Source organism: Pediculus humanus, genomic scaffold (assembly GCF_000006295.1).
Source record: "Pediculus humanus corporis 1103172107540 genomic scaffold, whole genome shotgun sequence".
Lineage (NCBI taxonomy): Eukaryota > Metazoa > Arthropoda > Insecta > Psocodea > Pediculidae > Pediculus > Pediculus humanus.
In genome coordinates, this window is record NW_002987155.1 from 262,467 (window position 1) to 334,555 (window position 72,089).

The 72,089-nt window shown below is 30.3% G+C and overlaps 6 protein-coding genes across 6 annotated transcripts in view; 3 read left to right on the forward strand and 3 right to left on the reverse strand.

Moving 5' to 3' along the window:
* Nucleotides 1-22,333: 22,333 nt before the first annotated feature.
* On the forward strand, nt 22,334-30,599 carry Phum_PHUM189850 (Rho GTPase regulating protein, putative; the record flags this gene model as incomplete). The annotated part of the gene is made up of 8 exons (XM_002425232.1): nt 22,334-22,624; nt 22,719-22,936; nt 27,239-27,365; nt 27,721-27,983; nt 28,071-28,293; nt 28,614-29,190; nt 29,322-29,560; nt 29,700-30,599. 8 exons carry the CDS (start codon nt 22,334-22,336, stop codon nt 30,597-30,599), a joined length of 2,838 nt encoding a protein of 945 aa, XP_002425277.1.
* Nucleotides 30,600-31,931: 1,332 nt separating this feature from the next.
* Phum_PHUM189860 (Variant-surface-glycoprotein phospholipase C, putative) lies at nt 31,932-33,422 on the reverse strand (the record flags this gene model as incomplete). Its single annotated transcript, XM_002425233.1, has 2 exons — nt 31,932-32,764; nt 33,215-33,422. 2 exons carry the CDS (start codon nt 33,420-33,422, stop codon nt 31,932-31,934), a joined length of 1,041 nt encoding a protein of 346 aa, XP_002425278.1.
* A 12,627-nt stretch (nt 33,423-46,049) lies between these two features.
* On the forward strand, nt 46,050-47,847 carry Phum_PHUM189870 (Chloride intracellular channel exl-1, putative; the record flags this gene model as incomplete). The annotated part of the gene is made up of 4 exons (XM_002425234.1): nt 46,050-46,067; nt 46,165-46,470; nt 47,349-47,663; nt 47,764-47,847. The coding sequence occupies 4 exons, from the start codon at nt 46,050-46,052 to the stop codon at nt 47,845-47,847; spliced, it is 723 nt and encodes a 240-aa protein (XP_002425279.1).
* Nucleotides 47,848-57,541: 9,694 nt separating this feature from the next.
* Nucleotides 57,542-59,719, forward strand: Phum_PHUM189880 (6-phosphofructo-2-kinase/fructose-2,6-bisphosphatase, putative; the record flags this gene model as incomplete). The annotated part of the gene is made up of 8 exons (XM_002425235.1): nt 57,542-57,546; nt 57,805-57,920; nt 58,006-58,163; nt 58,256-58,390; nt 58,468-58,725; nt 58,843-59,061; nt 59,132-59,494; nt 59,576-59,719. The coding sequence occupies 8 exons, from the start codon at nt 57,542-57,544 to the stop codon at nt 59,717-59,719; spliced, it is 1,398 nt and encodes a 465-aa protein (XP_002425280.1).
* Nucleotides 59,720-61,272: 1,553 nt separating this feature from the next.
* On the reverse strand, nt 61,273-63,812 carry Phum_PHUM189890 (cAMP-dependent protein kinase catalytic subunit, putative; the record flags this gene model as incomplete). Its single annotated transcript, XM_002425236.1, has 11 exons — nt 61,273-61,438; nt 61,517-61,706; nt 61,799-61,928; nt 62,071-62,248; nt 62,358-62,521; nt 62,628-62,775; nt 62,918-62,949; nt 63,038-63,041; nt 63,078-63,224; nt 63,311-63,767; nt 63,800-63,812. 11 exons carry the CDS (start codon nt 63,810-63,812, stop codon nt 61,273-61,275), a joined length of 1,629 nt encoding a protein of 542 aa, XP_002425281.1.
* Nucleotides 63,813-70,882: 7,070 nt separating this feature from the next.
* The window catches only part of Phum_PHUM189900 (uncharacterized protein), a gene marked incomplete at both ends in the record, with an annotated part of 3,763 nt that continues 2,556 nt past the window's right edge, over nt 70,883-72,089 (reverse strand). The window contains 2 exons of the mRNA XM_002425237.1: nt 70,883-70,916; nt 71,547-71,613. Of these exons, the coding sequence (XP_002425282.1) occupies nt 70,883-70,916; nt 71,547-71,613 (101 nt within the window). The remainder of the gene's footprint in view (nt 70,917-71,546; nt 71,614-72,089) is intronic.

Genomic DNA, 72,089 nt, shown 5'->3' on the forward strand with positions numbered 1-72,089 from the left:
TTATCTCAACAACAAACACACACATGCGAAAATAATAATAATAATAATAATAATAATAATAATAATATCATTATTAATATTCATGGAAACGAAAAACTAGAGAGAGAGAAAAAAAAAATTTTTTTTTCCTTCTCTGTCTCTCTCGAAACTTTAAACGTACACGAAAAAAATGCGATTTGCGATTATTAAGCTGTTTGCCTTGAAACGAACAAGAAGCAAACAAACAAACAAAAACATAATAATAATAATAATGATTAAATATAAGAAAATACGGGTTCGCTATGAATCAGATACTGGACAAACAAACATTTTTCTAGTACTTGGAAGCTTAAATTGAAAGCTCAACGTACAACTCATACAGGTGTTTGGTTCTTTTGTTATTATTATCATCATTATTATTATTATTATTATTTTTAACTTCCGTGTGGAAATCGTTATTATTATTATTATTTGATGTTAAGCGTTAAAAATTGCTTCTTTTCGAATGTGCCTTTTGGCAATCACGATAAGTATGCGTGCGTTCGTATACGTGCGTTTATGCGCGTTTGAATCCGTGCGCGGCGCCGATAAATCGGAGGAGGGGAGGGGGAGGGGAAAAATCCAATCATTTCGAGACGATTGATTGATCGATCGATCGATTCCTTCACTTTTACAAAAAAAAAAAAATGGTTTCCGGAACTCGAATTTATTTTTTTATTTTTTTTCCCCCCACAAATTTACTTCCGGTGGAAAATTTTTTTCCCTTCTTCTCCCACTCTTTTATTCTTCGTTTCCTTCTTTTTTTTTTTCTTCGAAAAAAGGTTTAAAATCGAATAATAATAATAATATTAATAGTAAATGAATTTCATACAAAATCCAAATCGGAATTTTTTTCAAATGACTTCATTATTATAATTATTATCATCATTATTAATTAGTTAATTATCCAGGGATCGACTGGAATTTACAAAACAAGTAATTGAGATGTTTCCGTTAAATCGATTTTATCGAATCATTCATCGAAAAAAAAAAACAAAAACGAACGGAAATAACAATAAATGTTAATAAGAACGACGAGGACGTTAGAAGAAAAAAAAAACATGGCGGCGTATTCTCAAATAAAAAATTATTGTCGTCTGCTGTTTGTGTTTGTAAACACAATCGAACGAATACGAATTTTTTTTTTTTTTTAAATATAAAATTTATGGAAGGAAGGAATATCTAGTATGACCACCCAAGTTTTGTGTGAGATTAAAAAAAAAAAAAAAAAAAAATGGACGAAGGATCGATGGATCGGTAAAACGTAATTAGCGTCTCTTTATTTATAAGAAGAAAAAAAGAATCGATCGTGTAATATCATCATCATTATTATTATTATTATTTTTCAAAGGGCATTAACGATCGATGATGATGATGATGATGATGATGATGATCTCTCATTAAATCGTCTTCTTCTTCGTATTTAAATTTAACTTAAAAAAAAAATCAATAAATTGTTTTTCAATCGGTTTTCAGGTATTTTTAATGACTAAAAAATTTTCTAGTAATCGATTACATAATTTTGTTTGTTTGTTTGTTTGTTTGTTTCGTCGACTTTGCGATTTCTTTTCCCCTTACCCGCTCTCCTCTCTCCCTTCTCCCTTCTCTCTCTATCCTCATCAATTATTTTGTAATTTTTTCTCGGTAAAATTTTTATCGAAAGTTCCCTCCTCGTTTCCTTTCCTCTTCCCCCTACCAAAAAGAAAAGAAATCAGGTACCCAAGGGTATTTAAATCATTTGACGTCATCATCGATTAAAAAAATTTGATATTAAATCGAGTATCGATACTTTGATTAAATCAATCGAAATTGTCACATCGCGAACGTTTTTTTTTTTTTTTTAATTCCCTCCCTTCCCCTCTTTTTTTCGGATTTTTTTTTGTGGTTGTTGTTGTTGTTGTTGTGATGATTTGATTCGTGAGTATACCAAACTCGGTTGTTCTTGTAAAAATAATAGAGAAGAAAAAGAAGAATAAAAAAAATTTTTTTTTTTTTGTTTCAAGACGTTACTAGGCCAGGTTGACAGATCAAGGTTGCCTATGTGTGTGCCTGTTTGTTGTTGAGAGTTTGGCGGTGGTGGCGGCGGCGGTGGCGTCTACGATGTCCTTATACGAAATTTTTTTTTTTTATTCCATTATTCACCTGTTAAAATCGTGAAGAAATTTTTTTTTTCATTTGAATTTTTTTTTCTTTTCTGTAAGTGCGTACGTGCGTGCGTGCATGCGTGCGTGAGTTTCGCATAATTTTTTTTTTTTTTTTTTCAAATGTTTGCAGCATTTTAAAATGCGCAAAAAAGAAAATACCGCCGCCAATTAGGTATACCGCCTTTTTCAGTTTTAACCTTCTCGTTCCGTCGTTTCTTTACATCTTATTATTCGGAAAGAGAGATAAAGATAGAGAGAGAGAGAGAGAGAGAGAGAGAGAGAGAGAGAGAGAGAGAGAGAGAGAGATGATTTTGCATTTGTAACGGAATTTTAATTTTCACCCGGTATAAAGTTGAAGACCTGCCCTTTTCAAATTTTTTTCAAATTTTTTTTTTTTGGGAGTGGGTGGCATTTTTATTTCTCTCCTTTCATTGTTTCTTTATTTTCTTTTTACGCACTCTCTCTCTCTCTCTCTCTTTTCTTTTTCGAAATTATTATTATCACGCCCTAAAAACAAAAAAAAAAAAAAAAAAAAATCATCAACCGAATAATTTTTTTTTTTTTCGAAACGTCGTTTGTTTATTTGTTTTCGTTCTCGTTTGTTTTTTTTTTTTTTTTTTTTTTTTTTTTTTTTTATAAAACGCATCTAAGACGACTACAAACAACAACAAACAACAAACGTTCGTACGTGAACGAACGCGCACATGTGAGATGAGTAATTATTATTACGCATAGCGTTAAATATCAAACGTACAAAAACGATGATGCCTTTACTACTTATACTATCATTATTATCATTATCATCATTATTATTATCATTATTAATATTCTCATGGGTGAATTGCGTTTGTCGTATTGAATGTTAACAAGGCAACGCCTTCAAATATTTTTTTTTTTTTTTTTTTTAAACTCGCGTTTCTCCATTTTGGAATAACTTTTTCGGTAACGCGTATCATCGTCGTTTTCCCCCCTTTTCCCCCACGATTCAGGCACATGTGAGTATGTTGTGCGTTGCGTGACCTTTCCCGTAGGTATGACGATATGACGAAATCTACGTCATTCCGTCACTTTGGGTTCTTTCTTTCGATCGCCGCAAGTGTTCGTGCAGAACAAACAACAACAACATTCTCGGATCCATCATTTTACAATTCGAATAAATCATTTGAAACTTTTTTTTTTTTTTTGCAATCCAATATGGCGCTGGAACGCGAGTTTTTGGTTCATGGTTGTAATTAATAAATAAAGTAATTATTATCATTATTATTATGATTATTATTATCGAGATAATTTAAAACTAGGATGATTTTTGTCGGTTCGATTGTCGATTGAAAAATACCTCGTGGCAATATTATTGTAAAAGGTTCCAGGTAGTAGTGGTGATGGTGGTGGTGATGGTAGGTACGCGAGAAGGAGGTGTTATTAAAATGTTTTGTCGTCTGCTTTTGAACCTTTTATGTGACCTTTTGTTGAGAGGATTTTCATGCTTTCCATTTTGGTTTCTTTTTTTTTTGTACTTTCATCTATTGTTACAGTTTTTAGGGGCCAATAAATTGTTTATTACATTCATTCATTCATTCATTCATTCATTCATTCACGTATAAGTTCAATTAGGCAGACAAATGAATTCGTTACTTGTTTTACATTTCCAGTACTTATTCATTTTTGGCTGGAAATAAGTGAAAACTCGTTTTATCTGTCATTTATTTTTTTTTTACTGGCAAATTTTTTTGTTGGTTGTTTGTTGTTTGTTTTCTCCTGGAATTCATTATCGATAACCTGTCAATTTTATTTTTTGTTTGTTTTATTATTCCAGTTAAAACGTTTTTTATGTTTCGTTTGTGTTTTAAAATTTTTTGTTTTCTTCTCCAGTGTGAGGAAAAAAAAAAAGTTTTTTTTTTTTTTATGGAACGTTTGGTAGGTAAATCCTGTGACGTAATAAAGTTTTTTTTTTTTTTTAGAGTTTTGGTGAAATTAATACGTTAACGAATTTTGGAGAAAAGTTTTTTTTAATTTTCCAGTTTTTCTCCAGAGTTTTAATAAATTGAAAAAAAAAAAAAATTTTTTTAATTGAAATCTGATATGAAGTTTTTGACACGTTTTTCACTAAAAATTTGTTTATAAAGGTTTTCGTTACACTTTTTAAAAATCTCTCTCCCTCTCTCTCTCTCTCCTCTTTCTCTTTCTCTCTCTCTGGAGTTCATCATAAAAGATTTTATTATTATTGGCAAAACACGTAGCGAAATCAATTTTAATTATTTTCAAGGTATTTTCCGGATAATTGTAAATAATTCGCATACCTGAAAACGTCGTGTAAAATTAATAAGAAGAAAATTTTTTTTTATGTTTCGCTTATGTGATTTTATATCGTGGCGCGAATTTTTTTTTATTTATTTATAATTTTAATACTTTCACTTCTTGCTAAAAAGACATAAAATATTATTCTTATTTATGTTTGTTGTTAAACCCCTCCCTTCCCCTCTAACCTTTCTCTCCCGTAAAAAAAAAAATTCTATTGCCACGTGATTGTTTAAAAAAAAAAAAAGGAAAAAAATTAATTGCGACGACCACAAACGCATCATCATTTAATTGAATTATGCGAAAATTTTTTTCTTACACTTTTTCAATCGCTACTGCCACGATCATTTTATTAATCGCACATGTTTTTATTAAATAAACCATTTGAAACTTTTTATCAAAAGGTCACGTAAGGTTAAAATCATTTGAGAAAAAAAAAAAAAAATTCGGGTGGGTGTTTTTCTCGAACCTTTTCCGGAAGTACTTCTATTTCCGGTTCTTGTTTATTCTCTATGATTTACCTTTTAATTTTTAACTAATGACCCATTTTACACATTTTTTTAATTAATTAAATAATTTTTTTTTTGTTTTTGTTTTCAGGTAAGTTTTTTTTTGATGTTTTTGGAATCACGTGACTCACATTGCGGAAAGAAGGAAGGTCCCGATTGATCGTCGTGGTTTTTTTTTTATATATACACGTCATTATTCGTTTCGATGGACGTAAAGGTTAAAACAATAATTATTATCATTATTATTATTATTATTATTATTATTTTACGGTTCGAATGACTAATTTATTAAAACATTAGTCCGATTTGTAAAGTTTTCCAAACTGTCAGTTGGTTAAACTGATTTTTAAAAAAGTTTTTTACTTACGATTGTGATGTGTCGAGGGATGGACACGATTGTGTGAGTAAGAGAGAGGGGGGGAGAGGGAAAGAAGGATTGAAATCGTGGGTGAGAGATTGTAAGGTTGGCAGAAATCATTCCTGGAACTAGTCGACTAATGACACTTTAATAAAATCCTGCCACTTCGTGCAAACGTAATTTTTTTTTTTTTATGGTCAAACTTCTCGCAGATTACTTTTATAAAAATAAGGAAAAAAAACTTGTAGTGAGAGAGGGAGAGAGATGGACATATATCTAGTAGCTGGAAAAAGATAAAATGTGATGGAAAAGCTGGAGAAAATAAGATGGATAAAGTTTTCCGCACGACCGTTTTTATTTATCTATTTCCACCTTTATTTTCTCACCCTTAACTTTTACTTCTGCTTTCCCATAACAATAATAATAATAATAATAATAATATTAATGGTGATGATGATGATGATAATAATAATTTCATATTTTACGACGTTTCTTCTTTTTTTTTTTCTTTTCTTTTTTGACTTTTTCTTTATTTTTTTTTCTCGTTGCTTTTTTTTTTTTATTACGTTTACATAAATTACAAGATTTAAAAAAAAAATGGCAGAAAGTTCAAAAGGTCACATTTTTAAAATGAAAAAAAAAAAAAAAATTAAAAATTATAAGAAAAATGCAAACGGAAAAGAAATTAACTTACGAACTCTTTTAAAAATCATCATTATCATTATTATTATTATTATTATCATTAGGATTTTTATATTTTTACACCCTTCGCCCCTCCCGTCACCTTTCTTTCTCTCTCTTTCGTTTTGCAAAAGTTTAAAATTATCAAAACAACAACAACAACAAGTTTTTTTGATTCGAATGAAGTTGAGAGCATTCGCGCATTAGCGTCCATTTTTTTTCTTCTTCTTATTCGTTTAACTTTCGACAACTTGAATCTCTCTAATCATTTAATGAACTTTGTAATTTCTTAGATAAGAGCAGACACGCACTCACGCACACGCACACACACATGAGTTATTTCAAAATTTATAAAAAAAGTAGTCACGAGTAAAAGTCCACACAAAAAAAAAAAAACTAAACTAAACTAATAAATATTTATAATGGTTGTTGTTGTTGTTGTTGTTTATCGTGAGAAGCAGAAGAAAAAGATTTTAATTTAATTTTTTTTAATTTTCAAACGTCAGTCAGTCAGTCATTTCTGGAGAACTTCTTCTTCTGGAATTTTTTCCACTCCCCCATCCTGTTTGACCTTTCGCACCCGCCTCCTCCACCGCCCCCTCGAATTACACGAAATTTAAAACAAAAAAAAAATGATTTGAAATCGATTCTGGAACGAGAAACGATCAATAAATAATTGTTTTCTTTTTACGAAGGGAAGGGGGTTAAAGGGTCAAAAGGTTATGTTTAAAAATTTAAGGTAAAAATGAAAGAGGTGGGAGGAGGGGGGAGGGGACAGTTTCCGATGCCGATGCCATCATCATCATCCACACTTTTCTTCTTTCAGTTTTTCTTTTTATAATAATAATAATAATAATGAGGAAAATTGTTTCCTCAGGCTGGAGTTTTTTTTTTTTTTGGAGAATGACAAGGAGTCCAACATAAACAAATCAGGTTGTCCCACTTATTTTATTTTATTATCCGACCACATTTTTCTTTATCGTTTTTGTTTTTCCAGGCGTTAAGAAATCCGAATTTTTTTTTTTTATTTGAGTGACATACCGAATTCCACGACGACCAAATTTTTTTCAAATATTTAAATTAATGATGATAATAATGATGATGATAGTAATGATAACGATAATAATAATAATAACTTATGCAACGAATTTTATTTTATTACCGTACAAATGAATGTTTCTTAAAATTTTTTTTTCGTTTTTTTTTGCAAATTAAATTTTTATTTATTGCCATTTTTATTCCCCCGTCACTCTTCCCCCCGTCTCTCTCTCTCTCTCTTCGGGATAAAATGATGATGATATTAATGATAATTTTCGTTATTTAAAAAAAAAAAAAACGCCGCGTCATTCACGGTATGTGCAAACATGTTTTTCTTTTTCCGGTTCCATCATCATTTTTTTTTTTTTTTTCAAGAGTACCAATAAATAAAATTAATTAATTGACACCTAAAATACCAAATTTGTACGAAGGCGTTGCTTGAAATGTAAAGGAGGGGAGGGAGGGAGGGATTGAAGTGGCAGCAGTGGCGACGTCGGAATTATTCGATGTGAATGAACTCGTTTCTCTTCGCACGGCAATTTCGGTATCTTTTAAAAAAAAAAAAAAAAAAATGCAAACAAACGGAGGATTTTTTGGAGGATAAGAAAAAAAAAAAATTACGACATTACACTACTGCCACGACAAAATTAACTTTTCTCATTTGTCGTTCGTATGATTTTAATAAACGTAAAACGATATCGGTAAAAAAAAAAAAAAATGAAAGAAAGTAAAATTTTTCTGCTGCTGGATTAAAGAGATGAACTTGAAGAGAAAGTTTTTAAACGTGTCATTAGTTTTGGCGGGAAAATTGTTTTTTTTATCGAATTTTTTAAAGATAAATTCGAGATAAACGGTCATTCGTAGTTTTAAAAAAAAACTTAATTTCAACTTCGAATGTATAAAATTATTATTTTTTTTTTTAAATTCCCCAAATCCGCTTACGTACCACGACAAATTAAAAAAAATATTTTCAAAAAAAAAAAAAAAAAGATTATTATCATTTCCGATTTGGATTTTTTTTAATTGATGCCCATCATTTATCAAATCTCGTTTTTGATATGCGAAAAGAGAGAGAGAGTGAGGGGAAGAGAGAAAAAAAAACGTGGAACGATAATTTCGAGTTAATTTACACACACGACAAACACGGATAAAATGTTGTTTGTTTTATGACAAAACCGTTAAATTTAGTCAAACTAATAACGAGAGAGAAAAAAGAAAAACGTGGCACGATCGGGGAGAGAAAGAGAGAGACGGAGAAAAAAAATAACCACCGCGATATATATGGTAATTTACGTGGAATTAGAATTTTTTTTTTTTTTTACACTTTTCCATTTCACTCTCGACTCTTTTAATAGTTTTCACGTGGCAGAATGTAAAATAAAAAATTTACGCGGTTTTCAATTTTTTTTTTTTTTAAAGTAACGGAAACGCGAGTTTTACTCACGATCGTTGTTATTTAATCAAACAGGTGTGATAAGGTTATCACACGTCGTGTTATTAACCGTTACGTAATAATCGTTTACGAGCCGTTTTAGCAAGTAGGTAGGTAGGTAGGTAGGTAGGTAGGTAGGTAATCGAGTGTGGTTATTATAATGTTATTAAACGCACGCGTTTTTTACGCACGCGTTCTTTCTCTTATTCTTACATCGTTAATTGCCCTCAATTTTTGTATGCCATAACAAATCATTATAGTTTATGCGAATATACATACGAGTTTGTTTATTAATAATAATAATAATGATAAAGTGATTGATTACGTTTTTTGAAAATAAGAAAAAAAGGAATATTACGTAATTAATAATTTTTTTCTCCAGCCGATGATGATGATGATGATGATGATGATGATGATGATGATGATGATGATGATGATGATGATGATTATAAAAGCCTGAAACTGATTATATTTCTCGTTTAATAAGATTTCCGTTTTAACTTTGGAGATTCGCGTGTAAAAAAAAATTAATTTCCGGTGTGTGTTGTTGACTTGAGGGGAGAGAGAAAGAGAGAGAGAGAGAAAACGAGTAAACCCCCCTCCCCCTCCCGGTAAGGATAAAAAATTTTGATTTTTTTTTTTTTTTTTTAAATCGATTCTCGTGAATGAGAAATGACAAAAAAAAAAAGTACGACTGGAGAAGGAAAATGATGAGAGAGGCGGGGGAGGGGAATGGGGAGGGGGCGTGCGTGCGTGTGTGGTGGGGGGGCTTAAGAGACACGATAGAAAATAAATAAAAAGGTTGTGATAAAAAAATTTTTTTGATTTTCGATTCCATTTTTATCCAGGAAAAAATAAAAATAAAAATTAATAAACTTTACATTTTATTTTATTATTATTATTATTATTATTATTATTACTATTATTATTATTATCATCATCATCGTCGTTTGTTTAATTTAAAATAAAATGTGTCGAGAGTGTCAACCACAAAAACGTGGAGAAAATGACGCAATAATAATAATAATAAAATTGTTGTTTTTGTTGTTGTTGTTTTTTTCGTTGCGGCGGGGAATAATTTATTATTATTATTATTATTATTATTATTTGTTTTCGTGTCGGGAAAATATTATTATTATCATCATCATTAGAGTTTAAAAACTTTCCGGGTATTTTTTTTTGAGTATTAATAAGTGGTAGAAGGGAAAACGACAGGAAAAATTAAAATCGTTTAGTCGTTCAGGTACGAGAGAGAAAAAGAACATAAAAACATGGCGGACGGAAATCGTTTGCGCGCGTGCGCGTGCGTGAGTTTTGTCAAATAAATCGAACCCACCCATTTACAATTTTGTAATATTGATTTTATTAATTAATAATTCGATTGATTATTGATTATTACTCAAACAAAATCAACAACGAAAGAAAAAAAAAAATTTGCGGTTTGTAAAATTAAAGACCTTTTTTTTTTTCTCGTTAATTCAAACAAACAAACGATAATTGATATCTCTCTCTCTCTCTCTTTTTTTTGTCTCTCCCATTTAGCTCATTGAGAAAAAGAAGATGAGAAGATTCTCCTTCCGCATTCTTTATTCAGACCACTATTATTATTGTTATAGCACTTTAAAAAAATTAAAAATGCCTTTTGATTTAATAACTATTTAAAAAAAAAAAAATTAAGTGCTTTCCTATTAAAATGCGGAAGTCGATAATAATAATAATAATGATAATAATAATAAATAAATATTTGTTGTAAATAATTTTCAATTATTTACACGTCTTTAAATATAATTTTTTTTTTAACGCGAAATATAACAACTAATAATAATTATAGTCTATAAACTTTTGAGCTATACAAACGAAATAATCGTACAACCGGAAATGGGTTGCATAGAGAATGTAAATTCGTTCGTATAAGTTTGAGAAATGAAACGATGACGACGACGACGGTTGTTGTACGTGTACGTTACTGCCACGACAAATTTCTATAAACTGGAACGAAAGAGAATTTATTATTATTATTATTATTTCGAATAACTGTGCAGCACGCGCGCACGCACACACACACATACATGCATATAATTATGGGCTATAAAAAATTGACACAATGTATTAAAAAAAAAAAAAAAAAAGGAATCAAGATGGCGGTTTTATTTTTGCGTGGGTCTTTTTTTATTTCATTTCATTTCATTTTACGAATGCGTCATGAGAATGAGATTCTCTATTGTGAGTAGGCGGCGGTGGAAATTTCAAATCGGATGCAAAAATCCAAAAAAAAAAAATGACATTCTTTCATATTTTTTTTTTTAAGTAAGAATTTGTCAATTGTTATGATAAGATTATGATGCGTTAATGTGTGCGTACGTGCGCGTGCACGATTTTATTTAAAGTTTTGCTGTCGTTAAAAAATTTTCCTTTTTTTTCTCTCGAACGCGCGATAAACCCTCGTTGTAAATGACCGACGTAACAATTGTTACGTTACCTTTTGCGTTTGTTCGTTTGTTTGTTTCTTAGTTTCCGGTAAAAATTTCAACGGAAAAAAAAAACAAAAAACAAAATGGCGACGCGTTTTTTGATCTCACTTGTTTGCGATACGATTTTAAAAAAATTAATATTAATCTCTTATTTGATTTATTTATATTATTATTATTATTTTTTTTATTATCACGATAACCGTTTGTTGTTGTTCTTGTTGTTGTTTGTTGTGTTGAGTTGGGAAAAAACATAATTTCTCAATTTTTTTAAAGTTGAAAACAAAATAGATGACAATATTGTTTTAGTTTATTTAAAGTCATAATTATTTTACATAACTTTTTTTTGAAAAAAATCTCGAAATTTTTGTTTGTCGATTGATGTTGTTAATACTTTTTTTTTTTTTTAAACAAACAAACAAAAAAAGTCTTTAACGTAAAGTGATTCTAACGCAATCGTGGTTTTTTCTAAAAATCTACGATTCACGCCTCCTCTCTCCTCTTCCCTCCTCCTTCCCTCCTCCTTTCCTCCTTCCTCCTCCCCACAAAAAAAGTCGGGAAAATTGAAAAAAAAAAAAAAGAAAGAAAGAGAAAAAAGGCGGGAAAATTTTTTCTTTTTTTGAAAAATTGATTTATCGATTTTTTATCGCCAAATTTTCTGTTGTTACCATAAATGGTAAAAAAAAAAAAAATTTGAAAGGAAAAAACAAAAAAAAAATGTTTCTCTCTTTTCCTCTGCCCCTCTCTCTTTCTCTCTCTTTTTCAACTTCCAAAATTGAAAAATTTTATTATTATTATTATTGCTTTCTTTCTTTCGTGAGTTTTGTGCTTAGTATTTTCATCCTGTTTCCTACGTGGAGGTTAGAATCGATTGTTGTTGTTGTTGTTTGTCGCATATAAAGGTAACAATTAAAATAAAAAATAAAAAAAAATTTATGAAAACCGACAAGAGGAAGACGACCGAAAAAGAAAACTAACGGTAAAAAATTTATTCTTTCATTGTTTATATTTAATTTAATTTAACTTTTTGTTTGTTTGTTTGTTCGTTAGTTTGTTCGTACGTCGACACATTCGACGTGGAAATAATAATTTTGCATTCGTCTTCCTAATAATATTTTTCTCTCTTTTTTTTTTTTTACTCCGTATTCGCATTTTTACGACTCCCGTCGGTCGTTTGTCTCCTACATTCCAGCATCCTTTTCTTTTGTTTTTCCTCTTCCCTTCCTCACCCCTCTCCACGCACCCCTAACAAACGTTTGTTAAAATTTTCCAGGTGTTATGATGAATAATTAAAAATTTGAATTGTTTGTAACATTTTTTGGGTTTTTCCTTTTTCTTTTTTTTTCTTTTAATGAAAATAATAATTTGTTGAAGATGAATGACCTTGGATTAAGTAGTCAGTCAGTCATTCATTGACTTGTTTTCTTTTTTTTTTTTTTTAATTCTTCTCATTCGAGACGATGATGAATAAATGGAAACATTTTTTATGTTTTTTTTTTTTTTATGTTTTTATTCTACTTTGTTGTTGTTGTTTTGCTTTTTTGAATGACGCTTTTGTTTTATTTTATTTTATAAATTTACATTTTATTTATTTATTATTATTATTAATATTAATTATAACAGGTTTTTAATTCACGCATGATACGTACGCGCGTTTTAGAAATTAAAATTAATGAAAACTATTATTATTATTATTATTTTTAAACATCAAAAAGATTACCGACAATGGCGACGAAATTGTATTTCTCAATCGTTTTTTTTTCTTGTTATGAAATCCCCCAAAAAAAAAAAAAAAAAATTATCTGAATGAAACATCATCATCATCATCGAGGTTTAACCCAAACGTAAAAAAAAAAACAAAACAAACGGTTGTTGATTGCGTTTGTACAAAATAAACAAACGAATAATTTTTTTTTTTTTTTTGCTCTTCGCTTGTTCGTTTTTGAAAAATTCTTAATTGTTTTGAATTTTCGATGAAAAAAAAAAATATCGATTTACGTAACGATCGATCGATCGATCGAACGATTATTCGATATCTCGAATATCCTGATAGTTAATAAATAATTCGATACGAAAAAAAAAGGAAAAAAAATGATAATAAAATTTACGACGACGACGACGACTCGATCCGTTGTTGTTGTTGTTGTCGTCGTCGTCGTTAATATCGGGATTAAGGTACGCACTAAAAGAGTGAGAGAGATAGAGATAGAGTTTATAAAGACACCTGCGAACCTGAGTTTCAAGAATTTAAAAAAAAAAAAAAAAAAAAAAAGGAATCTCGAATATAACAACAACAACGGCGGACATAACCGATCATTTAACAAAAACGTTTGTTTTGTGTTACGCCATCGGCATATTTATGTAATTATTACGAATTGATTTTAAAAATTTTTAAATCTCTCATCCGGTAAAAACTGTTAATTGTTATTATTATTATTATTATTATTATTATTATTATTATTATTATTATTATTATTATTATTATTATTATTTTCCATTGCCGTTTTTTAAACGTGGAAGAAGAAGAAGAAGAAGAAGTAAAAAAGAAAATAACTGTGTCGTTTTATGTTGTAAAAAATGATTTGTTAAAGTTTCGTTGTTTTTCCCTCACTTCTTCCCTCGGTTGTTTGTTTGTCTTCTTATTCTGTGTTTTGCTAGCGATTAATAAATAAACAAACAAACAAACAAACACCGTCAGCTGTAAAGAATTCGTCATTTATTTTTTCGGGTTACGATACGTGCATTTCTTTTTTAATGGCGCACACAAAATTTTTAAAAATTGAAGGTCGCGAAAAAAAAAAAAAATCGAACGTAATCGCACACACACATGTGGAAACGTTCAAAAACGAACGTTTTACAAAGTAAAAAAAAAAAATGGCGAGGGGGAAGGGAGAGAGGGAGTGGGTTTTTTGGCACGAATTTGAAATGAGTAAAAAGATTCATCATCATCGAAAAATTTTTTTCTTATTCGTAACGATGGATGGTTAGGTAAAAAAAAAAAAAGAAAAGAAAAGAACGTGTCAGACGACTGGTGAGACACTGACGGTCGGTGAAAGACCCGAAGAAGCAGAAGAAAAAGCAGAAGAAAAACTCGTCACGAATAAATAAATAGTTGAAGAGGAAAAAGAAAAAAAAAATGGCGGATGCATTAACTTGAAAATTTCTCTTCCCACATTAACAAAAAAAAAATAAAAATTAAACATAAACAAACACAAAACATAACAAACAAGATAGCATAAAACAAAATGAACGTAATAATAATAATAATAATAATAATAATGATAATGATGATGGTGTTGATAGCGATAAACCCAATTTTTCCAATGGAACGTGCTGATTTTTTAAAATTTTTTTTACGCGCGCGTTCGGAGAGGAAAAACGCAGGCGTTCTGACGTATTTTCCACAACAGGAAAAGGGTAATAAATTTATGTATCCATTAACAATCTCTCTCTCTCTCTCTCTCTCTCTCTCTCTCTCTCTCTCTCTCTCTCTCTCTCTCTCTCTCTCTCTCTCTCTCTCTCTCTCTCTCTCTCTCTCTCTCTCTCTGACGTGTACGTCATTTTTTTTTTCCATCTCCAAATTAATGATGAATAACGCACTCACGCATGTATGCACAATCGGTAAAGAATGTTTGGTTGTTTGTTTGTTTGTTGGTTGTCTGTTTTTTGTTTCTTTCATTTTTGTTTCGAGTTCATTCTCATTAGGTTTATGTTTAACGCGAGAGTTTAAAGTTCACGAACTCTTTTCTGGTTTAACGATATACAAAATGACAAACAAACGCGTGCAACAAATATTTTCTCGTAATTTCATTTTGTCCAAAAAAAAAAAACGAAATAATAATGATGATGATGATGATGATGATGATGATGATGATGATAATAATAATGATAATTTTGTTTTTGTTTTTTGATTAATGACTCTTCGGTTAAGGTTTGCCATCTTCTTGTCAAAAAAAAAAAAAAAAATTTAAATTATTCTTGCGGTTTTAACGGAAATCAAATTCTTGTATGACATTATTATTATTATTATTATTATTATTGTTATCATCACGTGACGCGAGACTCGTGGTATGTATTGAGTTATAACCGTGATGGGGTTTAGATGATGGAGTTTAAACGTGTCAACACACAAACACTCCTCCCCTGTCAAAATGGTTCGAAATCGATTGGAACGATTTCCAGGAACCTTAGGGAAGTTCGCGTTCTTACCGTCAAGGTGAAAGGTTAAAGAAACATGTTCAAAACGTTCGGATGAATTTTACGAATACTTTGACGAAACATTGGAGAAAGGTAAAGCTAAAAAAAAAAAACAGTTATAAACAGGAAATCAAAGTTTTATTATCGTAAAAAAAAAACGTGGCAGCAAACTGGCGGAGAGGGTTTTTTCTTTTAAGGTGAACGGACATGACACCTTGACACGTTAAAAAATTTTTTTCCGCACACACGCGCACGGACACACAAACTTATATTATATACTCACCTTGAGCTTTTGCCCTGGAGAAAAAATTAACGAAGAGAGATCCTTGAATAGTTATTATTATTATTATTATTAATAATAGAAAATGCGTAGCTCTTCGTCGTATTGAAATTTTTTTCATTATCTTCTTCTCCAGTGTCTTCTTCCTCCAGTTTGTTCTTCTTCTTCTCTCTACCTCTGATTAATTTTTTTTTTTTTTTAAGGTTCGAACCTTTGTTTACCCCCCTCTCTCTCTCTTTCTCTTCGTCTGCTTTCTTCTTTCCTATTATTCCCTCTTCATCTCGCTTCCACTTCCTTTTTCTCCCTTCGTCTCTCTTCATTTGCCTTCATCTCCCTTCATCTTTCTCTCTCTCTTTTTATTCATTCGTGTGTCATCGTACCTCGTTGTCATTTCATATTCATTTATCTTACGTAACAACATTAAAAATAAATAAATCGGATTACGATTAAAGACAACGACGACGAAGACGACTCTTGATGATAACGATGATCACCCTTGAAACATTCAATATTCATTTTAATACCCGAAAAAAAAAGAAATAACGTGGAAATAGAAAAGAGAGAGAGAGAGAGATAGATAAACAAGAAAGTGTAGAATACCTTATACGTTCCGACAAGTGTGTGTTTAAAGTACAAAACAATCGAATTAAAAAAAAAAAAAGGAAAAAGAAAATGGCGGCGGCTACTAATGAACTTGTCGGACTCGTTTCGAAAAATTGCTACGAAAAAAAAAAGGAAAGTTAATGTTTTTTAAATAAAAACAAACACGTTTGTGTTGTTTCAGGTTTTTTTTTGCTCTAAAAATTTAATATTATTATTATTATCATTATTAATAATTCGAAATATGCGTAAATATGCGTATAAAAAAAAACGCACCGGAAAAATTCTTTCCCGTGTCATTGAAAACTCGTTTTTTTGCCGAATTATGTAAATAAAAATTAAAAAAAAAAAAAAAATTTGCCGTCGCTACCGCCGCGTGCCTTATTAAAAACTTGTCAGGGTTGCCAACAAAATTTTTATTACATGTACATTCGTGTGTTATGTTTCGCTTTTGATTTTACCATTCCCAAAAAAAAAAAAAATTATTAATAATGATGATAAACAATACTGGAAATTCGAATTTGTTAAAAAAATTTAAAAATTTAAAAAAAAAGAAAATCTATGTTTAACTTATTGTTATTATCATTATCATCATCATTATCATTATTGTTTTATTCGTTTGGATGGCTTTAAATTCCAATTTTTTCCTCCTTCATTTTTTATTTTTCTGGAAATCACATTTCCAGTTTTTTTCCTTAAATTGAGGAGGTCTGGAATTTTTTTAATGGACTATAAAATATGATCCGATTCCAATTATTATTATTATTATTAAATAAATTCCAGAAATTTGTTTTTTTTTTCCAGGTTAGTTCGTTAATGTCCTGAACACTTATTATCATTATTATATCGTTTGTACGAAAATCGAGTAGTGATAATAATAATAATAAAATGGAAAATGTTGAAATGATATTGTGTACGCCGCGGCGAAAAGAACGCGTGCGTTTTTTTTTGGTACGCATCGTTTCTATTTGGAATTGTTTAAATAATAACTTAACTTTTTCTTCTGCTTTTTTGTGAAACAACCGATAAAGGAGGTTTTCGTTGTAACTGGAAACCAAATGCTGGAGGGATTAATTAAATAAAACTAGTTTTAATACGTAGAAAACGCGAGATACGCGCGCGTAAAATTTATTTTTTAATGATCATTGAAAATGAAAATTTAATTTTCGTTGAATGAAATTTCAATTTTTATTAATAATTAATAATAATAATGATGATGATGATGATGATTTAATTAATAGATTTTTAATTTTTTTTTTCCCCCCGAAATCGTCGAGCGAATGTTCTGGAAAAAATGTTCGGATAAGGAAAAATTGAAATATCAAAATCGAACGCGTTAAAACGTAGAAGAAGAATTTAATTTTTTTTTTTTTAGGCCCCCCCTTTTTTTTTTAAATCGATGAGAGTGAATGTTTTAAATTATTTAATAATCGACTGGAGAAACATTCTGGAGACAAAATGAGAGAGGGAGAGAATTATCATCACCATTTTTAATATTTTTTTTTTGAGTGGTTTTAAACTCCTTCCGTTAAATTCATTCGATGGGGTTTTTTTTTCTTTTTTTACTTTCATTATTATTATTATTATTATTATTATTATTATTATTATTATTATCACTCTCCACCACCAACTACAACATCCTCATTATTATTATCTTCACGTGAATTATAATTTTTTTTTGTGTGTGATGTTTGGAACAAGTTTTTTTAACCCTATATACTCGAGAGCGATTAAATAGATATTCGAGCAAAGGGTTTTTCTTTTAAAATAACGTGGCAATAGATTTGTTCGTTCTCACGTACGTACGCGCGTAAATATTTTAAGAAGTTTTTAATTACGCGCAAAATCGAACGAAAAAATAATAATAATAATTTTTCTTTATTACCTTGATGAAAAAAAAAGTAATTTGAATTTTTCTTGTGTTTGTTTGTTTGTTCGTTTGTTTAATAATAATACGATTGAATTTAATAATCGTAACGTTGATGTTCGTGTCATTAGGTGCACGTGTGCGAGTGCGTGGATAATTTTTTTTTTTAAAGGTTGAATTATTACGTTCGGGTTAGTTACTGATCGTATTAAGGTCGTAAAGTCCACCACTCCCCGAAAAAGAAAAAAAAAAGAAAAATTAATTATTTCCTTCGGGATATACAAGAACCGATGTATGCGCGAGTGCGCGTGCGCGGTGGAAAACGCGTAACAAATTTCAAGGTCAAAAAAAAATCTCAAGGACATTAAAAACGAATGGGAATAAAAATGAGAGATGATTCGTCACGGTTACGTCGTCACTTTACCCCCTTACCAAATTCTCTGAAACTCCCTTTTTTTTGTTTCTCCGGTTTTGAAATTTCGATGCAGGTGAATAAACTGGAACATTTGAAAAAAGGACAATCAACCCTCGCATTTCAACCCTCTTTTTTAAGAAGAATAATAATGATAATAATAAACGAAATCGATTATGTAAAAAAAATAAAATTTCCTTTTTCTTTTTGTGTCAAAATGGGTCATCTATTTATGATGTTACCATAAACGTCGTCGAATAAATTCTCATGACATTATTATTATTATTATTATTATCATCATCATTATTTAATATTATCATCATTATTATTATTTGGGTCTGGATAATAAAAAATAATTTATTAATAATTTTTTTACCTGGGAATGAAAAAAAAAAATTTATTATTATTATGGGTTTTCCTTTTTTTGTGCAGAAAATAATGATGATAATAATAATGGCGATGGTGATGGTAATAAATGGAACAAAAGGTTTTTTAAAAAGGTCAAACAAAAAAAAAGGGAAGAAAAAATAAAATTTATAATATTGCCTAAAAATAATTTTCTTTTCTCTCTCTTTCTCTCTCTTCTCTCTTTTTTTCCAGGTCGTGGAATGTTCAGAATGATATGAGTGATTTAAATTTTTACTTGTCTTATTGTTTGTTTGTTTGTTTATTATTGTTATTATTTTAATTAAACAAAAAAAATTTTCACATTCGCAATGCAAAAAAAAGTAAAAACTATATTTATTCATTCTTTTATCATTATCATTATTATTGCAATTATTATCATTATCATCGTCGGTAGTAAACATCAGGAGCGTAGTCCGTAAAGGAAAGAAAAAAAGAAAATTCACACGAGAACAATTGCAATTTTGTTTGATAATTATATGATAAATAATCGTCTCTCGTCGTTTAATTTGTTTTAAAAATGATGATGATAATAATAATAATAATCCACGATAATTCTCCAGAATTTTTCCAAAACAGAATCACTGAAAGGAGAATCCATGACAAAGATCCATGGAAAAAATTCTAGTAACAAAAAAAAAAATTCCCAAATTTAAAAACAAAGTTTGCTGTCACTTTATAAAAAATTTCATTATAAAACATAGAAAAAAAATTAATTAAAAAAAAAAAAACGTGGCAGCAGAACATCCACCGCCTTCCGCACATCATTCGGTTATTATTATCATTAAAAAAAATATTTTACTCAAACGTTAATAATTATATAATTTGTTAGAGATGAGCAAACAAACAACAAACAAAAAAAAAAATTTAATTATTTCGGAAAGCAATTTTTTTTTTTTTGTTTGCTCCAGGAGTAATTTGCAATTTTTTCAAGGTCGTTCAATTAATAATAATAATAATAATAAATCTCCGTGAGTTAGTTCGATTTCCGGTTGAAATCTTTGAACCGTTAATAATAATTTTTTTTGTGTGCATTCTAATACGGACAAGAGAGAACAAAAGTTATTTTGTTTAATGAATACCATTATTCGATCGTTTAATGAACTTTTTATATTCGAACGAATAAAAACGCAAAAACAAACAAACAAACAAACAAGCAACAAACAAAAGATAAAAACGATCAGCAAAAGTATCCGTTTACTCAACGAACGTCTCGAGAACAATTTTCTAAGAAAATGTATTATAATTCTTTCAAAAGGTTATTAAATAATAATAATAATAATAAAAATCCACGTTCCCGCCATCATCATCATCATCATTATTATTATTAGTTTGTTTGTTTGTTACCTTGAGGAAAAAAAAAAAAAATTTCAAGTCAAAATCGAGTTTTGTCTTCCGTTTCCGTTTCCGTTTTCCCGTCCGTCATTTTTAATTTAAAAAATTTTTTTTTTCTCGCCGTGTGAAAATCATCATTATTGTCGACCCTGGCGTTTGTTCGGAAAGATTCATCTTAAACGAACGTTTTAATTAATTCGTTTGTTTGTTTGTTTGGTTGTTGCAGGTGCAAAGATTGGCACAATATGAACAGTACTTTCAAGCACTTCTTGTGGAAGGGCGAGAAAATGAAGAATTGGCCAGGAGCAAAGCAGAAGCTAAAGATGTAAGTTTTTTTTTCTCTTCATTTTGCCATTTTTTTTTTCGTTCAGTTTTGCCAACTTAACGAATAAAAAAAAAAAATTGGTCGTCGATTAACTTTCCTTCGTTTTTTTTTTTAACTAAACAAACAATAACATGAAACATTTTTTTTTTTTTTAAACGACGACCGTTACTCGATATATTTATATACACGTCAACAAATACATACCAACTTACTCATGACGTGTAATTAGATACCACGTGACGTTTATCATCGTTTTTTTTTTTATTAATTAATTAATTTATAATTTTTTTTTTTTAAACGAAACACAATCGAACCTGAACTCGAACTCAACCTGATGAACGTTATCGAATTACATTATTATCAATTTTAACGAGGTTTATTACTTGGGGGGAAATGGGAGGCGGAAGGGAAAGAGTTCAAATGACGAAACCGAGTGAAATTTTCCTTCCACGTCGAATCGCATGAAGGGAAATTAGTAACCGCGCGCGGGTTTTTTTTTTAAATTTAAAATCTCTTTTTTTTTGCAACGAAATCGCGCGTACGCAAACGGAAACGGATCGAATATTTACTACCCACGCACTCACGCACGCGTTAAAAAAAAAATTAACCTTTGAAACGACGATTGAAAACAATAATAATAATAATAATGATAATGATAATAATAATAATAATAATTAAATAGTAATTTTAAGCTATTCAGCCATTTTTCGCTCGTGTTTTCAATTAGATATATGCCAGGTTTTAAAATAATTCTATTAAAAAAAAAAAAAAAAGCCTTATTCCTAAATAATAATGATAATAATAACGACAATGATTGTTATTATTAATATCATCATCATTATCATCGTCAATATTATTATTAGTGAAAAAAAAAAAGTCGGAATAAGCCAAAAATTATTTTTTAAAAAAAAAAAGGAAAAATTGCTTAATTTTTGTTTTGTTTCTTTTTTTTTTAACATTCGGAATCAATTAATAAAATAATAATGATGATGATGATAATAATAATGATAATAATTTACGAAACATTAATTGAATTAGTATTATTATTATTTAAAAATTAATTGAAAACATTTAAAAGAGTAAAAGAGAGTTTTGTAAGTAAGAAAGAAAAAAAAATGGCGGTCACGCTACAAAGTCCGAATCGTTTTATTATTATTATTATTATTATTATTATTATTATTATTATTATTATTATTATTACGTTTCGTTCATATCGTTTCCTTCTGTGTCAGCATCTTAAAACGATTTAATTGTTAATTGGTCGAATGTAAGCAAGAGTTTAAAAAAAAAAAGATTTGCGGAAAGAGAGTCCGCAGCAAATTTTTTTTTTTTATTGTTTGTTGGGCGTTTTTTTTTTTTTTAAACAAATCAACATAATTAATTCAATTGTGTTTTTGTTAGTCAAACGATTCGAACGTGTTTTGTCATCGTTATTATTATTATTACGCGGGAAAAAAACGCCCGAACGGTTTTAATTCGCGCCATTTTTGTTTTCCTACTGAAAATATTTTCGGCCACGATTAAATAATTTAAAATGTTTTTTATTTCGAAGGCTCGAGGTGTTACGACACTTTAGAGCAGACAAACAAGACCTACTAGATATTAAACTTTGATCTTATGACGTCATCACGGTGACGTTTTTTTAATTAAAAAAATAAAAAAATAGCATTATAAGCGCGTTATTGCCATTTTAAATATTTCGCCGCGTGACGGACGCTTAAATTCTATTTTCCTGTCATCAAACTCACGACGATCATAAAACCGTTTTTTTTTTTTGTTATCGCGGAGGTGTGATTTATCAAAAGTAACATTTGACCTTTGAACTTTTAATTCGTGAGTGTTTTTATTAATTAATTATTTGAAAATGTTATAAAATCGACAAAGGATTCGACGAAAAGAAAGAGGGCGAAATTCGGGAGCAGGGTACTACTACTACCTATCGATCGATAGAAAAACGTGTCATTAGAAAATGTATTTTAAGGGTTTTTTGTATTTTGTTGTTCAGGTTGTGAAAAAAGGCCAGGAAGAAAGCGATCTTGAAAGGATACAAGATTTATTTCCTGGTGACGCATTGGGACTCTACGATAAAGACGCTTTAACAATGCGTATGAAAGGTTTGATACGTAAAAGAAGTACGACGGCATCGAAATTACAAAGAGCTCTCTCGGCGAAAAGAACGGAACCGGAAGAACAATCATTACCGAAAGATGGACAAGACAAAAGAGTTTTCCTATTGGAAACACCCGTACAATTCACAACGGTAAGTTCAAAAATTTAATTTTTATTTATTTTCGTACAATTTTTAATACGTTTCCGGTTCCGGAATAATTTTTTTTTTTTGTCTGGTTTTTCAGGGCGTTCAAAGTCAGGAAAGACATTTGTTTTTATTCAACGATTTATTACTCGTTGCAAAAGCACGTTCGGGTGGTAATTTCAAATTGAAAGAAAAAGTAAGAATATCCGAAATATGGATGACAAAATGTTCCATGGAAGACGTTATCGAAGTTCACAAAAGTCAAGAAACTTCTTTCGTTATCGGTTGGCCGACAACCAACGTCGTTGCTACTTTCAGGTAAACAAACAAAAACGATGCAAATTATTTTTTATTATTTTTTTTCGCCACTGCCACTAATTTTACCCGACGCGTCTTCTGCTTTCTTATCTGATTTATCGTGTATTTAGACAGTCTGATAAGTGAAAGAACATTTTTAAAATATTATTTCTTATCTATTTCCACGGTCGGTAAGGAATTTTGGTGGTAGGTACATCATCATCATCAACAACAACCCATAAAGAGAGGGTAAATATCATTATTATTATTATCGTTCCACTTCGAATTACTTATTCTTCTCTCCCTCCCCCCTCTCTCCCCCTTTTTTGTTAGGATTTCATTGTGTTTGATTAATTGTTTGGAAAAAAAAAAAAAATTTTTTTGAAGGTGAAAATTTTTTCCAACTTGATTTCCTCATTTTTTTTTTTTTTTTTTTTTTTTGGAAAATTTCATCTCATCGAAATATCTGGAACGTTACTCGATTTCCTTGTGACGTCACGCACGAAAATCGTGGGAAAGAGGGAGGGGCTGTGGGAAGAACGTGGATGATTCGAAGGATTCGAAATGATGAGAATGTTTGTTGATCGGGTTAAAATTTTGACGAGTTTATTATTATTATTATCATTATTTATTTTAAACGAGTCCCTGGGGGAAGGGGGTAGGAGATGGGAGAACGGGGGGAGGGTAACGTTCGAAAGAAAAAAAAATTTCCAGAAAAGTGTCGAGTTATGTTAATGTCACGCGTTAATGTGTCTGTCGGACGTGTACCACGGATGGTAATGGAAAAAAATGTAAGATAATCGTGGAAGAAGACTAATTTTTTTTTTTTAAATTATCAGCGACATGCTTTTAAAAAAAAATGTTAACTATTGTTAGTAGTAGGACCGTAGTCAGAGAGACAGTCAGTCAGGCACGTCGTCGTGTAATAATCAGCCAGTCGTCAGACAGGCAGCAAAAAACCAGACGAAAAAATGAAAAACGGACAATTTTATTATTATTATTATTATTTAAACCGGTACATAATACCCCACTCTTATTCTCACAGCAGCAAAATCTTTTTTTAAAAAAAAAAAAAAAAAAAAAGAATAAGATCATAAAAAAAAGGTAATGAAAATAATAATAGAAAAGAGAAAAAGAAAGATAGAGAGAACGAGTTCACGAGGTAAAAATATACAACAACAACCAACAACCCTTAGTTGAGGGATTACCTGAATCGACCAATCAGGTGAAAGAATTTTTTTTTTTATTCTTTTCTGGGGAGGGGAGGTAAAAAAAAAAAAGTTTTGCATTTATGTTCATATTTCTTATTATTATTATTATTCGATCTTGTACCACCAGCTGATCGATCGATTCGTGATGAGTACAAAATTTAAAACATAATTTTATTTATAAAAAAAAATTTTTCTTGTTGTTGTTGTTGTGGTTTAAATTTAACTTTTTGTTTTAAAGTTATATAAAAAAAAAAAAGTGAATGAGTGAGAGAAAGACGAGTGAGAAAGAGAGTGAGAGAGAGAGAGAGATAGAAAAAGTGAAAGAATTTTTTTTTTGAAGAAGAAACATAAAAATTTCAGTGAGTTTGTGCTTTGCTTTCTTTTGTGATCATCGCGTTTGTCGTTGTTTGTTCTCGTCGTCGTGTTTCTTACTGTGTGCGGATTATATGAAATCGTTATTTAAAAAAAAGCATTTATTATTATTATTATTACTATCGTTTACGTGGGATTAATATAATTTTGGGATTATAAATGGATTAATAGTAATAATAAATTTAAAGTTTGTGTTTGTTTTTGTGTGTTAGAGAGAGATAGATAGATAGAGGGAAAAATGAGATTGAAATTATCCGAGGAAAGTTTTGAATATTTAGCGGATGTTGACGAGGATTCTGTTGACACGACGACGTGTTGGTCGACGAAAAAAAATAGGAAAAAATTTAAAATCCGGTGTTTGTCGTTAGAATCGGATAAATTAATTAATGATTGTTGTCGCGTCGATTGTCTTAAATACAATCAAGACGAATTCGATTCCAGGCCGGTCACTCCAGTGTTATCATCGCAATGTAAAAAATTTAAAATGACAAACTGGAAATTACTGGAATGTAGGAAAAAAAAATTTAAAAAAAATTTATTTCCGTACGACGACGACGACGACGGGGAAGAAGAAGAAGGGAAAAGAAGGTAACAAACAACAAAAAACTATTTTTTTCTAACAACTTCCGCAGACCGTATATAAGTTTAGCACTTTTAAATCGTTTGTTTGTCTGTTCCTTCTCCGTTTGTTTGTTTGTTAACACGTTTGTTAATTTCCAAACGTTAAAATAGGAAAATAGTTATTATAATTTTGAATCGAATATTTTATTTATTAACAAAAAAAATCGGGCTCGTTGCCAACTTAAGGGAAATGAAAAAAAAAAAAAAAAAAACTTTGGCTTCATCTTTCATTCGAATAAGATTCATTAAAAAATCCGTTGAAGATTCTTTTGTATTCATTGCCAAATAAATAATAATAATGATAATGATAATAATGAAAAAAACAACGACAACGACAAACTCTCTTCCATCGTCATCATCGTCAAATCTCGCTCACGCTTTTTTTTTTTTTAGTTAATTTTGGAGTTTCCGCTTATTTCCGCTGCTTAATCACTGGATTACAATTTATGAGATTAAAAAACTTTTTTGGGATTAAGAAAATAAAAATAAAAAATTTTCGGATTAGATTATCGAATTAATCGTGGATTAATTGTTTTTTTTTTTCTGCTCGTAAGCAGAAGTTTTGTTTTTTTTTTTCGCCGACTCGACTAACTTTTTATAAATGCCGATCGACCATTTTGTTTTTTCGTATGGCAAAACGTTTCGCGTGATTCTTGTGACACTTTGAATTTAAAAAAATTATTTTGTTACTCGTACGTCTATGCCTTTTACCCCCCCATAACTAGGTGAATGCGAAAGGGGAAAATTCGAACGTGGAAGTAATTGAAAAAGTTGAAGAACGTTAAACTCGTTCCACGTTATTTAATCGAATTAATTAATATTTTGCAAATTTTTACCAGGTTGATTAAATCGATTAATAATAATAATAATAATAAATGATGAATTAGGGTTGTGGTGGTGGTGGATGAGGGGAAGATGGGGGGGTTCGTGATTCGTAACGGTTTCGTGAGTGTTTGTAGTAAACCACGCACACCTCTCGTACCTTGTTTCTCTTTTTCTTCATTTCCTTAATAAAACCTCGTACGCGACATCAGGTACGTTATAAATATATATATAAAAATATATTTTTATTTTTATATAGTATGAGGACGATGAACTCGTTTTGAAAAAATTCTTCTTATTCCGCGTCAAAACGAGATGAATTTTTTTTTTTTTTTTTTTGACAAGATACGTAATAGAAATATTTGGTTTTTTTTTCCTTATTCCTAAAGGGAGGGAAACTCGTAGGTCGTGGATGATGATAAGACAGGTAGGAGGAGAAGAGAGAGAGGGAGCATGGGGGGAGAGGGATGGTAAAATTTATTTTCTACTGCTACGTTTGTCTGAGTTTAATTTTTTTTTTTTTTCTTAGTGTCTGTCAATGAAAATAAGAATGATTAGTTTAAGATTCGTAAGCGGTTGAGTTCTCACTAATTACCAATTAACGACGACGGCAACGACGACTCGAATGGTACTTTATTATTATTATCATCATCATCACCATCATCACCATTTTCTTTTTTTTTTGTGTGTTTGTGATGGGAGAATTTAAGAGAAGATGAATTTGGTATGCGAGTTTGGGGAGTGTTCATCATTGTCGTAGCCACTACCACCGTTTCCACCTCCTTCCTGCTCCCTGCCTCCCCCCATGTTTTCCATCATCGTCGTCGTTTTTGACGTCATGTCTTCTTATTCGTTATACTTTTTCCAATTTTTCATTACATTTACTATTATTATTATTATTAATAATAAATTGGGTTTGTAAGTTAAATTGAAAACTGGGCGGTCACATCGTCGCGTTGTTGTTGTTGTTGATGTTGATGCTTTCACGTTTGTTGTTGTTCTTTCTTTCTTTTTTTTTTTCTTTATAATTTTTTTTGTCCTTATTTTTTTATTGTTGTTCTCATTTTAAACAAAACAAAAAAAAATTTGATGGGTACATCGAGTCGTTAAATTTTATGTTGTGGATTTTTTTTTTTTTTTTAATGGCGTCTGACTTTTTGGAAATTATTACCTAATTTTTTTTTCATTTTGTTTTGTTTTTGACGTTGAGTGATTAAAAACAAATTTATATTAACTGTAATATCGTTTGTCGTTTGTTTATTAGATTTTTTATTACTCGTTTTTTTTTTTTTAATAGCACACAAGCTACTAGAGATTTGTGGTGGAATAAATTAAGCGAAGTCGTTGCCATTGAAAGAGAAAAAGAGCCAAAATCGACTAATATTCAAGTATTGTACAACGACGTATCGACGGGTATCGAATACGTAAGTACCAGACATGAAACGTTAATTGAATTCTAGAAAAGGTTTTTTTTTTTTTTTTTGTCGAAAGACAACAATTAGACAATCAAACCGTCTCCAATATTCTAGACGACAGTCTGCTTACAAAAAAAAAAAAAAAATTTTTTTTTAAAAATATGACTTCGATACGAATGGAGGAGAAGGGTACCCACGATAACGCTTACCTGTGTGCGTGCGTGTGAGTGAGTGAGTACGTGCGCGGGTACATGGTTTTTGTTTGTTTGTCTGATTGTCTCCATGTGCATTAAAAATTTTTCGTTTTTTTTTTTTTTTTCATTCGATAAGGGTTGTAGTAATAGTAATTATTATGATTAAACAGGTAAAAACGTTTAGCATCGGACCACACGACACTGCCACTAGATGTATAGCACTAGCATTAGATCATTTAGAAATGAGAGGTTTAAACGCGGCAGAATTTCAACTTTGGGCGAAAACGTCGAGAGACGAAGCACCATATCCGCTCATAGGTCACGAAAGACCCTTTGCCATTAAATTAAGTTGTCTTCGAGAGGGTTTGAGCACGGAAGAAGGTTTCGATTTGGATCATTGCAATAACGTACACGGACCTGACATGCTCACGAGGTGAGTTTTCCTACTTTCCTTTAAAACTTATTAGGTTCTTCATTTAAAAGGATGGTCGAGTGAATTTGTCTTATGGTAACCTTTCAGGTGCCAATTCATATTAAGAAACATACAAAGGCCGTTGGAATGTGCGAGCGCGGAAGGGAAAAAAGATAGGAAGAAGAGTAGGAAATCACCCATGAGAATACGTCACGTGTTCAGACGCAGCGTTAATAAGGACGATTGCGTTGATCATCCATATCCAGGCGTACTATTTGGTCAACCTTTGTCGAAAGTTACTGATGGAGAGTTACCGCCGCCCCCCGTTATGGTGAGATTCTCTTTTAAAATTATGATGATCCCTCATAACGATGTCTTAAATGTTTAGGTTTCACGCAAATGAAAAATTAACGTTTAATTTCGTGTTTTAAGGTTCACATTATGTTTTTATTTATTTCATCGAGGAAAAACGTAATTTTGTTGTTGTTGTTTCCTCTCTCTCTCTCTCTCTGTCTCCCTTTTATAACGAGTTTTTTTTTTATCTTAGAAAAATTTTATGTTTTACCAGGTTTTTTTTTTTAATGAACATCATACAAAAAAATGTTGTTTTCACTTAATTTAATTGTGATAATAATTGTTTTTATGTTTCAGTCTATGTTTCAACAAGTTTTTCAAAAGGGACCCTTTACCCAAGGTATATTTCGTAAATCAGCCAACGCTAGACTAGTCCGAGAATTGAGAGACAAGTTAGATAGCGGAGAAGACGTACAATTGGACGTGGTACCTGTGTTGGTCACTGCCGCATTGTTAAAAGAATTTTTAAGGTCCCTACCGGAGCCTCTACTCGGGTCGACTCTATACCCCCTTTGGTTGGAAGCTCTCAATTGTGGTAATCAATCGGAGCGTCTTCTCCGTTTGAAAAGTCTCGTCGAACAACTTCCAAAATCGAATCAAATCCTTTTGGCTCATTTCCTATGCGTACTTCATCACATTGCGAGAAAATCATCTTTGAATTTAATGTCCGCCGGTAATTTGGGTGTTTGCGTCGGACCGAGTTTACTTTGGACTCCTTGCATGACTCCGGCAGGTTCAAAAGCCGTTCCCGCTTTGGTCGAAGCATTAGTCACACACTGTGAAGTTATAATTGGACCTCACGTACCGCATTTATTAGGAGAACCGCCGGAAAGGCCTCAAGATAGCGGTGCCGAAGAATCCGATAGCCTTCATTGTAAGCCTCTTAAAAATTTTTTTTTTCTTTTTCCTTTTATTTCTTTTTTTTTTTTTTTTTTTCTTTGAAGATTAAAAATAAATTCGAACGTGTTTTAATAACGATAGGTAATAACGATTTTTGTTACGCAGCTGGTGGTCTTCGGCGAGATGATTCATCAATTGACTCCTTAGAAAGAGAACTACTTGATCCACCTAGGAAAGATAAAATGTCATTAAGTCGGGATTCGGGATTAACTATGTCGGATTCACAATTGTACACTCCGGATGAAGAAGAAAGCACGTCGAGTAGCAGTTGCGGTTCGGGTAGAGGTGTTTATTCAAACACAACAACTCCTACTCACGCAAATAATTATCATCCGCACAATAAGGTAAGATTGGCAACACTGATTGATTGGATTTTTTTTATTTTTCAAATATCGAAATCTAATTTACAACACTCCTCGAGAAAGGGAGGAAAATAAAAGGCAAATGAATGGAATTTTATACAAGGAAATTAATTATTTTCAGGTATCGCCTTCGTATTCGGTACCGGGAGGCAATACAAATTTAGCTCCATCCGCTTTGACGACTACGCCCAATAGGAAATACGTACGAGTTTATAGAGGATGGGAGGAAAGAGTGCAAGACTGTTGCCGCAATCGTTCAAATTCAATTTACTCACAAACCGTTAGATCGGGATCGGGAGTGATAAATTCAAATTTTCAAAGGCAAGATTGGTTTAGGCAGCGGTCGCAATTGAAACGACTCAATTCCGGTGGAATTCCGACGGATTCGACGGGAGCAAGGTCGGCATCCCAAGAATCCCTACTCGGGAGTCATTCCAAGGAACCGTGCGAAACGACGACCGGGAGACAAATGATGTGCAAAGAACGTAAATTCCAACACCTTCCTCCCGTGCACTTGGATCCGCTTCCGGATGAGAAAAAGTCGGCGGAGAGAAGGGGAAGGTTACGACAGCGAGAATTAGCACACAAAACAGCCGCTCAACGTTCTAAATCACTTCCTCCGCTCGAGGAACATACGAGGCACGATAGCGTGGATCAAAAGTGGTATTCTCCTCCGAACGGAGAAAATTGGAATCGGTCGGGATACGATGAAACAAATTATTCATGTAAAGTGCCAGACGTGGTGGTGACGAGGACGAAAAAAGACGGTCACAGTGTTCACAAAAGCATAAATTCTAATCGTAATCACGTGAGAGACGATTTAAAAAAATTAGAAAACACGTTACCACCCTTGCAAAAATCTCGAACTATCGAAATCCCTCCTCCGTACAGGCCTCCTCCGACGGTGGGCACGACGAGTCTCAATACGAGAGCACCCATCACGACGTATCACCTGAGGAAAGCCTTATCGAGAAGAATAATTATCGATCAAGACGACCACCAAGAAGAATCGTACGTTTGAAATCTTCCAATTACCTGTCCATGTTACAAGTATGTTTCACGTGCCATTCATTCTACAAGTGTATATTATTTTCATTATTATTATTATTACTTCGAACGGTTCTCGACCCCCCGCTTTCCCCCAAAAGAGGGGTGAGGTGTTACCGCAATCAATGTCGTCAACGCCAAAATAAAAGAACCACAAGAAAGAAGAAAGAAGAGAGTGGGAGAGTTATTTCACTTGTGAAATGGTCACAAGGCAACCAAAGTTCAAATTCACACACACACACGTACATATATATATATTTACATACGCACACGCACACACCCCACATGTACACATTCGCGCGCGCGATTATGTATTGACCGACTACCTGTTGGGGGTAGTTACCACATTGCAAACATTAGAAATTTGAATGATGCGAGTATATTATAGCATTTCTTTCATCGTAATTATTATTATTATTATTCGTGCCAAGAGTGCACAATTAAAAATGGCGGCATGTTAATTATTATTATTATTATTATATATTGACGGAAAGGGAAAACGATGTCGAACGTTGTTATTTCTTTCAAATTAATATATATATATATATATATATATATTATTATATCGTTTTATTTCCGATAGGAAATCGCAGCCATTTTTTTTCTCATTCTCATTCTTATTTTAATAAGTGTGTTCGATTAATAAATTTTCTAATTATTATTATTATTATTGTTTTTTTTTAAATTAAATTAAATATTAATAATAAAAAAAAAATTGTGTCATATAAAAAAAAATTATATTATATATATATATAAATGTTTTTTCTGTTGATAGTCGTTTATTTTGTTACGAAAGCTCACAAATTTTTGACCAATATATAAAAAAAAAAAAAAATTATTTTAATTGTTTTTTGCTTTTTTTTTTTTACATATACACATATAAACAAACGAACAAACAAACAAACAAAACAACCGTTTGTATAAACGTACACTATTTTTTTTTTGTTCATTACAACTACTAATACTATTTACAATTATGATTATAAAGTGAACTTTGGCGACATTATACGGTAAGTTAGTATACAAAAAAAAAATTATTTAAAAAAAATATGCGTGTATTACACGTGTACACGCGCACGCACGCACGTGTGTAAAAACTAAAATATAAAAATAATAAAAAATACACTGGACGTTAAACATTGATTAGTCAGAGAGTTGATGAGAAGAGAGTGAGTGAGTGAGTGAAAATAATTAATATTTAAATAAATAATTATTATCATGACGTGACCTGTCACGCATCATTGTAATAATAATAATTATTATTATTATTATTGTGTCAAGTGATTTAAAAAAAAAAAAAAAATCTCTATAAATTTTTATAATTTATTTTGATGACGTTTTCTGTGAAATCGTAACCTTCAATGAAATCGCATATGACGACGTTAACGCCACCCATTCCGCACGTTTTAGTTTCCAACCAAGAAACAATTTTTTCATTTGATTTATATGCCAATTTTTTCAAACTACCAAATGTGTGTAGTGTTATGTATTTAACATTCGGCGTCAATATGGCTTGAGTCACGTGACCCATTCCATCTTTCCTTTCTGTTAAACCCTTATTTAAACATTCCAATAATTCGTTAACGTCGATTTTATCGTGCCAGGGAGTGTGCCACGTTCCCGATGGCCAAAAAATATCATTTAATTTTGTTATTATATGCCTGTACACGATTAATATTTGATTTCCAAATTGTCTAAATAAATCCAATGTGTTCTCTCTCATTCTTCTATCCCTTCGACATATTTTATCATCGAATATGTTCACCAATAGAGTTATCATTCTTTCGTGATCCTCCGTTTTGAATTCGTAAAAATGTTGAAAATCTAATACGACAAATTCTTTCGGGTGAGACGTTAAAAATTGATTGATTTCCTCTAGGAAACCTTGTATCCGTCCACCGTATAAACCGTGAGCTACAACTATATCGTTATTTTTATATATAACCAATCTTATATCGAAATATCTTATCCCTAAATATAATTGTCTAGTGACATCTTGTTGTTGACCCTGTGACCATTTGAATATAATTTTATTTCCTAGGGGTTTACACCATTTTCCAATATTTTGTACAACCAATGGAGAATCTGGACTCACACCTGAATTAGGTGATATACTGTAGCTGAACGAATTGTGAGAACCTAATGGGTGACACCGAAAACACATCATTAATCTCTAACCCTTCTCGTTTTTTCATTTTCATTTAATTAAACACACTCTCCATCCCAAATTATTATTATTATTATTTAAAGCAAAATCCCTCAAATACTAAATGTAAAATTTGTTAAGTTTTAATAATAATAATGATATGTCATGTGAAATTTTATTATTTATTTAATAAATGTGTGTGTGCGAGTGTAGGTCACTTGGCACAATTTTTATTTAATGAAATTAAGAATGAATATAAAAATATGTGACCTTGTAAACAACTTTTGCGCAATTAAATATTATTATTATTATTAACAGCATCCTTCTTTGTACGTTTATATTGTAGAGTGAATATGTTATATACTTTGATGAATTGATTTTAAATTATTAATTATTAAAAGCGAAAAAAGCGTTATTTATATATATAGAAATAAAACAATTACCGGGTATTGCCAAATAAATGAATGGGATTTGGGTCAAATTTTCTGGTAAATATTCCATCCAACTTTCTAAATTTATTCTAAAACTTTTCAAACTTGGAATTGGTGATTTAAGTAATTGTGAGTTTGAATTTGATATTCCTGCTCTTGATTGTGCATCCCTAGAAATTATTTTAAATGCATTAGAATTGACTAGATGTAATGTGCTCATGTATGTAAATACAAATAATTTATATAATTCACTTCATATTCAAAACATATTACAAAATAAAAAAAAAAAAAAAAAATGAAAACAAAAAATTTGGTTAAATATTTTTTTTTTGGATCACTTACTCCATGTTTACTTTTAATTGGTCGGTTTTTTTAACGCTGCCGTTATTATCGAAAATTCAACTTTTCAAATTCAAAACGCGGAATATTTTTCTTACAAACAAAATATAAATTATTCGTTGAAAGTTTTATAAAAACTAAAAATAATAATAACGTGTTATTAATGCGACGCAATTAAATTTTATCCTTGTAAATTTATTTTAAAAATAATTTTTTTTTTGTAAAAAAAAAAAAAAAAATCCAGGAGGCATTGCATAAATTACACGTGCTGCGCTCTATCAGATTTTTAACGAATTAGTAATATATATTCATAAGCTAAGTAAGACTACGTAATAACATAACGTTCAAGTACGTTTCGTACATTTAGTTTGTGTGGAGTCGCAGTTAGCCGAGTATCTTAGAGGAAAGGAGTTTTTTTTGTGAAAATTAATAATTTTCGTTTAGTTTGTTATATATTTATATATAAATATATATAATATTATTTCTTAAATAATGGCCGAAGAAAACGGCGAAAATGGTTCCGTCAATGGAGACGTTCCAGAAATAGAACTTATAATTAAGGTAAATTACAAAAAATTAAACTTTAAATTTTTATTCTTTTGACTATGACACACAAACGCCCATGTTTTTTTTTTTTTAACATTACTAATGGCGCGGAATGAAATAACTATAGGACACATAACGTTCGCAAAAAAAAAACTAAAATTTTGTTTTAAAAATGAAAACGTTATGCATTCTATATTATTTAAAATTGTTACATGGAAAATTATGTCAGGTAATAAATATATATATATATATATATATATATATATAAATTTATGTATGCACGATGAGGACATGAGTTAAATTATTTTACCTCAAGGTCATTTCAAAAAATCGGTTACGTCTTAAATATACATCTTTTATATGAAACGTATAATAATTTTTTTTTTAAGAATTAGTAGTCTTAAGAACTTTTTTTTTTGATTACTTATAGTTAATTATAATCACAATCATCATCATTATAGTTACTCTTATTACTATTACTTAACACTGGGTAATTTTTTTTTTTTAATTGTTCCCCCCCCCACTCCGCCATTACTTTTACACTAATTGAAATTTTGTTAATTAAAATGTGTGACAAAATTTAAACCTGAATTCACATAATATTTAGTCCTACATATAAATATGCATACACACACACACACATATATATATATATATTTTAAAATTACTTTTCGACTCATGTGACTCATGTTTTTCTCTCTCTCTCTCTCTCTCTGACTATTTTGCAAAAGTCTTTTGGTACAAATTAAAAAAATCAAACAAAAGATGTTGCAAAAAAAAAAAAAAAAGAATTTCTTTCCTCGATTTATTTGTTTGTATCAAATTTTTAAAAAATGGTTTACTTTATTAAATATTCAGACATGATTTAAACCATAAATGAGAGAGAGAGAGAGAAATACATCTTGCTTTTGAGTCATTGATAAATGGTTACAAAATGATTATTTATAGTTTTTTAATTTATCATTGCTTAATCTACCACAATAATCCACAATGTGTGAGTTGTTTTTTGTCGAAAATGAAATAATAATAATAATAATTTTTTTGTAACATGAAAAACTCTTATCGATAAGTTTTCATCACATGTGATATACACAATGAGTTACAAAAAGGAAAACAATTACACCATGTTATGAAATTATTCGAATTCGAATGAAAGTCACATTAAATGAAAAAAAAAAAAAACTGGGAAAATCCATATTTAGTAATGATATTCATAATAATAATAATAATAACAATAATAATAAATTTATTACTTGTGAAACTTCTTTTCTCTTCTTCTTCTTATTTTTCAAATTGTTGGCCTCACCCTCATTTCAAACAATTTCATAATCCATATATCGAGTTTAAATGTGAGGTTAAGCCCAAAACAAATTCTTTATATACCATTTGCTCTTAATTGAAATTTTTATCCATTGTTGGTTTTGTTCTCTCTTTCTCTCTCTCTCTCTCTCTCTCTTTTTGGAAATTTTAACATTTTACCAAACAATATAACTGTTGTCTTGTTTAATTTTGCTCGGTGTAATAGCAGAAGAAAATTTTGAGGGATCAGTCGAGAAACCATTTTATTATTTTCCTAAAAATATGATAAGTTTTTGTGTGTGAAAGTAATCGAAATTTATTCATTTGAATTTTTTATTATTATTATTATTATTAGAATGTGTGTGTAATGTGCGAGTGATTTATAATGTTTCTCTCTCTCTCCCTCTCATTTTCTTTCTATATGTATATATTTCTTTTTTCTTTCCCTCATTAACTTTCCCATTAATTAATAATTATTTAATACTTGTTGTTGTTGTGCAAATTATGGAAGAAATAATTATCATCATCATTATTATTATTATTGTTTATTAGGGATTTTGTGTTTTTTCTTGCTGGTTTGAAAATAAAACATCATTGTTTGAGAGAGAAACTTTTGAGAAATTCATTTGGGTGTCAGTAACATGTAAAAAAATTATTTTGGATTTGGCAGAAATAAATTGAAGAATGGTGGGAAGAGTCTCGTTTCCCTGTCACTCCCCTCTCCTCTCCCTGCCCCCCCATATAAACACACATGTCGACTCAGTTTCTAATATTCCCGATTTAGTTTTTTTTGTTTTTCGTATTAAATTCACGACTCGTTTTCTGGCATATCTGGCAGGCAAAAAAAAAATTTAATTTGAATACAATTGTATCAGAAATTGAGCATGTGAAAGTCACGACTCGTTTATTTTTCACTTAGGCTTTAGCCCGAATGCGTTCGATTATTATCATTTTCATTGGCGGAGCATCGTCCTTGAACAAACGACTCCCCCCTCTCCCTCTCCCCACGTAACGTAACAAACGGAGAAACGGTTTCGAACGGTTGGAGAGGCCCTTGGTTTATTTAGTGTCGTCGTCTTCCAATAATAATCTTTTATACAAATGTGAAAATTTGAAACCTCTCCCTCCCCTCCAAAAAAAAGAAAAGGTTTTCGTATGAAAGGAAAAGGTTACGATGCCCTAAAGACGTATGAGGAAAAGGTTACTAAACCTTTGTCCTCTCTCTCTCTCTCTCTCTCTCTCTCTCTTCGAACGGCACCACGAATGAATTTGACGTTTAACAAAAAAAAAAAATAAAAGTTATTAAAACGAGTTTTATTTTTAGTGCGATTCGAGTAAAAGTGAAAAAAGAAAGAAAAATGGCGGTCGTTATTATAAAAAAAACATAAAAATAAATAAATAAAATAAATAAAGAGAGAGAGAGAGAGAAAACACACGGGTTTGTTCGTCAGATACGATTTTTTATGGCTGTGGAATTTTTTTTTTTTTTTTTTTTTTTTTTGCTTTTGTCACATCCACTTTCTTCTGCTTCGACAATAACGTGTTTGTTACACCCAGACGAAGTGAGGAAGTGATTTTTTTTTTTTTTTTTTTTTTTATTAATATTTTTATTTTTACTTTCTGAACGTTACGATGTTGTTGCTACTGCCACGTTCCCTCCCCCTGTCCCCGTTGCGCGATTCCACGTTATGTCAGAATTAAATTATTTTTCAATTTTCTTTTCTATATTAATTATCGTCAATATTATTATTATTATTATCATTACTATTATTATTATTATTATTATCATCATTTTTTTTTGAAAAGCCATTGTCTACCAGGTTAATAATGAAATAACGTTATTTAGTATTATTATTATTAGTATTATCATTGGTATAGTTTATTATTATTATTTTTTTTTTTTTTTTTCAATTCAATGTTCACTTTTTTTTTGTTTGTTTGTTTGTTTTTCCCCTGGTAGACACGGTTTCCATTTACAAAATTATTATTAAGTTACAAAATAATTGTGAATAAATCAAGAAAGAAAAAAAAAAAAAAAAACAGAAAACAGAAAACGAAACAAAAACAAAACAAACATATTGTGGATTTAAAAACAAACGAAAACCGTGTGTGTGTGTGTGTAGATTCATTGACCTCAAACTTGCTGAACGTTTTTTTTTTATTTATTATTATTATTATTATTATTATTATCATTATTATTATTATTATTATTATTATTATTATTATCATTATTATTATTATTATTATTATTTTATTTTGTTGTTATATTTCACTTTATGAAATTTCGTACGGGCGTGATTTATAATCGACTTTTTTTTTTTTTTTTTGAACGTTTGGTTGTTGTTTGTTTTTATTTTTTTTTTTTCTCTTCTCCATTGTTGGCCATCGTCGGTGTAGTTTCGTCGTTTTCAGGTACGAACGTACCTGGCCGAATCGAATTTGGATTTTTTATTGTCGTGAGTGTGAGAAAGAGAGAGAAAGAGAAACAGTTTGCCGTGTTATATTTTTATTTATTTTATCCGTGATGAAAATATTTGGCAGCAGGAAATGCCGAAAAAAAAACACTCCCGTTTGTTTGTTTGTTTGTTTGTTTTTAATATTTTGCAGTTTTGATTTACGCCCTTTACGTCCGTTTGTTTTTTTTTTTTTTTTTTAAATAAGTAACGTGGTATTATAAAACTCTTTACGAATAATCGATGCCCTCTTCAGTTTTCCCGAGATGCTGGGTCACGATCAAGTTTTTCTTTCTCTCTCTCTCTCTCTCTCTCTTTCTATCAAGACTTTCTCTCGTCGATTGTGCACTTCTGTTTTCGCCGGTTTGCTTTCTCTTTTCGTATCAAACGTGTACGCAGAAAATACGACGACGATTCGATCGAAGAGAACGAGAATCGAAAAAAAAAATTGTTAAAATCACGTTTGTTATATCACGAGAAAGTTTGTCTGTCGTCGCTTTTTATTATTATTATTATTACTTTTTTGTTTGTCGTCGTCGTCGTCGTTCGTTTGTTGGTTTCTTATCAGTCCTCTTGACGTCATTAAGAAGAAGAAGATGAAGAAATTAGGTTGTTGGTTCCTTGGTTACCTCTACGACCTAAATTCATCATCTCCTAATTCACATGCCGTGTCAAACAAATCAAGGATTCCTCCTTCCCCCCCTCCCACACACTCTCTCTCTCTTTCTCACTCTCTCTTTGAAATCGCATTATTATTAACATGTCAGGAATTTCTTACGATGGGTGCGTGTGCTCTCTTTTTCTCCGTACGATAGATAATTTATTTCGACAGAAATACAAATCTGGTGACCCGATCAGATTACGATCGTTAAATGCTCGATTTTTTTTTTCTCCTCTCCACGTTTTTTGCTTTCACCATTTTCGTCTGCTTGTGTGACGTGGGTGTTGTTAAAAAAAAAAACGTTTTTTTTGTCTGTACGTGGTGGCAATAGGCAGGCAACAAAACGAATCGATGACTTTGTTGCCTAATAATGATATTAATAATAATTTAAACATTCGAAAAACGAAGAAGATTTTTGCTCGTAAGGAAATTTATTACTATTATTATTATTATTATTATTATTATTATTATTATTATTATTATTATTATTATTATTATTATTATTATTAAAGACCGTAAATGATTAAAAAAAGTGAATACGTTTTTTTTTTTTTTTTTATATATTTATTTCACGAAAATCTTGACGAGAACAACTTTTTTTTTCCTTCTTCTTCTTCTTCTTCATCGTTTTTTTTTTTTTCTTGTTCTCCGCAAACCGCAATCCGGTATACGGTTTAGTTTTTACTTTCATTTATTATTATTATTATTATTATTATTATTATTATTATTATTATTATGTCGAGTTGTTTCCTCAATAATGGCAACTTTTACCAAATTAAAAAAAAAAAAAAAAAAATATCATTTGTTTTTTCCGGTTTTTCGTTATTATTATTATTATTATTATTATTATTATTATTATTATTATTATTATTATTATTATTATTATTATTATTATTAGTATTTATTTTATTTTGTTTTGGGTTTGGTAACTCGTTTTCTCTCTCTATCACACCTGAAAACTTTTCAGGTGGACAGACAAACAACAACAACGACAACGGAAAAATTTATATCGTACGAGTTTTTAATTGATGCGATTGATTTCGATTAATCGAAAAAGCGATCGATCGATCGATCCTTCTAGTTCTTTTCCAAAGGTCGAAGGTAAATTATTAACGAACGAAGGATAAAAGTTATAGCTAGCACGTGAACGATTCAGGTACGGGGGGGGGGCGTTCGTCGGGAAAAGGGGAAAAGAAAAAAAAAATAAATCAAAATGTAGTTGGTAGTTATTATTAGGTAGGTAGGTAGGTAGTTAGGTATTAGGAATTGGTGGTACTCGCGAACGTTTTGTTTTCGTACCCGTTTCTTTCGATTCAGGTGAATTCAGGTTCGGGAAGTAGTTGTTGAAAAATTTATTTATGTTTGTTGAAAGAATGTTTTTATTTTCACGATGTGACGCGCTTCGTTGAGTTTTCTTTGTAATTTTTTAACTCTCTTTCTCTCTCTCTCTCTTTCTCTTTTTCAGACGATTTTAAAATCGTCTGTTCGTTGTATGGTTGATTGGAATTTTTTTTTTTTTTTTTTATAGGAATAAAAAACGAAAGTTTATGTTTTAGAATGAAAAAATGATTGCGATAATGATTGTCAAGGAATGAACACGTCTTGTTTGTTTGTTTGTTTTTGTGTTGACGTAACGTTCGAGATTTGTCGATCGGTTCGTTAAACGTGAAAAAAAAAAAAACAATTTATTTTTGCATCGCCGGTTTTTTTTTTTCTTTTTATTGCCAAAAAACTAAGAGAAAGAGGGGAGGGGAGGGGTAGAGAAGAAAAAAATAAATCGTTCATTCATTTTTTTTTTCAGAGAGAAACGCGCGGCTATTATTATTATTATTATTAACTTTCGTTATACAATCTCCTCATACGTTATACGTACATCGTATCCTAACGAAAAATTAATTTTAGTAATTTTTTTTTTTTTATTTTTTCATTTTTATACGGTTGGCAATTGTGACGTAACGTAAATCGTCTTACGTAATCGTTCGATGCAAAAATTATTGCAGGTCGAACGGTTTCGAACGAAAAAATTTGAAAAAGAGAAAAAAAAAAGATGAATAGGAAAATAATTATTTTCGTTCCCATTGAGTTTCTATTATTATTATTATTATTATTATTATTATTATTATTATTATTATATATTGATTATTGCGCAATCGATTATCGAATTTTTGAAAAAACGATTTATTGGATATTTGGATCGAAAAGAAAAATATTATTATTATTATTTTCCATCCAATTAAATTAGGAGAAGAAAGGAAGGAAGAAAGAAAAAGAAAAAAAACGTTAATCGAAATGGAGATTTTTTATTTTATTATTATTATTATTATTATTCGTTAATCTTCTTTCTCTTTTCATTCATCTCTTTTCTCATTCTCTTCTTCGTGGAAGGAGAAACGAAGGAACGAAAAAATGTGATTTAAATAAATGATGAAGAACGTCGTTGAATAAAATGATCAGGCTCTCAAACGAATTATAAATAAAATGACCGTTGAAATGTCACGTGGGAGTAACGAAAAAGTTTCAGGACTGAACAGACAAAAAAGGAAAAACGAGAGGAAGAAGTAGGAGGAGGAAAGGGAGGAGAAGGATAAACGAAAGGAAAGGAAAACGAAGGAAAACCGGGAATTCCTTTAAAAATGATCAACGATAATAAATATAGATTTTTAATTTTTTAAAAGGGAAGCAAGGAAAAAGGTTTAAGGTTTGTTTGTTTGTTTCCCTTCTCCCCTCCTCAAAGGAAAAAAAAAAATTGGCGTTCGATGATGATGATGATGAATTATCAAAGGAAAAAACGAATTTAAAAAAAAAAAAATTTAAAAAACGTATTTCGTTTGTTTTGTTTGTTCTCTCCGCTGAAACTTTCCATAATTTTCATCATCATTGACTTTTAGTTTAACCCGTGAGAAACGCGCGCGCGGTTGTTGTTTGTTTCATTAATATTATTATTATTATTATTATTATTATTATTATTATTATTGCGAGTGGAAAAGAAAAAGGAAAAAGGGGAAAAAGGAAAAATTGAAAAGTTACGCGAATGTATGGGATCGACCGTGCACCTTATTATTTCCCTCCCCCCTCCCGCCCTTTTTTTTGTTTGTTTGTTTGTTCGTTTGTTTCCTTGTTTTCCACCTCATGATAAACGTTTGCCCGGTTAAAATTCCATAAAATTTCGATCGCGCCTTGAATTTCTCGAGGAAAGTAGTTTTAAGAATATTTCTTGGTTGTTTTATATAAGTCGAAGATGATGGCGGCGGTGGCGGTTGGCAAAATTTCTTTCTTTTACGACGACGAATGCGAAAGTCGTTCGGTAGCATAGCAGAAGTTATAAAAGTGAAAAAGAGAGAGGGGGGAGGAGAGGAGAAACACTTTCGATTCGCATGCGAATAAATAATTTTTCTTTTCTTTTCTTTTACCACGATGAAGTTATCTTATTGTTTTCAACCATTATTATTATTATTACTTTAAAGTTTCGTTCGTTCGCATTGTTAACAAACGATTCGAAAACAAACAACTGTACAGAATTATTACTTTTACTATTACGTCTCTAACGTTACGACGACAAAGTTTCAAAAAAAAAAAAAAGACATAAAATTTTGTGATTTTTTAACGAAAAATTTATTCATCGTCATCATCATTATTATTATTATTATTATTATTATTATTATTATTATTATTATTATTATGATCATCATTACTTTTAACAACTTCCCTTTATGCAGATTTTGGTCGTTAGTTAAATTTTTTAAGTATCTTCTTCGTTCGTCCACTTTCTCGCGTTGCGCAATAATAATAATAATAAACCGTTTAAAAAGTTTTTTTTTTTTTATCAGGTTTTTTAAAAATTACTTTTAATAAATAGGTTTTTAAAAAAGAAAAAAAATCCTGAATCACGTTCCTTAAAGAAAGAGAGAGAGAGAGAAAACAATTTGTGTAGGTCACATGTTGTCTGAGTAGTTGTAGTAAGTTGTAATGTTGCGGTCGGCGGCCGCCATTTTGCAATGATTTTCGCTTTTTCTCTTTTTTTTTTTTTTAAATGGGTCGATTGGACACTAAAGTTTATGTGTATAAGTAGAGGCAGACATTTTTTTTTGGGAGGGGAGGAGAGAGGGGAAGGATTTGTTGTCGGAAAGGTGCGAGTGTAATTGATTGACGTCGTCGATGGATGGATTTTTTTTTTTAGGAGGGTCGTGGCTCGTGCCACGATCGGTATCGAAAACAAAATACCGTTTTTTTTTTGTCTTTTGGTGATTTTGGTCGATTTCAAGGTTGGCATAAATGTTTACGACACGAAACGTATGAATTTTTTTTTTAAAAAACAATTAATCAGCGATATTTAACCTTTTTTTTTTTTTTTTTTTGAAATCGTTTGGACGGAAGTGATGACGCTGAATAATTTACAAACGGCGGATGATTGGTCTCCCTTTCTTCCCCCCGCCTGTTCGCCCCCCGGTTTTCCTTTGGTCTCTCATTTTGCCACGATGCGAAAGGAGGAAAAGGAGGAGGAGGACACGTTGAATGAATTTCTGTTTCGAAGGTTGTTTGTTTTCGTCCTGTTGCCGTGTCATCTGACTTATGTCGAACGACGACGACAACGTTCGTTATCTCGTCACTATCACAATATATACCCATGCCTATCGCATGCATATCAATCCTTCATGTTCTATTTAGGTTTTTTTTTTTTTTTTTTCTATCTTTATCTTTCGATCTTGGTCACTTACCTTAAAATTTTATCGGGGAGATTAAAAAAATTTCGTAGTGCCTTGTTTTTTAAAATGAGAAACGAGACTAGATATGATAATATGATTGTTGTTGTTGTTGTCGTTGTTGTGATAAGTGATTAAATAGCTCAGGTATGTTTTCCGTTATCAAACGATTCTTTCCATCTCGATTATTTTCTCTCTCTCTCTCTCTCTTCTCTCTCTCTCTCTTTTCTCTCTCTCTTTTCTCTCTCTCTCTCTTTTCTCTCTCTCTCTCTTTTCTCTCTTTTCCTCTTTGTTGGTATTAATTAGTGAAACGTTTCCATCTCCATCAGTTTGTTGTTTTTTTCATTCACCTGTTTTTTTCAAATTTTCTATTTACCCGGCGCCCCAAGGTTATGACGATTTCAACTTTCTCTTGAATCTTTTGCGTCGCGCCGAGAAGATGTAAGAAATTAAAAAAACGAGAGCGAGCGTGACCCCCCCGTAGGCACACGCATGCCCTTTTGCGTATTTGAGTAATGTGATTGATTGATTGATTGATTGAAATAATTTATTTACGTGTCGGATCGCGTCGACCCAAGACTGCCTAAAATAACGGCGAAAACCCTATACGGAGTCGAAAGAAAGAAAAAAAAAAACGGGGCACGAGAACGTCCGATTAATGCTTTTATGGAAAAAAAACCGTTCGGTGGTTTTTATTGAAAGAACGAACGGTATGCACACGAAGACGTTTCCCTACCTTCTTCTCCTGCCACGTTATGATTCATTACTCGGTATCCGACCCCGATACGATCGTTTTTTCAATAGGGCACCTATAGGGCACTCAAATTCCTTGAACTTTTTACAGTTGTTGACGTTGGATTCCATTTTATCTCTCTCTCTCTCTCTCTCTCTCTCTCTCACTCTTTCTTTCTCTATTCCTATCTTGAAAATAATTTCGAATTGGTAGAAAGAAAAAAAACAACCAAAATTTCCCCCGCAGAAGTGAAAAAAAAGAGAGAGAAAGAAAATTTATTGTGTGCAAAAATAAAGCGAGAGTAAGAGAGAGAGAGAGAGAGAGAAAAGAACCCGCGAGTTTTTTTTACTTCAGGTTTTTCATTATCCACCCAGCTCATTGCCAACTTTGAAAAAAAAAAAAAAAGAAAATTTATTGCGTAAATCGAATGTGAAGTCATTTTTATTATTAGTCAAAAAAAAAAAAAAAAAAAACTTTTAGCCTTGCATGCGAAATGTCTTCTGTCTGACATCTTTGGTTTTTTTTTTTTTTTTTTCTTACGAACGCTTGTTTGTTATTATTATTATTATTCATACATCGAGTGTTTGTTTGAACTCGCGGTTCGCATCATCATCATCATCATCATCATCATCATCATCATCATCATCATCATCATCATCGGTGGGCGAGAAACGTTTTTTTTGTTTGCCCGCGTGTGTGTGTGTGTGTGTGCGTCTGTGTGCTTTATAATCTCTTGAGATTTTATTTGAAGGCGTAAAGCTAAAGGATGGAAGAGAAGGATAGAGAGAGAGAGGGAGGGTAGGGGAGAGAGAGAGAGAGAGAGAAGGAAAATTTTTTTGGTCTTAGCTATACAAAGATGATTTCAGAATTGTTTTGTTTTGGTCGATTATAAGGAAAATGTTAAGGCCGAATCAAAATAGAAAATCTTCACTTATAATTTATTAAATGTCAGACATTTTTTTTTTCTCTATGGAAATGTTTTTAGAGAGGAGATTATCGAAGGAAATTATCTTTGGCAACAAATAGGTTTCGATAGTTTCGATATCTCGAACTCCGATACGAAAGAAAGAAAGAAAGGAAAGAAAACGGGCGAAAAAAATGTTCATTTAATATTCGATGAGTAAAATCGGAACCGGTTCCTAGTTTACGGTTTGACCCGAATTAATCTACCTAGAGAGAGAGAGAGAGAGAGAGAGAGAGAGAGAATTTATTAATTCTTGAATGATTTCATTCCTTTTTTACTACATAAGTTTCATACGGTGAGAGGAGGTGCCGTTGAATTTTTTTTTTTTTCTTAACTAAATCATGCGCGAAAAAAAAGGAAGTGGTAGTAGTAGTAATAATAATAATGAATCGGTTGGATTATTATCAGCGTTCCATTAAAATGGACATACTGGAAACCGGATCGTGTGTGTGGGCCCCCCTCTCCCCCCCCGTACTGCCGTATCGAACTTTCGATTCTCTTTTCTTCTTCTTCTTTCCGCATCGTCGATTCATTCGATCGTTTTCGATATTATTATTATTATTATTCGAGATTTTTTTTGTTTAAATAATGTTTAATGGAGGAGGAAAGTTTTGTAAAGGTTTCTTTCTAAATAAGAGCAACAACAAACGACATTTTTTTTTTGCACGTCGCAAATTAATAAAAACAACCATTTTGCGGTTTTGCTACGGTCAAAAAAATAAAAATATTTAATTATACACGCGGGCGTGCCGATTACGTAAACGTCGCGCTCGTTTTACGTTGAAAGAAATTGTTGTTGTTGTTGTTGTTGTTGTTGTTGCTGGTCCGCACATGTGACCGAACGAGAACAACCTGGAAACGGGGAAAAAAAAAAAAAAAATATCGAGTTTTGCGTTCAGGTGCAAAACGTTTGTTATTTTTTTTATTAAAAAAAAAAGTTAAAAATTTCCTGAAGGAACTCCTCCCCCTTTTAGAGAGAGAGAGAGAGAGAGAGAAAAACTCGTTATTCTGCCCTTTTTTTTTTAAAATAATTTCTTCGTGTTCGGCAACGGTAAGAATGTTGTTGTTGTTGTTGTTGTTGTTGTTTCTTTCCCTCTATCTCTGTGTGTGTATGTTGTAACATTTGTCGTTGTGTTGTGTTTTCCACGCCATATGTGTTTTTTCAAGGTGGTAAAAAGAAATTAAGAGAGAGAGAGAGAGAGAGAGAAAACGCGCGTTTGTTGTCTTACGTTTATTAATCTTTTGTTTTGTTTTTGTTTTTTTTCAGGCGTCAACCATAGATGGAAGGAGAAAAGGTGCCTGTTTATTTTGTCAAGAATATTTTATGGATTTGTACCTTCTGGCCGAATTGAAAACGATTTCTTTAAAAGTAACCACGGTGGACATGCAAAAACCGCCTCCGGATTTCAGAACGAATTTCGAAGCGACGCCGCCGCCGATATTGATTGACGGGGGACTCGCCGTTTTGGAAAATGATAAAATCGAAAGGCACATAATGAAAAACATACCGGGGGGTCACAATTTGTTCGTTCAGGATAAAGAAGTCGCGACTCTAATCGAAAATCTTTACAGTGTAAGTCCATTTAAATAATAATAATAATAATAATGATGATAATCATTTTTACCTTTTCCGCAGGTTCTCTTTCTCTCATTTTTTTTGGGGGGGGGGAGTTTCCTTTGTCTCGGGTTTAAATTTTTAAAACGTTCGTCGGGGGAAAAAAAAAAGGCGGTACCTTCTTTCCCTCCTTCTCCTTCCCCCCTCCTCCTTTTTTTCCCGTTGCGAATTTTAACCGCGAGAGTTCATAAAAAAAAGTTTGTATGCGCATAAATCGATGCGTTGTCGAGTTTTTTTTTTTTTTTTTTTTTTTTTTTTTTTTTGTGCCCATTAAAGTTTTGATGACACGTGATGGATTTCTATCTGTCGTCAAGGTCTCGTACGATTCAGAGGCCGTTCACTTTACATTTTTAGGTTGATTACATTAGAGAGAGAGAGAGAGAGAGAGAGAGAGAGAGAGCGAACAACAAACGAACAAACGCGAAAGAGCGTCGTAGTAGTGGGGAGACAAATGAAAAAGAGATTTGAGATTTTTCTTAGAAAAACGCGCGTTCGTTCTGTTCGTTCGTACGTTCGTTCTTACGAATCAATTTTAAAAAAAGAAATAATAATAATAATAATAATGATGATGATAAACGTGTCAAAATCAAGATAATCGATTAAAAGGAAGTTTATTCGTAATTTATTATTATTATTATTATTATTATTATTATTTTATTATTATTTTATTATTATTATTATTATTATTATTATTTCTTCCTACGAGAAGAAGGAAACGGAAGAGTGGGAGAGTGGGGGAGGGGGGAAACGTGGAAGGAGAACTTGTCACCTTCGAACGTGTTTTTAAAACTTTTTGTTCTTATTTGTTTGTTTGTTTGTTTAATTATCGTTTGCAGAAATTAAAATTAGCATTGATAAAGAAAGAAGAGGGAAAACCGACGGCTTTACTCACGCACCTTCGTAAAATCAACGAACACCTCGCGAAGAAGGACACTCGCTTTCTCACGGGGGACACGATGTGTTGTTTCGACTGCGAACTGATGCCACGTCTCCAACACATTCGAGTCGCCGGAAAGTATTTTGTCGATTTTGAAATCCCCGGAGAGCTCACGGCTTTGTGGCGTTACATGTATCACATGTATCAATTGGATGCGTTCACGCAATCGTGTCCCGCCGATCAAGACATAATTAATCATTATAAATTACAAATCGTAAGTGTGTGCGTGTGCGTGTGCGTGACGTCACGACGGTGACCCCCATGCTCGTTCTCTTATCATTTTTCTCTTTCTTTCTTTCTTTCTTTCTCTACAGGGAATGAAAATGAAAAAACACGAAGAATTGGAAACGCCAACGTTCACGACATCGATTCCTGTGGAAATATCCCTGGAAGACTGAATTTTATGAGGCCTTATCATCAATAATCGTTATCGCTGAGAGCCAGTTGTGCCACATAACCAAAAACAGGAATGCGAAAGTTTTCTACTTACACGACATTGAATTGCAGCAAACAATCAATACGTTTAAAAAAAATTTTTTTTTTCTTTTTCTTTTATATAAATTATTTCTCTCTCTCTCTTTCTCTCTCAAAAATTTGTTGATTTTTCCCTCGGGACCCCTTAAAAGAAGAGAAAAGAAAGAAAAGGTTATCGACCTCGAAAGGCTGGATTCCTTATTATAGAAACAAACAAACAAATTTTTGGATATTAAAGCGATCAAGTTGTCGTTTCCCTTTCTTAAAACCACGACAGGATATCCTTTTAAATGCGGTAGAATAAAAAAAAAAAAAAAAATTTGTCGTGTCGATTTGCAAGGAAGGTGCTGATAAAGTCGTTTGCATAAGCAATTAACGCCATTGTTAATTGCTCGTACAAACGAACAAACGAAACAAACGAACGAACGTGTTACTACGTCATCGTCATGCATTTTATTCCGAACGTCCGTCGCTCACGAGGTCGTAATTCTTTCTTTTCTTTTCTTTTCTTTTCTCCCTCTCTCTCTCTCTCTCTCTTTTTCTTTCTCTCTCTTTGGTTTCATTTCATAAACGTGAACGTCGTCGACGAAAATTGACGTCACTCGTCGACGTCATCGTCGTCGTCGTCGTCGTCGATTCTAATTCCGTAAAAAATAAGAATAAATTCTTTTTTTTTTTTTTTTTTTCTAATTTCTTGCTGCACGATTGATTGATTGATTGATTGATTTTCCGTACGAGAAAAACAATTTATCGTCATCATTATTATTATGATTATTATTATTAATATTTGTAAATTGTAGTGTCAATAACTAATTGATTAGGAATTAAGGTTAATTAATTATTAATTAATATTTTTTTTTTTTTTTAAATTTGTTTTTATTTTGTTTTTTTATCCTTCGATTCGATTCGATCGATCGAACGATGGATCGTTCGATGGATTGTAAATATTATTATTATTATTATTAAGGTGTTTGAATGATGATGATGATTTGATGTGACATCCAAAGTCTAATTTTTCAATATAAGGTGTGAACAAAAAAAAAAAAAAAAAAATGACGCATTTAAAAAAAAAAAATTTAAATTTAAATTTTTTCTTCGGGAATGAAGGGACGAAGTTGTGAAAATGATGGGGGGAGGGGAGAGGGGGGAAGGATTGAAAAAGGATAGTAGATTAAGGGTTGTTTTTTTGTTTGTGTGTGCGCGTTTTCATTCGTTGAATTTTCGGGTGGTTTTTCTATTTCTTTTTCGAACGCGGAGCGTTCGTTTTATTTTTTTTTTTTAAAAAAATCCGTCCGTGATTGATATAAATGGGGGGGAGGGGATGAACATGCGTTCGTTTGTTTGTTGTCGTGACGCTTTGTCGGATCGCATTGGGTCCATCTTCGACAAACGATGACGACAGGAACGACAGAAATGAATTTTTTTTTTTTTTTTTTTTTTACAAACGACAGGAAATTTATTATTATTATTATTAATATTTTTTGTCAATTAAAAGAAATGTCAAAAACGATTCGAATGATGTTTCGTTAAAATTTTTTTTTATTAAGGGAGGGAGGGGTGGAAGGAGGGGGCGAGAGAGTGATTGAAAAAAAGGGTGCAGAAAAATTTATTATTTTAAAAAAAAAAATTTTCTAAGTCAATTATAATTAAATTTTTTTTTCTTTTTTTTTTTGTGTGTGTGTGTGTGTGTGCATTACATTAACGGCGTTTATTTTCTCTATGGATTTTTATTATTATTATTATTATTATTATAATTATCATGATAAAATAAAAATGATAATATTTTTTTATTATTAATAATTTTTTGTGATTTATTTAATTTTTTTTCCCTTTTCATTATTGTCGTTTATTATTATTATTATTGTTGTTGTTGTTGTTGTTGTTGTTATCGTTTCCTGTTAATAATAAAAAAATAACAAAAATGTTTTTTGTTGTTTGCTGAGAATAATTGAAATTTTATTATTATTAGGAGATTGAATGTGGTGTTTGTTTTTTGTTTGTTTTTTTTTTTTTTTTTGTTTCACGGTTATTATTATTATTATTCGAAAGCTTTATTTTATCTGGAAAGAAAGAAAGGAAAATTTAACACTAGTTAAACATTAAAATTATATGCAGGTTTTACACACGCACACGCACGCACACACATTTTAACAATAGTTTTTTATTTATTCATGCACAACCTTGGACGATGATCTTACGGATAAGATTTTTTTTTTTTTTTTGCATAATTTAACGCGATTTTTTTTTCTTTTATTTAATTTTTGATAAAATGAATAATAATATTATTATTATTTTATTGTTTTTTTTTTCTTTTTTTTTTTTTTTTTTTTTTTTTAAAGAAGAATCTTACAGGATTTTTATTTAAAAAACAATTACAAATGAAATTTTTTTTCCGCCATTTTGTTTTACGTTGATGACGCAATCGTGACGTCACGATGACGTGGTTTTTTAAAATGACGTGTAACTTTTTTTAACGTGTCAGTATATTTAAATTGTTTACAAAGATGGCGTCGATTCGTACAAGTGCTCAAAAAGTTTTCGTGCCTTATTTAATTTAAATAATAAAATGGAAGGTAAGATATTTAATTTAATTAATTTAATTTTATTTTATTTTAATAAAAAAAAAAAAATAAGGTGAAATAAATAATAATAATAATAATAATAATAAATACGTTATAGGTGACGACGCGGAATCTTCACTTCTCGTCGTCATATTTGATACTCATCCAAATCAACGACTTTATAGAGAACAGCAACACGTTTTAACTCAAACATTAGAATCCATCTTAGCTTTTTCAAATTCTCATTTAATGTTGGGTGCTAAAAATAAATTGGCCATATTAACAAGTCATGCGAGGGTAACGGAATTTTTATATCCGTGCAAAGATGATAGCGCTGAAGTTATTAGACAACAAAGCGGACAATATGAATTATTTACACAGGTTGAAAAAAGCGTTAGACATAATTTACAACAATTGTTAAAAAAAGAAGCGTCTCATGCGAAAGATTTTAATTCATCTGAATCTCTCATCGCTGGAGCATTAGCAATGGCATTGTGTTATGTCAACAGGTAGTCATTAGTCTGTTAATATTTTCATAAATTCATTCAAAAGGAGAATTTAATTTATTAATCGTTATTCAGATTGCAGTTAGAATTAGGAGCTGGTGAAAAAATGAATTCGAAAATACTCATCGTAACTGGAAGTGGGGAAACGGCTTCGCAATACATGAGTTACATGAGCGTTTTTTTTACAGCCCAAAGACAAAATATATTAATAGATGTGTGCAGTTTAGATCAAGATTTAAGTTTATTACAACAAGGTTGCGACATAACAGGAGGTCTTTATTTAAAAGTGCCACAATTATCTGGATTAGTACAATATTTACTCGTAAGTCATTTGATAATTTAATTTTTATATCAATCCCTCATTCAATTCAATTTATTGTTATTATTATTATTATTTTTTTAAGTGGGTTTTTCTACCTGAGCCACCTTTGAGAAATTGTCTCGTTTTACCTCCTCCTGTTAAAGTCGATTATAGAGCTGCTTGTTTTTGTCATCAAGATTTAATCGATACAGGTTTCGTGTGTTCCGTTTGTTTATCGAGTGAGTAAAATCACTTTTTTCCCCCTCCCCCCCTGTTGACTTAGGGTAAAAATTGGTGATGTTGCATAATTGTTGATTTGTTTTTTTTAGTTTTTTGTAAATTCAGTCCGATTTGTACGACTTGTCATGCTGTTTTTAAAATGCCTGGACCATTGCCGCTCAAACCGAAAAAGAAAAAAATGAAATACATATGATGAAATATCAACTTGAGACAAATCGTTTTTTATTATCTCATGCAAAAGTTTGTGAATGGAATCATGTGGAATAATTTATTATATAAAAACAACTCAAACAGTCAATTATGATTACTTTTTCCAACAGGTAAAAAATTTCTCAAAATGATCTCATTATTATGTTTATAAAAGGAGGGCAAATTATTATTATTATTATTATTTTTCTTTTTCTATATAATATAATATTCATTCATGAATGTTTTGTCATAGTTTTGTCGAATGTTATTATGTTTTTATTAAAATAAATAAATAAACAAACAAATTATTTATTTATTTATTTATTTATTTACTTTAATCACATGTTGTCACTTTTATGTACATAATATAATTAAATAAATAATAAATTTTTGATTAAAGGGAGAGAAAAAAAAAAAAAAGAAATGAAAACAAATAAATGATGCTGATATTAACTGGTACTTGACAACAACATGATTATTTAATGTGAGCGGTTGTTGTAAATATACACACAAAGTTAAAGTAAGTAAATTTTTTTTTGGTTATCAATTGTAACCCTTGATTTTTGACTTTTGTATTATTGTTCTTTTCAAAACAAAATTATTAAAATAAATGAATTTTCTCTTTAGCTAATTCAGCCTGTCTGTGGTAAAGTTTCAAATAATGTTTGAACATTAATAATAATAATAATAATAATAATAATAATAATAATACATGTTAATATCGAAAAAATTTTTAAGTTAAACCGATTCAAAATCAATTGTACACAACTTATTATTTGTACAGTTGTTGTGCCTGAATACATATCAAAGTCAATTATTTTATTATATTTATTTAATTAAACCTAAAGATTGTTTTTTTTTTTAAATTACCAAAACTAAAAAAAATTTTGGCTGAGTTTTTAGTTTTTTTTTTTTTTTTTTGCCATTTGCAAGTAATGAATTTATATATATTTGAATGTTTTCCTTGACATTTTCTCTAACACGTACGAAATTAGTTTTTCCTGATTGAATTCGATATCTCTCTCTCTCTCTCTCTCTCTTCCTACTTATTATTAATATTATTATTGAAATTTTTTTTTTTTTTTTTTCAGTTTTGACAAATGGCATTTGTTTTTTCAATCGAAATTAAAAATAATTTAACGACAAGTTTATTCCTTCTAAATTAATTAATTTATTACAAAATAAATTTAAATAAATTAAAGAACAAAAAAAGTGGTAGTAGTAATAATAATAAAACATTGATAATTTTCAAAATGGCGGACGTTAAAAAGTGAAATATATAACACGGTGTTATAAAAACGAAGACAACAAATTTAGGGAAATTGTTTTTTTAAAAAAAAAAAAATTTTAAGAAGATAATGTATTCAATGTATATCAAATGATAAAAAAAGTTTTTTTATATTATTTGATAAACGATCGCGTCACAAACGGAAATGTAAAAAGATGATTTTTATTTATGTTGAGCGTAAGTGAAAATAAATTCAATTTAAAATTTATAAATTTACTAATGAAAATGTAAAAAGGTGAGTTTTATTTATGATGAGCATACGTGAAAATAAATTTAATTTAAAATTTTAATATTAACTAATAAAAATGTAATAAATGTTCAGTAGTCGTTGTCGTCGTCGTCGTCGCCATCGCCGCCATCGCCGCCATTATCGACTACAAAAAAAAATTTATTATTTTTTTTCTGAGAGTTTAGTTCGTTCGGTTAAACTATGTGAAATATATTTATTTTGGTAAAAAAAGAAATTTCGAAATTGAAAAAAAAAAACAAATTATTATAACAAATCGTTTTAAAGTTTTTTTTTTTTAATAAATCGACAGAACAAATCGAAACGGTTTCGATTAACGGTTTATTTTTAAAATAGATTAATAATTTATTGTTTTTAAAAAAATTTCAAAAGTGTAGAAAAGTTCAATGAGCTCATATTATTTATATTCGTTTAATAATAATAATAATAAGGAAAAGAAAATTTAAATAGTAATAATAATAATAATAATATTCCCATTAAACTGGGATCTTATTTAGTAAAAACGAAAGAGATAATTGGAATGAGGTCCGATTTACAATCATCAATACGTCATACATCAAGTGATCATTTTTCAGAAAAATATATATTTATTTAGTCAAAAAAAAAAAAAAGGAAAAAACGTTTTAAAACAATTCATTTTTTGCGAGATTTCTTAAACATCAATAACTGTATCATCAAGTAAATGCAATTTTAAAAAAAAAAAATCGGTTTAATTCAATAATAATAATAATAACGAGTTATAAAATAACGGTCGTTTTACATTCAATTTATTTATTTATTAAAGATTACATATATATATATATATATATATATATATAAAGGTCACATTTATCATCTGGTCTTATCAATTAAATGATAGAAGAAGAGTGAGAGAGAGAGAGAGAGAGAGAAAAAAGGAAAATCTTAGCAAAATTTTCATCGTGGAAATATAAACACTCGTCACGGGTAAAGGATTCATAGTATTCAAGATGGCTCCCACATGCGAATCTGAAGAAAAACACGGAATGAATTCGGAATCTGATAATTTAAATAATAATCATCATAACGTTATTAAAACAAATAAGGGTGAGTTATTAATTAATTATTATTAATTTAATAAATGAATTTTTTTAATATTAAAAAGAGAGATGAACGTACGTACGAAACGATGAAAATTTTATTTGGCTCGAGTTTTTTTTTAAATGATGACGTTCGTTCGATTTTGTAACGGTCGGCCAAAAACGGAAAAAAAAAAAAAATTTTAACGAATTTTTTTTAATCTCCATTAAGATAAAAATTTATTTTAAGGTTTTTTTTTTTTTGATTTTAAATAACGGAGATTTTTACATTATTAAAGTAATAATAATAATAATAATTTATCTGTAAAAAAGGAAAAAAAATTTTATCTGCGAGTAGATAAATTCAACCCTTAATTGTCCGCCATGTTTGTTTTTTTTCTTTCTGTCCGTTTCTCATTCGATTTCAAACGTTTCGTTTATATTTTTAAACGTATGTGAAAATTTTTTTTTTTTTGAAAATTTATATATATATATATATATATATAAAAACAAACGGATGTTTTATGTGTTTGTTTGTTTGTGTTTGTCCCATGATTTTTTTTTTTTCATTATAGGAAAGAATGAAGGTCAATTATATCTTATCTAAACTTGCAGGCAGAGTTCGGTAAACCGGTTTATATTTGAAAAAAAAAAAAAATTTTAAAACACACAGCCTTCTATTAAAAATGTATACAAACAAGCGGTGACAATTAATTTTAATGAGGAAAAAAATTTGTCGGTCCTGTTAAGTTTACGTAATAAATTAATAATAATAATAATAATAATAAATCTTAACGAAATCGTTAGAATTTTCAAGGACTTTTCGCTTTTTTTTTTTTTTTTTTTTTCAATTTGCAAATTTTTTATTCGCACAAACAAAAACCTGAATATTATTAATAATAATAATAATGATCGTTTTATGTAACTTAACGGTTTCGATAATTGAATAACAAAAAAAAAAAAAAAAAAAAAACCTTGGCGATAAATAAAAAATGGACGTCGTTACATTATTTAATAAAAGAAAAAAAGAAAATAAATGAAAATTTAAAAGTTGTTTTATTAAATAATTTATATACGACAGTATTATTATTATTATTATTATTATTATTATTATTATTATTATTATTATTATTGTTGTTGTTATCCTTATCAATATTTTGTTGATGTTTGTTCTCTTTGTCTGATAGGTAGGTGGGGTCGGGTTTGTTTTATTGATAATTTCTTGTCAAAAAAAAAAAAAAAAAAAAAAAGATCGGTTTTGAATTGTTATGAAATTGGCAAAAAACAAAAATGACGTCACGACGTTTTTTTTATTTTTGTCGGATTTGAAAATCGATGAATCGATAGATCGATCGATCGATCTATCGATAATCGTGTTTATTTTTTTTTTTAAATGAAAAGCTTACGGTAAGATTAATTGTGATTTTCTTTTTCTTTGTTGTTGTTGTTGTTGTTAATTGATTATTCCTGAAAAAATCGATAAAAGGAAAAAAGTAGATAGAGTTAGGAAAAGTCGGAAAAAGAAAGGGGGGAGGGGGGAAATTATTATTATTATTATTATCGCGCGAATTGAAAACAAAACAAAAAAGGAACAATCGAATGTGTTGACGTTTAGGATTTTTTTGGTTGTTGGTAGTAAGACTGAGAGACATTTGATGGAAAAACAAAAGAGTATTTGATACTCGAACAAACAAACAAACAAACAAAAACCTTGAACCTAATTTAAAAGGTACGAAACAGGAGGAAATGGGGGGGGGGAGAGGTGGCAAAGAAAAAAACAAATTTTTTTTGTTCTTGTTACGACTCGACAAATGCGATGACGTCACATTCAATTTCGCATAAAATTCGTTATTGATAAAAAAAAATAATTAATAAAAATCGATAATCAATCAATATGAAATTGATTTTTTTTTGCGCATGCGCGGAACTCGATAAAAAAAAATAAAATTTTAAAACAAATTTTTCGCCCTTGGGTGGTCGTAATAAGCAAAAAAAAAAAACCTTTAAAGGTTACGACTGACGATGATAAAATTTTTTAATAAGGTTCAATGATAATAATAATGATAATAATTTCATTGGGGAGTAGGGAAATCAAAAAAAATTTCCGAAGGAGAGGGGGGAAGGGAAGAGGGAAACTTTTTTTTTTTTTTTTTATTAATCATCGATATCAATTTAAAAAAAAAAAAACGATTAAAATTATATTTAAATTGGCTACGGTTACGATTTTATAACCTTGAACGATAGCAAAAATAATTTGAGGGGGCTTTGCTGAAAGAAAACTCTTTGATTTTTTATATTTATTTAGAAATTTTTTCGTTTGTGAGGGGAGGAGGGAGCTGTGGAATACATTTTATTTGTCATGACGTTTTCCATTCGTTGAAAGCGCAAACAAACAAACAAACGAACGAACGAACAAACGATTCGGGTCATTTTGATCGTAAAAAAAAAATTTATTTATTTACTTTCACGCCCCGTCGCGATTTCCCTTCCAGAATTTTCCTTCGGGTTAACAAAAAAAAAAAAAAAAAAAAGTGAAAATTATTAGTAATAAACCCTCCAGGCCTTTAAGAATAACGAAAAAATTTGTTTAATATTTCAAACAAACGCCTTTTATAATTATTATTATTATTATTATTAACCACAGGGTTTATTTTACGGCATCTACTTAAAAATTAAAAAATAAAAAAAAATACGAACCTGTTTGTTCATGTTGTTGTCGTTTGTTGTGTCCCTTCGAGCGTTATTTTACTTTATTAAGTTGCATTAAAAAAAAAAAAAAAAAATTGTAAACAAACGTCGCAAATGCATTTTTCTTAATTTTTCGTAATAATTAATTGATATCGGTCAAAACTATTTGATAATCTGACACGCACTCACGCACAAACACACACGCACTCTCTCTCTCTCTCTCTCTCTCAAGTTGTCTATCTATCTTAAAAAAATTTACACGCAAAAAACAAAAATCCAAAACAAAATATTACGTAATCTTTAAACAATCATTATCATTATTATTATTATTATTATTATCATTATTATCATTATTATTATCATTATTATTTAATAGAATTTCTTTCGTTAAATACACATAAATATATAGGACACGCGTGGTGTTGCTTAAGTTCGTTCCATTTAATAATAAATAAAAACAATAAAAAAAAAAAAAAAACTCGTTTGTTGACATTGTTGTGGTTGTTGTTGTTGTTGTTGTTTACATAAAATTTTTTTCGATTTGATAATTTTAACGAATAGATGAAGTAAAAAAAAAAAAAAAAAAAAAAAGAAAATTTTGTCGTGATGACGTTTTAAAATATTCGCACAAAAAAAGACGTAAAATTTGTGCCAAAACAAAACGAAACGAAAAAAATTGACCCCAATTCTCTCTCGTTTGTTGTTTGTACGGCCAAAAAATATTTAAAAAAAAAAAAATTTATTTTTACTCGTTCGTTCGTTAATAAATAAAAAAAAATTTTTTTTTTAATAAATCCGCCATTTTTTTTTTTTTCAGAAAACAGGTTTAATGATTTTAGATCTTTGGTTGTTGCTTTCGTCGGACTTCCGGCACGTGGTAAAACAGTTTTGGCTCATAAACTAACAAGATATTTACAATGGATTGGGATATCGACGGAGGGTTTGTTACACAAAATGTGATGATTGTCCATAACAAACGTAAAGTTCTACTAATATTTATTATTATTATTATTATTATTTTACAGTGTTCAGCGTTTGCGATTATTGTCGAAAACACGTGGAATTATACGATCACAACGTGTTCAGAGTCGATAATAGGGAAGCGATGAAATTAAGAGAAAAAAGCACTTTCGAAGCCATGGAAGATGCAACTCGTTGGTTAAAAGGTGATGGAAAAGTCGCGGTACGTCATCCTCCGTTTGTTGTTGTTGGTGTGGTTGTCGCCGCTGTCGTCGCCACCAAATATTCAAAACATTTCGTTTGTTTGTTTTACAGATATTAGACGGTACGAATCCGAATAGAAACTACAGGAAAGTTTTACACGAATATTTTGTCAAACAACTCGGTTATAAATTATTATTTGTCGAATGTATTTGCGACGACGATGGTATCTTGGAAAAAAACATCAGGGTAACTTCGATTAATCGATTAATCGATTTATCGATTTATCGATTACGACGAATAATTTTTTGGTTTTGTATTTATAGGAAATCTTGCAATTCAACATAGATTATAAGAAAATGAAAAAAGAAATGGCAATGAAGGATTTGAGGTGTAAAATAGAACATTTTAAAGAACAATACGAATGTTTAACAACGAGAAACGAATCCAATTTAAGTTTTATTAAAGTTTTCAATGGCGGCGAAAATATTTCGATAAATAAAATATCAGGTCAATTGCAATGTAAAATCCTTTATTACATATCTAATTTTCGCGCACAACCGAGGACTTTGTATTTTTCAAGAGTGTGTGTTTATTTATATATTTTTCCCCCCCTCTCTATCTCTTTCTCTCTCTCTCTCTCAAATCTCGTTAAATGATATAACATTCACTGACTATTCCCGAATGTTTTTTTTTTCAAGCACGGCGAAAGCGAATTTAATTTACTCGGACGTATTGGAGGAGATGCAAATTTATCACCGAGAGGATTACAATACGCACAAAATTTAGCAAGATATTTCAATCAGAGATGTATAAAAGGATTGAAAATATGGACGAGTGAAAAAAGGAGAACGAATCAAACGGCGGGTGGGATTTTAGCACCCGTTGAATCCCTGGAATCGTTAAACGAACTCGATGCCGTACGTGTAAATCCCGGTTTTTTGTAAATAGTTATCATTATTATTACTTACGTTGGTTTTTGGTTTTTAGGGGATTTGCGAAGGTTTAACATACGATGAAATGAAAGAACATTATCCGAAAGAATTCGCATGGAGAGATGAGGATAAATTAAGGTATCGTTATCCCTGGGGAGAATCTTACGTCGATATAATGACGAGAACGGAACCTATATTGATGCAATTGGAATCCGAAGATAACGTTTTGGTATTGAGTCATCAAGCCGTACTCAGGTGCATAATCGGTTATTTTTTGTACAAAACGAAAGAACAACTTCCGTACCTGGAAATCCCATTGCACACGATAATTAAATTAACGAGCCACGGGTACGATTATAAAATGGAACTCATTAAATTGAACGTCGATTGCGTTGACACGACTAGGAAAAGGCCAAAAGTATTATTATTATTAATAATGTTTTGTAGTGTTTTATAAGATTATTATTATTATTATTATATTTTCGTTTGAATTTTCCAGGATTGTTCTTTGTCGACCCAACAACCGTCTCACGAATCATTGAAAAATCCCGTTGTTACATCACATTTTCATGGAAATGTTAAAAAATTTTGGTCGCAAGATGATAATAATAATAATAATTCAAACGTTTGTTTGGGAGCTTGAGAAAGTTTTTTTTGTTTTTTTTTAAGGGGAAACGGAAATTAATGAAAATTATTTATAATTAATTTTAATCAAAAAAAAAAAAGAAAAAGAAAAAAATTATAAGTTTTGGTGCTGTTGCGGTTGTTTTGTGGTTGTTTTCATGTATGCCAAAGGGTATACATGACTTATGAAAAAAAATGTTGTAATAATTATTATTATTAATATTTTTCTCCAGTTTGCACGGTAAAAAAAAATATATATATAATAATTATTATTATTTTTTAAATTATTTTATTTATTTAATTAGAAAAAAAAAATCCTCTCGTCTCGTCTCCCGTTTTTTTTCCCCCCCCATTTCCATTTAATTTAAGGATATAATATCCAAGGAGGTAAAAAGTAAAATAATTCAAAAAAATTCCCGCTTAAAATAAAATGTGTGTCAGGTAAAATAAAATGAATACTAGGTCGACCTTGTATTCAAGGTCGACCTTGGTTGCAAAAACGTGGCCATGAAAATTTTTACAAAATTAAAATTTAAAACTGGTGGCCTTGATTTCAAGGTCGACCTTGAATGCAAAAACGCGACCATGAAAATTTTCACAAAATTGAAATGTAAAACCAATGGCCTTGGATTCAAGGTCGACCTACTTTTGAATAAATCGTAAACGTTGGATTCCCACTTGAAATCCGGCGCGGAAATTTTATTTACGAATATTTTTTACACTTTTATTCGTATTTTAAGTTAATTCGTATCAGGCAAACATAAAAAAATGGAGGTTAATAAATAAAAAAACATACAAAATTTGATTTTTTTTTATTCGTTTATTTTTTTTTCTTTAATTAAATACATCATTCAATAATAATAATAAAAATAATAAAAATAATAATAAAATAATAATAATAATAATAACAATAATAAAAAAAATCAATTTAAATAAAAAAAAAAAACAAACAATTTCACAATAAAAAAAAAAAAAAAAATTATTTAATTATTTCCAATCAGAGCGCCATATTTGATTTTATTTATCATAATATATATATATATATATATATATATATATATATATAGACACAAATTGATGAGTTTTCTCTATGTTTAACATATTTAATAATCATTCTTTTCTTTTTCTTTTTTTTTTTAAATAAAAAAATATCACTATTATTATTATTACTATTATTATTATTTTTTTTTTTTAATAAAATCATGACTAGCGACACTCTGAATAGTAATAATAATAATAATAATAATAATAAAATGTATATGCCGTTTTCCCAACAAGAGCAAAAAGAAAAAAAAGAAAGAAAGCAAGAAAGAGAATATTAAAAAAATTTTTTTTTGTTTTGTTAATGTCCCCCGCAACCAATTGACCCCTCCCCACGTCCCCCCGTCGTTCGGTTATTTAATTGTAATCGTAATATACGTAAGGGGCTTTGATACGTTTGCTTACACAAAAAACAAAGCGAAAAAATATTAATATAATTCGCGGGGAAAAAAGATAAAGAAAGATAGATAGAGAGAAAGAGAGATAGAGAGAGAGAGATAGATAGGGGGAAAAAAATTATTATTACTTTTTTTAAAAATTTTGATCCCATCCCGTGATGTCATCCGGCGGTGGTCCATCCGCATCCGGAGGATATTCGTCAAAATTAGAATGATCGAGAGCATCTTGAACTTTGGGCAAAATCGGAGGAGTTAACGTTCTCGTCGTTAAACCTTCCCAATTGAAACCGTCGAACCACCTATCAAAATAAAAAAAAAACAATAATAATAATAATGATGATGATGATGATGATGATGTTAATTGATTTTTTTCTTACTTGTGTTTTTGTATTTCGCTTATTCCACCTTTTTGATACCCGAGTCTTTCAACTGGATTATCCCGGCATAATTTTTTTATAAGAACCGTCGCGTTTCTCGTTATGTTCCTCGGAAATTCAATTGCATCTATTCCCTTTAATATAATGTTGTAAGTTTTCATTGGATCGGATCCGGTGAATGGTGGAGTACCTGATATTAAAAACAAAAAAACGTGTAAATAAATGTATTAAATAGAGACGACCCGATGTCGTCGTCCCCTCATCGTTTTAATAATTCGTTACCCGTTAATAATTCAAACATTAAAACTCCCAACGACCAATAATCGGCGCTTATATCGTGGCCCCTGTTCAATATGACTTCTGGAGCAACATATTCTGGTGTACCGCAGAATGTCCAAGTCTTTCTACCGTGCTGCATTGCGAGAGAGAGAGAGAGAGAGAGAGAGAGAGAGAGAGAAAGAGAAAAAAAAACAAAATTAAATCATTCAATTCCAGACTCGACAATATTATTATTGGAAAAAAATAAAAAAAATCTGGAAAGAGTTGCAACAAACCTGGAGTTTTTTAGCAAAACCAAAATCAACCAATTTAACATATCCCTGTACGTCTAGCAAAAGATTTTCCGGTTTCAAATCTCTATAAATGATGTTTCTGCTGTGAAGGTAATCGAATGCGGAAACGACGCATGCCGTGTAAAATCTCGTTGTGGAATCGTCAAAATGTCCTTTATCTCTGTTGACACGATAAAAAAAAAAAAACAAATAAATAAATCACCGTAGGATTTTCCAGCATTTTCGCTGGAGAAAAAGGAGGGAAAGTTTTTACTTATATTATTGATTACCTGAGTATGGTCCACAATTCACCGCCGAGACACGATTCCATGAGCATGTATAAATATTTTCTATCTTTGAATGTTTTATATAATTTAACAATAAAATCGCAATTTGCTTCGCTCATTATATCCTTTTCCGACATTATGTGTTGCTGTTGTCTCGTTTCAACGATCTGGAAAAGATAAAGAGAGAGAGAGAGAGATAGATAACCGTTAGTGATCGTCGCATGATACAAAAAAATCACATAACCGTCACCGTCATTGGCACCATCATCATACCTGACTCTTTTTCATTTGTTTCAATGCAAACGATCTCGTACAATCTCCAGCTATTTGTACTAATTCTACTCTTCCAAAACCACCGACTCCCAGTGTTGCCAAAATTCTCAAATCGGATAGTTTAAGATCGCGGAATTCTTCGTTGACCCTAAAAAAAAAAAAAAAAAAAAAAAATTATTATTAAACTTAATCTCGTTTCATCATCATCGTCATCATCATCATCATCGCCTTCATCATTATTATTATTATTCTTTTGAAGAAAATTCATTTTCTCACGCGTTTTTCCATACACATTAATTAACCTCACCCACCTCGTTTCATTCTCCAAAAAAACATCTATAAATTGTTAAGCGTGAAACGGTAAAAAAGAAAAAATCGTTATTATTATTATTATTATTGGATTTTGTGACGACACTTCCGGTTATTTTTTTTTTTTTGTTCGATACTTACTTTCGTCTTTCTATTCCTTCGTCGGCATATTTCGTTCTTATTTCATCTAAACCGGATATTAACTGATTGAAGGATTCTCTATCGATTACCAAACAAGTGACACCTTCGGGATCGTTTGCTATTATGTTGGCAGTTCTCAAATCGTCACTGAAATAAATTATATTATTATTATTATTATTGTTTGTTGGTTGTTGTGATCATCGTGATGGTGATGGTGACGGTTGGTTATTTACCCTTGCAAAGCTTTTTCACCGAAGAAATCTCCTTTTCCCAAAGTTCTTATGTATTTTTCTTCGGACGTGTTGGGTTGTTTTATCGTGACTTTAACTTCACCTTTGCTTATAATGAAAAACGTGTCACCCCTCGCACCCTGACGTATTATGTAGTCACCCTGGTTGTAATAAGCTTCTTCCAAAACGTCTGATATTTTTATAAGAGTGTCTTCTGGCAAGTTTTTGAATATTGGTACGCTTTTTAAGAAATTCGTGTATTCTGCTTGACGGATGAGACCCGTTCTCATCATGATCGTTTGAAAACATTGTCGTTCTATTGCCCATAGCTTGCAATCGGTTGCTGCTTTCGTCGTGGCTGTTCTTTTGCAATTGTATAATATGGCTAATTCTCCGAAAACTTTTCCCGGTGCTAATGTGCTCAGGTATTTGTTTTCTCGCGATACTTCCACGCGTCCCTCTGTAACAAAAAAATCATTTAAATTATTTTACGTGTTGGCAGCATGATTCAAACAACAACAACAACAAACAAAACAAACAAAGTCAAAATTCGATGATTGTTATGAAATATAAGGAAAGTGAAAGTTTTACGGTTTCCATCGATTTTTTAAAAAATATTTCGGATGAGTTTTAACGAAAGTGTCGATAAACAAAATCGTCGGGTCAGCAACAAAACGATAACTTTTAACCTTTTCATTTATTTCGAACGTTATAAACTTAAACGAATTTTCACGGATGGCTATAAAATAATATTTTTAAATGACGTCACGAAGGTTTTTCCCGTTTGTGAATTACCCATGACGCCGTCACCCCCACCGTCACCGTCACCACCATTAAAAAAACGGTTAAATTAAAATCGTAACAAAAAACGTATGTCGAAATTAATATGGAAGGTCTTTCTTTCTTTCTCTTTTCGTTTCCTAATAAAATATTTCTTCAATTAAATTACTTTTTCTCCTTTTCTACTACTACTCATCGAGAATAGGTACAGGTACGCCCTAGGTAAAGATCCGCCATTTTGTATAAGTTTAAAAATAATTTAAAAGGCTGACGGGTCGTATTACGAGAATAAATTTTTTTTTTTTTTTAAATAAATAAATAAATTGTTTCGTCATTATCGGTTGTGTACAAACAACGGTTGCGTTTATTATTATTACAAAATAAAATTTTTTGTGTTTGTACGTATTTGTGTCGTTAGTCAATCGATCGATCGATGGATCGATCGATCCATCGATCAATCGATCAATCGACACAAATTCTAGTCGTCGTTAAAAAAAATAAAAAATAACGAAGACAATTTTTTTTTTTTTCGTAATCGTGTCCCGTGAATTATTTATTATTAATTCCCCTCCTTCTTCTTCTCCCCTTCCTCTCTTCGCTCCCGGGGAACGGGTCATTAATATTAACGTGGTATTAAAGTTTAAAAAAAAAACCCCGGGAAATTTAAAAAAAAGTTGATAACGCGAAGAAGTAGAAGAAAAAATTTCTTTTGTTTTTCGTAAAAAAAAAATATAAAAACAAAAAAAATCCTTTCACCTTTTTTTTTTTTTTTAACGAACGAACGAACGAACAAACAAACAACAAACAAACAATACAAAAAAAAAAAGAAAAAAGACTGGAGAACAATTCCAGGAGAGCGTGATTCCGGAGAAGATGTCACGACGGTCAATACTTTCACTTACGAACGAAATCGTTTTATTATACTCTCGTACTAATTTAATTTTTTGTTGTTTGTTGTTGTTGTTCGACTCTCCGTTCCACTTTTCTTTTCTTTAATTTACGCTCACGTAATCATCATCATCATCATCATTATTATTATTATCATGGCGGTACAAAAAACTCACGAAATTCGATTGAATTTGATGAGGGAAGAGGAAAAAAAAATTTTTTTTCAAGTTACAAACGTAGTCTCCCCGTCGATAAAATTCGAATATATCACTCACCCTTTACGCAAAAATACGACGTCGTTTGTCGTACAATGGAAACAAACAAAGAAACAAACAAACAAACGAACAAACCCGTAAAAAACAAAATCAATAATTATAAATAACAATTTTTTTTTTGTATACTTTTTAATTAGTTTTTTTCATTTTGAATAACGGCCAAAAAAAAGGTCCTTAAGTAATAATAATAATAATAATAATAATAACAATGAAAACGGTTAATGATAATGATATAATAATAATAATAATAATAATAATAATAATAATAATAATAATAATAATAATAATAATAATAATAATAATAAAAGTTCGAAGGTTAATCTAAGCCTGAAAAAGAAAAAAAAGAAAAAAATTTCACGACCGCAAAACGAGAAATTAACATCATTATTGTAAACTCTGTTATTATTATTATTATTATTATTTTAAAACGATAAGAAAAAAAAGAAAGAAAAAATTTAAATTGTTCTCATAGAGTGTTTAAACAATAGCAAACGATTATTATCATTATCATTATTATTATTATTATCATTATTATTATTATTATTATTATTATTATTATATTTTATTTTTTTCGTAGAAAGAAAGAAAGGAAAAAAAGGAACACGCGGACTTTTTATTTTATTTTTTCGTCTGCTTTCACTTCGACGATTTATAAATAATAATAATAATAATAATAATGATGATGATAATGATGATGATGATTTATAGTAAAAACTCCCGTTTAAAAAAATTATTAATCCCCCCGAAAAAAAAAAAAAAAAATTTTTTTCTATTCAAAATGGCTCGCCTTTTTCGAACGGATAATATTTTTATATATATTTCATTGTCATTGAGAAAAAAAAACATGGCGGGGGGGAGGGGGGCGATAATAATAATAATACAATTTTATCGAGGCGGCGGTTTAAACGTTTTTTTTTTTTTTTTTGTTTCTTTTTTTGTCAGAGTAAGTAACGCACACGCACGCAAAATAAATTGACAATAATAACGAGTTTTCAAGGTTTTCGCATCAGGTACAATTCCACCACCTTTTTCTTTTTATTATTATTATTATCATCTGACAAAAAAAGACAAAAACTAGAACGATCCAAAATGAAAAAAAAAAAAAAATCCGACCGTTTTTTAACCTCTTAAACTAAAAATTAAAAAAATTAAAAAAATCAGGTTTTTATCGGATACGACCAAACAAAAAAAAAAAAAAAAACCAAATCAAATCACAAAAGTAATTAAAAATTTCCGGCGGCCATTTTGGATTTAATAAAAAAATTTTTTTATTTTATTTTCGATCCGTCGTAATGAAATTGATTCACCGCCTTCGCGGAAAAACGTTTACGACAAATGAGAATTCGAAAAAAAAAAAAAAAACAGATAAAAGTCATAGAGATGATTAAACTCCTTTTCCGTTCGTGATTTTGATTATGATGACGTCATTCGTCATTTATTTTTAAAAATCAAAATGGCGTCGCTCAAACGCTTTACGCTCAACGGTTTTTCTTATTTTTTTATTTATTTAAAAAAAAAAACGTTAAAACGCACGTTCGATTCGTTATAATTACAATATACCTGTATAATCTACCTTGAAAATTATTATCATTATCATTATTATTATTATTATTATTATTATTATTTTATCAATAAAATTAGAATGGGAATAAATGACGTGAATTTAAATTAATTTTTCGCGTCGACCGTTAAAAAAAAAAAAAAAAGTTACTATATAAAAATAATTCGAAATTTCACCTTGGAAATAAATAATAAGTATTCTAATTACACGTTTCCCTCTCTCTCAATTAACTACGAAAATTACGGGTGGGGAGGGTGATGGGGGATAGGGGGTAGTGGGGGTGAGAGGGAAACAAAAATTTCGACGCGTTCGCGGGGTTAAACGATTTTTTTTCGAAAAAGTTCGTGGCCCCCCCCCCTCAAAACTCTTTTTCTCTCTCGAAAGTTTTCAATTTCGTTCATAATTAAATTAATAATAATAATAATAATAATAATAATAATAATAATAATAATAATAATAATAATAATAATAGTAATAATAATAATAAATTTCATTCATTCTAGACGAGGACAATCGAAAAAATTATTTTCGTATGAGTGATGAGTGTGAGTTTCTACTAATGACACTTAATTGCGTGCATGTCATTTTATTAGCGTCAATTTTCTACCATCCCCCCACTTCCCTCCCCTTCCCTTTCTTTTTTTAATTAATTTCTTTGTACACGCACGAAAGTGGAAATAGACAAAGTTTAAAAAACGTCGAGTAAAAATTTCGGGTCGGCTTAGAATCGAAATGCGGCAAATGGCAAACGAAGTGGACTTAGAATAAAAATCGCCTCCACTCTTTATTCGCACGCGCACACACTCACGGGTTAAAGGTCAAGAATGTTAGATTATATTAGGAGTGAGTGAGAGAGTGAGTGAGAGAGATAAAAAATGACTAAATAAATAAAATAATTTTTATAAATATGAGCAATAATTTCGGATTGAGCAAGTTTTTTTTTTTTTTTTCTTATAAAAATGTTTTTCACTCCTCCCACGATTTTCGTAATATTTTTCCAAAAAAAAAAAAAAAAATTCAAAATTAATCAACGTTCTGGAGAAAAAAATTTTCAATTGAAAATGATAATAATAATAATAATAATAATAATAATGACTTAATCAATTTTTTTACAGCCGCAAATAAACAGATAAATCATCATCGATTCAAATCAATCGATCGATTGATTGATTGATTTTTTCCCAACATCCGATCGATGTGTGACTAATAACAGACGGAAGCGGGGATGGTGATGGTGGTGGTGGTCGTAGTGGCGATGGGGATGGTGGTGGTGGTGGCGATGGCGTCATCTTGAATACTCTTTAATTAATTGCAATCAATTTTTTCCGGTGTTTTATCCTTACAATCTGCTCATTAACAACTTTCACAATTTCAAATCTACGTGATAACAACAACAACAACAACAACAACGACAACCATATTGATAATAATAATAATAATAATTCTTTTCCTTAATGGAATATTAATAACCCACGCAAAAAAAAAAAAGATTTTTTTATCAGTTTTTTTTTTTTATTTTGGAGAAAATTTTATATAGATGATTTCAACACATTTAAACTTAATCATTATAATTTTTTTTTCTATTGCCACGTTAACTTTTTTCGCAAAGGTAAAAAACGAATGAATATTTAATATGTCGAGAAAACTCGTTAATTAAAATGGAAAAAAAAAGAGGAAAATTTTTAAATATCGAATAAAATTCCTCCTTTCCCCCCCCCCCCCGTCCCTCCCGTGAGGTTACAAACAATGACTAATCTAGAATAATAATAATGATAATAACTATTTAAAATATTATTCACGTTATTAATTCATTCAAAGTAAAATAATTCAAGGTTGATAAAATGAGAGAGAGAGAGAGAGAGAGAGAGAGAGAGAGAGAGAGAGAATAAAGCTTTCCGTGACCTTTTCAAATGTTTTTTTTTTTTTAAGCCCTCGAGTTTAAGAAAAAAAAATTTTATTTATTAAAACGTCGTGTCACAAGATTTATTACGAGACGGAGGGGAAGATAAAACGTTTAAAGAAAAATTTGAAAGTTTTTTCGCGCCAAAATAAAATTCAAAAATTTTATTATTTTACCGCCGACAGAAATTTTTTACTTTTGCATTAAAAAAAAAAAATTTTTTTTTAAAGTGACCCTGATTTGTTCTCTAATTCCACTTTTTTTTCCAATTTGATCTAAACCAGGATGTGTGTGTGTGTGTGTGTGTAACAGAAACAGAAAAAATAAAACGACTGGAAAAATTTTTTTTTTAATTAAAAAAAAAAAATTCGTTCCAGTTTAAATTTTTTTTTAAACGTCTCTTAAACAATTGTTTAATAATCGGCGGTTAAATATGGCGGTAAAATATGGCGGTGTAATATTTCCTACGGTACTGTTAATTCATCATTGAACCGTATTTCCGTCGGCGGTAAACATAAATTTCCCCAGCCATTGTTTGAACTGATACAAAAAAATGATGGAAATTTTTTTTATACGGGGCAAAAGGTCAGGGTTACGAATAAACCGTCATTATCATCATCATCATCATCATCATCATCATCATCATCATCATCATCATCATCATTATTAAAAATAATCAAAATCATCTCCAAAATTCTCCAGTTATTGTTGATTGAAATCTTTTAACGTTTCCTCTCCTCGCACGCTTTTATTTAAAAAAAAAAAAAAAAAAAAGTGAAAATCGCACGAGAAAACAAAAAAAAAAAATTACGAAGGGATGGGGGGAAAGGGGATCCGACTTTCTAAAGAAGAAGAAGATGATCAATTAATATTAATAAAGATAAAAAAAGCAGAAGACGAGACAAGATCGACAACAACAACAAGATGATTTTATTATTTAGAAAACGATTTTTTTCTCATGTTTAAATTGATAACACCGCTCCTTATTATTAAACTCCTCACCTCATCTCCCCTTGTGTCTTCCCCGTCTAATGCCACGATACCCAGAAAGACGACAACAAAAAACACTTTGCGATTACAAAAAATTATGAAAATAAAAAATGGCGACTTTCTAAAAAAAAAAAAAAAAAGAAACGTTTGTTTTTGTGAAATTGATTATCATTACGGTGATGATAATGATGATGATAATGATGATGATGATGATAATGATGATGATGATGATGATGATGATGATAATACGACTGGTTCCTTAAATATATACTTTTTTTTTCAAGTTTAAAATTTTCTATTACCACGACGAAACAAAAAAAAGGCAAAAGATTATTATTTACGGTAGAGGAAAAAATGACAAACGATTACGTCACGATTATTAACTTTTTTTTTTTTTTTTAAATAAAAAACGTAAAGAGAGGAAAAAAAACCAAACAACCAACAACCAACCAACAACCGGTCAACCTTCGAATGCGCGAGGTCGAAACACACAAAAAAAAAAAAAAAAACTTGATTGACTAAAATAAAATAAAAAAAATTTTCAGGCACGTAGGAAAACTTAAAAAAAAAACTTTTTCGTCATTTTCTCTCGTTTATTCTGTGGCCGTTGCTTCCCCCCACTTTTCCCCCTCCTCCTTCTTCTTCTCACTTATCATCACCAGAGTTAAACAACCCAAAAAGAAAAATTTTTTTTTAATCAACCGGAAGTAAGAATCAGAGAGGCGAGGCAACAAGTCGATTTCGAAAAACATCATTAAAGGTTTCCGAAGGCAACGAGACTATTCAAGATGGAGAGAGAATAAGAAGAAGATAAAAAAAAACAAAAGTTGGCCACACTGTACGTTTATCGATTGTCTGTTAATATCATTTATTTGCTGTCGCTCATTGAATCCGCGTCCACGCCCCCCTTTCATTGTATGTTCTCTCATTCGTTTCATTATTATTATTATTATTAATTATTTTATATTGAATTCGATAGATTTTTTTATCGTCTGCTTTTTTTTTTTTCTTTTAAGAATTCCAAGCGGAAAATTCACGTAGCGAGGGGGTAGTGTTAAGAGAGATGTGGTAATAAAGGGTGGTGGTGGTGACGTCGGCGATCACAGCGACGGAGACAAAAAAGGAACGTATTGACACACATGATAAAATCATGTTCCGGATCGCGTTCTCAAACGAAAAGGTTAAAAGTTCAGGGTCAAATTTTTAAATTTTTTACTTTAAAAATCGTTTAACAAAAAAAAAACATTTAAAAACACAAACAATTGTTTTTGAAAAATCTAGAACATTAGTTTAAAAAAAAAAAAGAATAATAATAATAATAATAATAATAATAATGAACTTTTGCGGTCATTAATTCCGTTAATAATTTTTTTTTTTTTTTTTTTCCGGCTAAAATTTAAACCGCAGCAAATTTTTTTTCTTGCTCGTGTTCCGACTTGCAAACGCGGTCATTTTTTTTTTTTTTTTTTAATACGATATAATTATTTATGAAAATGTAACGAGAGAGAGAGAGGAGGAGAGAGAGGAAGAGAGAGAGAGAGACAAAATTAGGCAAAAGAGAGAGGGGCGGGAGGGAGAGAGAGAGAGAGAGACACAGAGAGAGGCAAAAGAAATATTAATAAAAAGAAATTTTTAAACAAAAAAAAAAAATTGAATGCGATTGTAAAACCTGTGAAAACCTGATCAAAACGGCGGAAAAATGACAAAAAATCTCATCAAAATAAAAATACTCTCTCCGTATCCGCACAACTCTTACAAAAAACGCCGCCATTTTAAAAAAAAAAAAATTAAAATTAAAATGACGTAATTTTTATTATTTATTAAATTTTTAATTGTTTTTGCTACCTGCTACGGCATCTCATTTCCAACCCACCCTTTTCACCTCCTTCACCTTCACCTCCACCTCCTCCTCCTCATAGTTTAAAACAATAAAATTACGTAATTGACTAAAAATATCAACAACAACAACAACAACAACAACAACAAATAATAATAATAATAATGATAATAATAATAAAAAAAAAATAAAGTTTGGCAACAAACAATAGTAATAATAATATTTTCCAGTTTCTGACCAGCTTGTAACGCAAAAAGATAATTTTATAAAAATTCGGTTATTGATAACTCGAACATTGGTAACTTTGTTATCACTCCAGACTGGAATCGGCGGGAACGCTGGATAAATAAAAAATTTGAAAGTAGAAAAAAAAAAATGGAAGGACGAAGGACGAAATTTAGATTGTTTTTCCAATGGAGCGGAAAAGAAAGAAAAAAAAACGTTACAATTATTAAATTGGCACCGAAAACGATGTAGAAAAACTGGAGACGGAAAAGGAGAGACAGAAAGAGAGAGAGCGAGAGAGAGTAAGAGAGAGAGAGAGAGAGAGA